The 72,089-nt window shown below is 33.3% G+C and overlaps 1 protein-coding gene across 1 annotated transcript; it reads right to left on the bottom strand.

The window, feature by feature from the left end:
- Positions 1-26,078: 26,078 nt before the first annotated feature.
- On the bottom strand, positions 26,079-31,886 carry LOC137388086 (uncharacterized). Its single transcript, XM_068074600.1, has one exon. It carries the CDS (start codon positions 31,884-31,886, stop codon positions 26,079-26,081), a length of 5,808 nt encoding a protein of 1,935 aa, XP_067930701.1.
- Positions 31,887-72,089: the final 40,203 nt, after the last annotated feature.

Consider the following 72,089-nt stretch of genomic DNA (forward strand, 5'->3'; position numbering starts at 1 on the left):
AAGCCATTTAGAAGAAGGGTGGAGTCTAAGGTCTACGGTCGTAAAAACTATATAAAAAGCCTGATGAGTCCAGAGAGAGAGCAGAGCAAATGAAAGTCAAACCATTGCAGTTCTTGTGCGCATCAAGTGACTCTAGCTATCTTGTATCCGCATATACAAATCTCAATGTTTGTCCAACTGCACTTCTGTACTTCTGTCTGTCTGGTTATAACAATAAAGTTTTAATAATGAGATAGCCGCCACAAACTAGATTTAAACTCACAACCTTCAGTTATGCAGATAACCATTTATATAATACACTACACTATGCAACTGGCTGTACCATGAAATAAATTAGGTGCAAACTTAGAACACATGCCAATCTTTTATGGCTTCAGTTAAACACTGCAGCTAGCGTTACACCTAATGTCATACCAGAAGAAAAATGCATGCCCATATGTGATGAAAAATGCTTAAACTCATATAACCAGCAAGACTATTGCAATTACTATAGATCTGTATTAGACACTGCAGCTTTTACGGTTTGAATTACGCAAAAATAAACCCAGAAACCAAAAGCAGTACCGTACCAAAAACAGCACAGTACACAGAAATAAACTAGCTCCTTTGTTTAAAAGTTGCAATAGTAAATGTTGTATATGTTTATTAAAAGTATATTTTCTGTAAATAATTTTTTATTACCCATTCAATTCCCATTCCATTCAGCTAGTATTGATGTATTTGTTGCGATTGCATAAAACATTTTTAATCTGAAAGTTGATTGGTTTCTTGTGAAGTGATGAAAGGTCACAGTGGATACTTCACACATGGATGTATAATATCTGTGTGAACCTTTACCATAATTTATTATCAACTTAACACGCGAATTTAACAATTAATATATCTTTAACATAGGATTTTTCTGGCATGAAACAGAAAATTTCAGCAAAGACTTGATTCTATATCAATTAACTTCTAGCATATGACACTTCGATTTTTTTTAAACTTTTCTGTTTTCAATGTAAGAGTGGAGAAGATGTACCAATTAAATATATAACAGATGTACTAACTGAATTAAACTGCACTAGCTAATTTAGATCAGAGTACCTTACACTACATATCTTTACCACTGCTTCACCTCTGAAGCCACCACATTAGTCTGTAGTTTTGTCCATATGCCTCTGCGGCAAAGTAGCAACTCTGTTTTTATTATTTTACTAATAAAACCTTTAAACCTTAAAACTTTTAAACCTGATTTAGTTTTTACATTTTTACATATTTAGAAAAATGCATTTGCCTTAATTTTATGTGTCTTTATACTCTGGAAGTACAGTGCATAAAATAACCAGGTGTGTCAATAAAGCACAGAGAATAACTACGTGCACAACTACTGTGTAGTACTGCTCAGCGGGTGGTTAACTCAGGTGATGGAACATCAGGTTGCTGAGCTGAACCTCAAGAGTTTGAATTACACAGGAAGTAATGATTTATCTCAATCTTTAAACGTGTCTTCAGACAGATTAGCAGACGGACAGACGGACACACATTGCTCTATTATTGCACAGATTACCTTCAGTGTTTATCAAAGAGATATAGGTTTTTGGAGTGTAGAAAGAACTATATATATATATTTATATATACATTACTTTATGGGAAATAATTTCAATTCAAATATATTATTTTCAAATTATACCTTACAACACTCATAAAACAAAAAGGAAAAAGAGCAACAGTCAGCCACTAAATTCAAATAAATGGTTTAATATACAGTGTTTGAAATACCTTTGTCTGCTGAAGGTACGAATATTAGGAGGTAGATCACTAAAGCAGCTAGCGATGTTGTCTTGGAATAATTTGTACACCTCATAGATAAGTTGTTTATATCATGTGAATTGAAATGAGTGGAAAACCTGTAACTGTCCTATAAAAACTGAGTGTTTAGTTTACCTCACAGTGTATTTATATTTGAGAATGTATTTGCTGACTTCACTCTATTGTACAACTGCCTTAGTAGACCTAGTAGTTCTTAGAATGACTCAATGTTGTACGTAAAAATCTGTACATGTATACATTTACGTATAAGTGAAAACCACAAACATGCTACAATATACAAGAGTTGACTCAGAATAAAATATACATTAGCCTGTAGACAGGATTCATATCATCTTAAGAATATTCTGGATAATTAAGACAGAACGCAATGAATATGCAGTATTTAACCTATTTAAATAGTGAAAATAATAAAATGCTTTATTGACAATCATAGTTTTGATTTGGACTGTTAACAATAATGTTTCCATGATTTTTTTTATAATATTATTTATATACTGTAAAAAATAATTTTGTAAGAACCTGACAACTAATAAATGGAATGGGCAAAGCCGCAATTAGTTTATCTATAAATAAAAGAGTTGCAAGCCATTTATAGATCAGCTCTTTTATGCAATGAATTAAAACTATAACCTCGACAAAGAAAAAGTCAAACTTAGCATTATGACTTACTAATTCATTGCATGCAGTACATATTTTATGTACGCATGTGCACAAGGCTCCATTTTTTCATTAAAATGATGAATTCTAAATATTATATAAAATAACTAATATATTTTTAATCACCAAGTATGAGAACGGTTATTGGTTGATAAACTACAATGAACTTAATGTGTGACTTTCCTAATTTAGAGTATGAGGATAATTCTAACACTAACTGGTTGTAACAACTAATAAGGTGAGCCTCACTTTTACTTAAGAGGGTTTTTTACAAATATCGGTATATAACACTGATGGAGGGTAAAAACTATATGGTACCATCTTCAGTCATTGCTTAACTCTGAGATTAAATTAAATTTCTGATCAATCATGCATTTACGATTGTCATCTCTATTTTGAAAAAGCATTTTCAAGTTTCATAGCTCAAAAACTAGCAGTTTTTGTCCATTATTATCTACTGTGCTGTCTGAACCTACTAATATGATCAGTTTAAGTTTATTCCTCACTTTGATGTAATATTATTTCAAATTCTCATCTAATTTATTAACTGTCAGAGAAACACTAAGCTATCTAACTAAAAATAATCTACACTAAAATGGGTCTCAGAGCAAGAAAGAAGTTTTACTCAGCTAAAGCACTACTTTTAATGACACAGTGTTCCCAAAACTTCAAAAATTATTGACTGGCCAGTTGTTTTTGTGCCAGCTAAGAAAACTACTATGTTTACCCCAAAAAACCAACTTTAATATTTTAGGGTTTTCTCACCAACAGAATGTATAACCAATTAGTATAGAATTGCTTTGGTTAACACAGTTGAAATAATCTGCTTTTTGATTGAATTTTTTTCCTTTAGTGATTTTCATACAAACTTGTTATTAGATGACATATGCTTTAAACAATTTATTCTATTGATTTCACAAAAAAAGACTATCTCAACACCTTTTCAATGATGTCTTCAAATTCGGAGCTAAATTGTACAATGATAAACAACTAACTGTTAGATTAGTTGACCTTTGACCATTGATACTGCTAGAATTGTTGAGTGTTTAAACCACCTAACTGTCTTTCTGATTATGACTTACTTTCTTTTAATTTCTATCAGTTTAAACATCATCGAGGTAAGAGATGATAACTCTGTTGCTTATCGTGAGGAAGCAGCTTGTCATCATTTATAATACTTTTAGATTTCATGCCTTTTGATTGTTATTGGATTGAAAAGATAGTTAATATTTATCTGATCAAGATATGGTTAAACAAAAATGAAACCATTCTAGCTTGAGTACGACAGATGCTTGATGAGTAAAAAAGGGCGCTGCAAACTTTCAAACCAGAAGTGAAGATGAAAAAAACTGTCAGTGGACTGCCTCTGAAAAAGAGCGAAACAAAAATAAATATATTAGTGAATTTTTCATAGTTAGCTGTGACTATATTTGAAATAATAGAAATAATTCAATTTCTGGACTCAAATCTAATAAAAAAGGGCAAAGTGAGTACGTCATTTACTGAAATTTATCTTTCCATAGGGAAAGATAACTCTTGTTTGTATCAAGTATCAATACTGCACTGATAAGATACAGATCAATTATTAATAAAATACACATGCTCATATGAATTTTAAAGTTTTGTGTTGTTTTTATGCACAAATCAATCTCAAATTTTAGATGTGCCACCATATCATTTGTATTTCAACATTGAACAGCTAAATACCAAATATAAAGAGTTTATTATTTAAAGCAATAGAACTATTAATCAGAGAATTAGTTAATAGAATTTATAAGTATACAAGTAGTTACCCGAAATAATTTTGATAAAAAATAATTTAATCCAAAAAAGCGTATAATATTTGTAATGATGTAGGAAAAAATAACTTAAAAGTTTTATTTATGTTTCTTTGAGATTATAGTTTTAATTAATGTCTAAACAAAGCCCATTTATAACCTGCTTGACGTTGATTTATTTAAGAATATTTCTATTGTTGTCCTGCTTAATTAACATGAACGAGGTATTGAGAAAAATTTCGCATTTTAACTAATGTAGAATAAATCACTCATTGCAACTATATTGACAATTGTTGACTAAAAATTATGATTATTGTGATAAATTTTTTACTAGTTTCACTATTTCATGTTATTCAATGTTTATTGCATTTGTCACAGAAATTTTGTCAGTTATAAAGTTATTTGTTAGATTTGTTCAGGCAATTCTTTTAAGATGATCTGCTTCCTGCATATATGGTAATGCGTCATTATCAATAGATAAACTTGTTCGTGTTGCACTGTGTTGCTTGTACCTATGTACAAGTAATACATACATATAACACACGTAGCGCAAGTGAAAATCAGAAATTTATTAATAAAATGTGCAGGATCTTAAGGTATACCAAACTTTCAAAGAAAGAATACTTCAAGACAGGCACCGTACATAGCTGATAAAAGTATATACTGTGTGAAGAGCAGATGAACCACACAAAGACAGAAATAACAAAATAATGGTGCAATTGTCAAGAGATATTAGCAAATTCCACAAAAACAGAAGTGAAATTTTGAATATGAATTTATATAAAACAGTGAAGTCACATAAAGCAAGTTCTTTTTCACACAACTCACTGATTAGTCACCTAAGTGACTCATACAGAGAGTACATAAAAAGAGTATAATATAATAGAACAGCTGTCAACTAATGAGTCACTAAAAAGTAGAGTTAGTTATAACTCAACATGAAGAGAGTTCCTGGTAAAACAGAAGGACTTTCAGGGTTCTTACACTCATCACCAACTTCAGATGATGTCTTCAGGAGTTTCATCTCTATTTGACCTTTCCTATTATGAACAGCATGGAGAAGAGATCTATGGTAACTTCCTCCATCTCTCTCAACCAGCATCATCTGCACAAACTGTGGTTTCTCAACTACCTCCATGTCTCCACACAATGGAGGGTAACGCTTGAGCATGAAATGTGCAGCACTTTTGTCATCAGCCATCTAAAATATGTCAATTTTGTCATAAGAATTCATCTCTACAAAAAACTAAATCTACAATTTTGTTTTATAACATATGCACCATAAACATAAGATAATATATCAGGCAGACAATTTGTACCTTTGCAACAATTTCATCACCCTGTCTAACCAGCCTTTCAGTTTCACCTAATGGATTTCAGGCTTCAGAGTTAGCCTTGATTCCGCGACGAGTAATGAAAGTCACAAGAGAAGCGTAATGAGACCAAGGGCGAACCAGGAGATCTACAAAAACATATATTGTTAATAGGTGAAGCCATGGTTAACCACGTCATATAACATCTTTGATTTGGACAATAAAATGTCTAACAAACCACATTAGATGCAAACAATAATATAATGTGATGAGAAAATAGTATTAAGGCACTTTGTCATTTTGTGACTGAACTAGTCAGCAAATTTGAGTTAAGATGACTCACTGTCAGCAATGCTCTGTCTGTTTCTGATCGTTAACAGACGTTTTCCAGTACTTCCACCTTTGACATTTAAGAATCCATTTCCTAGGTAGCTGAAGATGGTCAAGTTGCTTCCAAACACAGGCTGGATAATATATGAAACAATTATTAAAAACTGTCAGGCATCATGGAGTCATTTCTTGTTTTGAGATTAAGTAGTGAAAATACACACACTAAAGACTATAATGTTGACATAGCTGATTAGTTGAAACAAAAACAAAAACAGTCCTATTAACATGCAAATAAATAGACATAAAACGTTTAGCAGCTGCTTAGATTTTTTTGCGTTTTCAGAATATACAAATAATTTGTTATGTTAATTTGTATTTAGTAAATTGTATAATTAAAATTAAATTAACTGCATTTAGATTAAACATCCAAATTTTATTTTATGATTATTGACGTTTTATATAATTTCAATACAAAGCTCACCCTTCTAATCATCTGTTGATAAGCCTCAGCATTGATGTCTTTCATAGAGACATCATAGCTCTTTAACTGTGACTCTACGGGTGTTGCTCCAACCTTAGAGAGTGCCACTCCACACAGAAGAAGTACAAAAACTGACTAAAATGCAAAAATTGAGAGCGTCTTGTATTTCTAATAACTAATGACTGTTTATAAGTATATAAATCTAAAAGATAAAAAGCAACTTTTCAGAGTTGGCATATATTTATACAAGATAGAAACAAACCTTTAGTTCTGACATTTCAAGAGAAAAATATAACTGTTCTGTTATGCTGCTAGTCTGTTCCTTTATGAATCCGGATAGAACTGTGATGTCTGTCACAACACTCAACCCTTTTTATACATATCGTTTAAGGAAGAACTTCAGAGGGACTTCAACTGATCTTAAAATTTTAGGTATTTGTGGATGGAAAACCAGGGAATAAAACTTTAAACTTTTTTTCAATGGATCAGTGTTACTCCGAACCAACCAATCAGAATAGATTTCAATTCAATGATAGTCCTAATGTAATCGGTGTTAATAAAAGGCTATAAAGTAAAAGGTGTGAAGTTTCTTTGAAATATGAGTCAGTCAAATTCGAAACAGACCAATAGAATTAGGGCTAAGTCAAGCTTTTGAAGGATATTTAAGAACAAAAGACCAAAACGCAAAACTGGAAAATTTATGTGGAGAACTATAAGTCTGTCTGACCAACCAGATTTTAGCTCAATTCAACAGAAATCTTAAGAGATCAATACTGTAATATACACTGTCAGGAATTCTGTGATGTAATTTAGGAAGCTTTTGTTATAAGTAAGTTCCTCTTATTGCAGGTTTATGTTTACTTTACATTTTTCAATAAAAAGTTAGCAGATCCGGAAGCTTGCATAGTTAGGATTTTAGACTGTGGTTAATCGAACCCTGTATCATAATTTTAGTTGAAAAAACTGTTGACTTCACAAAGGTTATAGTTATCTACTTACCGATATGTCATAACTTTACTGCATTACTCTCTTACCGGCCAGAAATACTTCAAAGACATCAATCACATCATGTATCATGTATATAAATTCTTTCTGCTAGTTACACACTTGTCCGGATGTGTCTTAAGCATCTAGTTAAAATTGAACTAAATAGTACGCTAAAAGGTACCATGCACTAGGAGATTGTCATGGTTAATGAGTATATAGCAAAATATTCCCTAACGTGGTATAACAACTGAGTGATGTGGTGATTAGAGCAAAGGAAATTGATGCACCAAAGTTCAATCCATGTGTGTGACAATTTTTCACCTTTGCTCTTAGTGTGACTTCGGTTGGACAAGAACTGGTCTTATTATTGTGAAGATTGAATCTATTTCCTTAAAAAAAGTGGGTAGCATAATTTTTATCAAAATGTTTTCCTCAAATATTACCATCCAGTTTCGCAATACCTTTTTAGTTTTTGTTCTACACAGTGTTAAGAGTAAATGTATGACTGGAATACATGGCTACTTTTTAAGGCTCTCTTAGATAGATAAGTGATGTTTCGTTTGTATAAAAATAATGTATTCATATGATTTGAGTTGATAATATGCTTTATATAATAATAGTATTTGATAATACAGCTTCATTTGATAACACATAAGTATTGAATAATGAATAACACCACTTCATCGATATAATGATTGTTTACAGTGATCTCTCAGCACACGGGCCTGCAAGCATACTATTTTAGATAATTAGTTACCAAAATGACCAAAGAGAAATAAACAATTATGGGTGAGTTTATAAAATGTTTATTTTTTCAAAATATGTACAACTTATGATCGGAAGAAAGAAGGACATGTAGTTGGTTAAAAAACACCGACACCGACAATTTTAATTGCTTAGTGTAGATCTGTGTGAATGAGAAAAAAGTTATGTTTTTACAATCATCAGAACTTACACCATAGTAGATGTTTATGATTCAGTGGATTGACAAGCCTTCAAAACTAAAAATATCTCAAAGATTACACTGATCGCTCTTTTATGTCAATTTTTTCTTTTTTAGTGAGTTTTAATAATATCCTTTACCTTGCCATTACTAGTGTAAGAAAAAAACAGTTAGAGACTTCTGTTAGCTATCAGTTGATAAGGGGTATTTAATTCTAACCATTCCATCTGTGATTGTGATAATACCATGAAAAAGCAACTTAAAATATTTTAATGTATTTTCCAAAACTTGTGAATAAAGTTTCTGAATTTTTATTTAATCCTTTCTATTTTTCTAAAAGATAAATATACTTAATTATAATTTTATAGGAGCACTATAGAGTTCATCCTATCTAAAATGTTCAAGGCTTAACAGCATCTCACGTACACCAAATACTCAATCTATTGATATGTAGAATAAATCACAGTTCAGATAGATTTGGTTCGAAAAACAATATTTCAATTAAACTGCCATCCAAACAAACAGCTTTTTTGCCGTTACAGTTTATTGGCTTCATGGCGTAAAGCCAATAGGATATGATGATAATGTATCTAGTAGACGTTCTAGTCAGCTAGACATATGGTGTCTTTAATCTGCTCCCTCTTCTTCTATAATTGTATAAACTAGCACCTGTTTAATCTCAACCAGGAGAGTGACCACTAATTCATAAATAATTCATTCAGATTTTTTATTCTGACTCTCATGTATGAACAATACTTTTATGGAGCAAGTTTTGATTTACAAAGGGGAAGGCCCTAGCTCAACTGAAGAATAAAAACATTCATTCAATGTTCCACAAAGGAGTCTTATTGTAAAGCTTGAATAGAAATGAGTGATGTTGTGCTTCATGATTACGAGACTTGTGAGTGAGTAAAAATATTTCTTCGGAATATTTTGCTTAGGAAAAGTCAAAATTATTTCCTAGTCAACAAAATTTGAAGCAAGTAAAATCTCACCTTAAACCCTAAAGTGAAATACCGTGTTTTAAACTTCAGCTATGTAATTTCCTACAAGTTCTGAGGGCAATTTAGTCTAAAGAATTCCCATTGATGTGAGATGCCTTTATGCATGTAATCTGGTTACTGATAACATTTTCTCAACCTGTTAAGAGGTATATGATTGGTTAATGATGAATTAGCCTAGTTTAGATTTGTGTACATAAGGAAGAAGTTATGCTCCCACGATCATTTTAAACTTACTCCATTATAAATATTTATGATTTAGTGAATTAGCAAACCTTAAGAGCAAGACTTGAAATATATCATATAATACACTGATCACTCTTTTATCTTCATTTGAATAGTTTCAATCTGAAGTTTTACAAGTTATGCTTCTGAGATATTTGGTTTAGGTGAGTTAAATTAGTGACAAAGCAAAAGATTTACTGCTAGTGCAGTTTCATATTTACCTTATCAATAAAATGCTAACTTTCCTGTTGGTTGCATTTTTAAGTGTTTTTAAAATCACCTATAATGAATAAAGATATACAAGGAAAGTCTCGGGTTTTGGAATACCATCAAGTATCGACAGTGAAATTTTATTGCAGCCCTATTTTATATCTAATTCTTGTAAGCGGTTCTCAAATGTTAAATTTTTTTCAGTTCAGTCTCTTAACAATAAAATTTTAGACTCTTATAAGTAAATACCGATATCCTTATAAATGAATACCTGTAATTTCATGTTAAATATTATTGTACAAGAGCAAAAAAGGTTCACTACGAAGTTATAATCAATGTTAGTTACTAGGAAAGTTATTAATAATGCAATTTCATCATAAATTTTAGTATTTCAAGTTATTACAAAAAGTTACGTGAAAAAATAAAAGTGATAGCAAATCCTTCAAGACTGTTTTGCTATACTGATCAAAAGTTAATTAGCCATTGTATTGATATAAATTTAATACACTACAATAAATCCATCATTTTATATTCTCAGTTGAACATGAACCACAAAAAAGGAAAATGTGGATATTATCAGCTCTGCTCCATTGAGTAATAATTTTAATTCGATTCCTAGATAAAAAATAATTATACAATCACTTCATTGAAACTTTTGTTAGGCCAATAGCAGAGCAGAGCAGAGTTGGAGCCACAGCTATTGGTTAGAACCCATGGCCAATACTTTTCTACTTCAGTCCTGTTGGTTATAAATATATATTTTAAGAAGAACCTTTGTTATGATAATATTAATAGCACTTCATCTGATTGGCTATTATAGATAAAATAAGCACATTCTCTAGTCTCATCAAATTGACAATCCATGACCACATGACTCATTGCTTTATCATTCTATGATTACTGAGGCCCTTGGGAATAAAACTCACTTCTCATGAGTAACTGATACACAAAAACTGCTGTATTTTAATGGCTCTTTGCAGTCAAACAATGTTTTAAACTTTTTGACATTAATAACTCTTTATCTCATTGGTTATAACAGGGATATTAACTACAGACTCTATTTTCAAAGTGCCGATAATCCATGTACATGCGAGTCTTTGTTTGCTAACATTGTATTGAATACCATATCAACCAATATGAACACAGCTTTCCTTAGAATGCGTGCCTGATATACGCAAAGTTGCTGTCAGCTGGTGTGACCCACAATCAAACAATATTTAAAGGATCACAAGTTATAACGTTACATCGTTAGTGATGTGCTCAAACATTGACAAAATAATCAATGATGAGTATGCTATACTCATTTGAAATTTTAACTAACATATTATAGTGCATTTTAATGCCTTTCAGTGGTAGGTTTTATTGTAACTGCAATTGTAAATAGCCAAATAGCAAACCAGCTACACAAAAATCAACAAGAATTTAATTACACTCAAATGGTAATCACTATTATAACCAGTAATATTTAATTAAGTTCATTCACCCGAAATATTGTGTGTAACAAATCTGAAAGTCTTAGTTAACCAGGAATTATTTTTAAGTTGAAGACCTATATGTGTTTTACTTGAATACTCAGACTGGGGTAGTCTAATTTTTTGATTTGGCATTGAAAGCATTTCATAACCAAAACATGTTTTTTCTAAGAATCAAATTCAACCAGTTGTTAGAAGAGCAAGTGCTATAGATTACTTAGCCATCACAGTTTCCTATTTAGTATTTATGACACTGATACTACAGGGTACTTTTGTTTAAAGGTTGACTTGCAACAAAACTCACATTACAGTTATTTGGTATCAAAAGATGCACCACGTCTTACTTTGCTGTGTTGTAGAAGCAAAATATGTGGAAATGTGATTACAAGCTTTTAAAAGGTAAAAAACAAACCGTTAATTGCAGCCACACAAGACTGCCGTAGTTTGGAATCTCTTTCCAAAACGGCTCAAATGGGATGTAGTTGTCCAAGATGGTTTATGTTTACATTTTCACGCAAACTCATTCGTCGAAATCTTTTCACTAATATAGTTCCTGCATTCAATAAACCTAGTCTATTGTTCTTATGCGTCTATTTTATCGTCATTGTAATGCTGTCACTTTCAGCACTGATATCCTATAACTTACACTGAAAATTTGTTTAAATTTTCAACCTTAGCTTGAAGGAGTACATATCATTGTCTGATAAACACGACGAGACTGTTGGTTACCTGTGATAATCGAAAAGTGCTGCAGAACTTACTGGTGAAGAAATAATCACATGATCAGATTACGACTAGACGATTACACCAAGCCGAAACAAAACTGTAGTAAAGTAGCGAGAATCTATATTTGGTACGGGGTCTTCGGTAAAACCCACAGTGTTTGTCATAAACTAGTGCTATGAGAAGTTTTATATTGACTTTTAAATTACTTGAGAACATCACGTGACAAAACAATAACCAAATGTAGTGACTACACTACATCAGAAAAAGAAACTGATTCCAATCTACGGCGGCTTTTAGTTTTTGAAATTTTTCAGAGCTTGTAATCACATTTCCACATATTTTGCACCTTCAACACACCAGAGTAAGACATGGTGAATCTTTTGATACCAAATAACTGTAATGTGAGTTTTGATGCAAGTCAACCTTTAATATTATTGAATTGAGTCATATTGTTTTATTCTAAGAATCAAATTCAACCAGTTGTTAGCAGAGCAGGCACTCTAGACAAGTTGGTCACTGCAGCTCACTGTTTAGTATTCACCACACTAATACTACAAGATGCCTTTTTTAAACATTCTTGGATTAAGTCACTCAAATAAACTATGTACTGCAACATGAAATATCTACTTATTGTTTGTTTGATTCATGTAGGAGACTAATTCAGGTACATGAAAACACTCTTCATAATATGTGTGACATTTAATTGCTTAATAGTAAATAAGAATGATGTATTTGGGTAAGAAAAATAAATTTTTTGTACCGTTCAACTGCGTATTTCAAGATGTACTAAAATGATCCTTTGTAAAATCATGTTATTTTTACTGTCTCAAAACTACTTTTAGAGCTACTATTGTTACCAAAGTATAAATGATTATATGTAATGCTCTTTGGCAGTTACTATTTTGCAGTTACATAATTCCACATATTTTATTAATACTTATTAGGTTTAATCCTGATGTGAACCATTTTCCTTGCATTGTTTTATATAAAATCCATTAGCCATTATTGCAATTGCTGCCATAAGTTTGACTAACACATATTAATCTCTAATGCAGTTAAGATTTCTTTTTTGAGTTATTTCACCTGATTGTCTTGAAACATCTACGTAAAGGTTTCCTTCTGTTGAGAGCCCTTTTCATCATCGGATTACATAAAGCCAATTACTCATGGAACAAGCTATTATTTCTATTGGCTGGCTAGCCTGATGATCTGAATACCTAGGATATATTGTGTGTAGTGAGTCAACATTGAATAAAGTACTAAGATAGAATCCTTTATCCTCATTATATGTAAGCTATGATGTCTAATCAGTAGTTATACCATATAATAACTCTATTGTGTTCATTTCATTGTACATCAAGCGATGCGGTTATGGTTTTCTCTCTATAACAAAAGTTGCGCAATCATAAATAGGTTTGTATAAATAGTATTAAATCTGATATATTGACTAGCGGTCTAATAGAATTACTAGACTAAAAAAAATTATCCAATCATGAATCTCTTAACTTCTTTATTGTTTGTAGACAATGCGGTGCTACAAAAACATGCTGCAGGTGTTTATTTATAAGTTAAACCCTAAAAGCCAATTTTATTTTTATATTTGAATCTTTTTTGAGTAAAATAGTGTATTAAACTGTTTTTAATTAGTAAATTATATATTTTTTACTCATCGAGTGACTCCTTAAAGTAAAGTTTTTGGAGAGTCATTTTATGGGCAGTTATGTGCAATGATTTAAACTTTCTTTAGCTCATTCTTGATGCACTGGAAAACCTCTATTTGGATGCCGCCTTTATTTGAATTTCGTATCTAATAGAAAAGAGAAATGCTGAAAACTATAGCGCAATTCTTTAGTTGAATGCCTACTCTGTTTGACAGCCACTTTGACATTCTTTCATATTTACAAACCCTTAACAAAACTTGATCAGTAAAAAAGTATCCACAAAAAAGTAATAGTAATTTCTCAGTCTTATCGATAACAGTTAATTCTTTCATTGTTTCTTGAGTGATTTCCATGGTTTTAGTGATGGTGTATCTGAGAGGATTGATCATCACAACCATCAGAACTACCCTCTGATTCAAAGTTACCAAAATATTCATCCGATCCATTGTCTTCAGATGCATCTATTTTGTGGTGTACAATGTTCAATAAAGACTTTAAAGCGTTTCGAGGGAAAATGCGGTTATTATGGTATTTATTTAAAATCTGTTTTACATTCACAAAGGCTTTGCATTTTAAAATTTTATTCACTTTTTGCTATTCAACATTCAAGCACTCGTCCAAATGACTTCATGACGGTATGAATGATGGTGAAGATGAAGTTTTAGAGTGTCAGGTAACCTAACAACCTTTAAACAAATGGATGTGTTTATATACCTTCTATATTGTTCCTACTTTAATAAAAGTTTTATAGCAGGATTTTCTTACAAAATTGATTAAAATTGTATCTGATAAAACCATATTATGGTAGGGCTGAGATTCATTTAGTTAGACTTCAACATGGCACCAATATGGGAATGGTTGATGGCTGACAAACTACACTGAACCTAAATTATGGGTGACTTCCATAATTTAGAATATGAGGACTGTCATAAAACTAACTGGTTGTAAAACTAGTAAGATGAGCCTCATTTTTACCTAAAATACACTTCGCAAATATCGGTAAATCACACTAATGAAGGTGTGAAAAACTACATAGTACCATCTTCAACCATTGCTTAACTCCGAGATTAAATTTCTGATCAATTGGCAATTTCCGATTGTCCTCTCAATTTTCAATAAGCATTCTCATGTGTCTCTTCAATTACAAACAACTGCATCTAAACTCAAATAAGGCTGTTTTGGTTTTAACTAAGATTTTGGCAAATGCATTTACTGTCTTGATTGTAAAAGCATTTACAAAAAATTTGCATTGAACTCGGAATCTAGTAACAACGTTCTACAATCACTGCCAAAAGCCAACAATTGCACTTGCATTTGCGAGCAAGTACAATTAGTGGTAGCAAGCTGATACAAGCGGTACAATTAGCGGCTTGCAAGTAGCGGGTATTTCAAATCCTGAGTCTCTCTTGGTGCTAATCATTGTGAAGATCATGTTTAAATAAATTTCATACAGCTGAGCAAAGCAGCTGGGAGTGGTGGTGCACTCTTGTAATCCAACTACTTGGAAGCTAGGTTTGGTGGACAACTTGAGGGCGTGGACTAATAGGATATGATGATAATGTATCTAGTAGACGTTTTAGTCAGCTAGACATTTGGTGTCTTTTATCTGCTCCCTCTTCTTCTATACCTGTATAAACTAGTACCTGTTTAATCTCAACCAGGGGAGTGACCACTCATTCATAAATAATTCATTCAGATTTTTTATTCTGACTCTCATGTGTGAACAATACCTTCATCAAGCAAGTTTTGATTTACAAAGGGGAAGGCCCTAGCTCAACTGAAGAATAAAACATTCATTCAATGTTCAAGAAAGAAATCTTATTGTAAAGCTTGAATAGAAATGAGTAAAGTTGTGCTTTATGATTACGAGACTTATGTGTGAGTAAAAATATTTCTTTAGATTACTTGGCTTAGGAAAATTCAAAATTATTTCCTAGTCAAACAAAATTTGAGGCAAGCAAAATCTCACCTTAAACCCTAAAGTGAAATACCATGTTTTAAATTTCAGCTATGTACACTTTTAAAAGTTCTGATGGCTATTTAGTCTAAAAAATTCCCATTGATATGAGATACCTTTATGCATATAATCTAATTACTGACAATATTTAATCAACCTGTTTACAGGTATGTGGTTGGTTGATGATGTAATAGCCTAGTAAAGATTTGTGTACATAAGGAAGAAGTTATGCTTCCATGATCATTTTAAACTTACTCCATTATAAATATTTATGATTTAGTGAATTAGCAAACCTTAAGAACAAGACTTAAAATATATCAAATAGTACACTGATCACTCTTTTATCTTCATTTGAATAGTTTCAACTTAAAAATTTACAAGTTATGCATCTGAGATATTTGGTTTAAACGGGTTAATTTAATGACAAAATAAAAAATTTACTGCAAACATAATTTCATATTTACCTTATCAATAAAATGCTAACTTTCCTGTTGGTTGCATTTTTAAATGTTTTTAAGATCACCTATAATGAATAAAGATATACAAGGAAAGTCTGAAGCTTTAAATACCATCAAGTATTGATTGTGAAATTTTATTGCAGCTCTATTTAATATCTAATTCTTGTAAGCGTTCTCAAATATTAAAGCTTTTTGAGTTCAGTCTCTTAGCAACAAAATTTTAGACTCATATAAATAAATACCAAAGTTCATATAATTGAATATCTGTAAATTCATGTTAAATATTATTGTACAAGAGCAAAGAAAGTTTACGCTGAAGTTATAATCAATGTTAGTTACTAGCAAAGTTATTATTGAAGCATTTTCATCATAAATTTTAGTATACCAAGTTATTACAAAAATTCCGTGAAAAAATAAAAGTGAGAGCAAATCCTTCAAGACTGTTTTGCTGCATTGATCAAAAGTTAATTAGCTATTGTATTGATATAAATTTAAAAACACTACAATAAATCCATCATTTTATATTCTTAGTTAAACATGCATCACAAAAAAAAGAAAATGTGGATATTATTAGCTCTGCTCCATTGAGTAACAATTTGAATTCGATTCTTAGATAAAAAATAATTATACAATCACTTCATTGAATTTTTTGTTAGGCCAATAGCAAGCAGAGCAGAGTTGGAGCAGCAGCTATTGGCTAGAAGCTGTAGCCAATAATTTTCTACTTCAGTCCTGTTAGTAACAAATATAAATTTTAGGAAGAACCTTATTTGTGTTAATAGCACTTCATCTGATTGGCTATTACAGATAAAATAAGGACATTCTCTAGTCTCATTACATTAACAATCCATAAACACATGAGTCATTGCTTTATCATTTTATGATTATTGAGGCCCTTGGGAATAAACTCACTTCCAATGAGTAACTGATACATATTAAATTCTGTATTTTGATGTCTATTTGCAATCAAACAATGTTTTAAACTGTTTTATGTTAAAACCTATTCACCCCATTGGTTATAACAGGGATATTCACTACAGACACTATTCTCAAAGTGCTGATAATCAATGTACATGTGGGTGTTTGTTTGCTAAAATTGTATTGAATACTACGTCAACCAATATAAACAAAGCTTTCCTTTAAATGCGTGCCTGATATACCCAAAGTTGCTGTCAGCTGATGTTACCCACAATCAAACAACATATAAAGGATCACAAACTATAAAGTTACATAATTAGTGATGTGCTAAAACATTGACCAAATAATCAATGATGAGTGTGCTATATTTATTTGAATTTATAACTAAAATATTATAGTGCAACTTTATGCCTTTCAGTAGCAGTTTTTATTGTAACTCCAATTGTAAAACGTCAAATAGCAAACCAGCTACACAAAAATGAACAATAATTTAATTACACTCAAATGGTAATTACTATTATAACCAGTAATATTTATTTAAGTTAATTCATCCAAAATATTGTGCGTAACAACTCTAAGTAAGATGAGTAAGACTCTAGTAAGATGAGCTTCATTTTTACCTAAAATACACTTTACGAATAACGGTAAATCACACTAATGAAGGAATGAGAAACTATGTAGTACCATCTTTAGCCATTGCTTAACTCCGAGATTAAACTTCCAATCAATTGTCAATTTCCGATTGTCGTCTCAATTTTCAATAAGCATTATCATGTGTCTCTTCAATTACAAACAACTGCATCTAAACTCAAATAAAGCTGTCATGCTTTTAATTAAGACTTTGGTAAATGCTTTTACTGTCTTGATTGTAAAAACATTTTCAAGTAAGTTGCATTGAACTCAAAATGTAGTAACAACATTCTACGATCACTGCGACAAGCCTACACTTGCACTTGCCCTTGCAAGCATTTAGAGAGTATTTCAAATCCTGAATTTCTCTTTGTGCTAACCATTGTAATGATCATGTTTAAATGAATTTCATACAGCTCAGTGAAGCAGCTGGGAGTGGTGGTGCACTCTTGTAATCCAACTACTTGGAAGCTAGGTTTGGTGGACAACTTGAGGGCATGGTCTTTGTTGAAGGCCCACCCATGTTGATTAGGTGTCCGCACTAAGCACTCTGTCAACATGGTTTCTTGGTAGGAATTCTAGGTAACCAGGTTGCTCTAAGGAGAAGTGAACTGGCCCAGGGTGGAAACACAGCAGGCAAAAGCTTCCACACGGTGCAGTAGGTGGGTCGCATCTGAGAGTGGGAGCCTTGTAACAGCCTGTTCAATACAGTTGAAGCCATTCCTTTTTTGATTTTTCCATCAGACTGCTTTATTCATTACTGTTATTTAAGGATCAATTTTAAGTGAGCAAAAGCTTTTTTCATTTTTCAGTTCTTTGGTCAGACCATCCATGCTTGCTTTCTGGTTTACCTATACATGTATATCTGTTTTGAGTTTGTCAGTTTTCACATCTGATTTTCTGCAGTTTGAACTGTTAGTGTCTTTGTATACTTTAAATGGCTAATGATCTGTGTGTCTGCCTGTGCGTCGGTCTACTTAACCGTCTGTGCATCTGTAATTCTGTTTTTCTTTCTATGCGTCTAATTCAAACTATCTTTCTGCATGTTTTTGGCAGTTATTCTGACAGTTTGTCTCTTTAGCTGACAGTTTGAAAAACTATGTGCGTTCTATGTATGAAAACTATGAAAACTTGACGTACCTTCATTGTTTTCTGTGTTCATCTTCAAAATCTGAGTGTATACCTGCCTATCTGAATATTTGTTTAATATGTTTGTTTGTTGAAGTTTCAACATATTTATTGGTTCTCTCATTTATTCATTTGTTTGTCTACCTCATTGTAGGTTTTCTACTGGTCTATTTGTATGTTCATCTGTTAATAGGTTCTTTCACAGCTTCTATTAATCGTTAGTCTGGTCATCTATTTGTTATCTCACTATATGTCTGTAGATTTTTTCATAAAGCATTTTGATGAGCTTCAGTGGGCGAAGACTTTAGCTCACAGTTATCATTTATTGTTATCTACTATGCTGCCATCATCTCAATAGCTTCTGCTGACTGCCATAGATCACAAGTGTTTATATTTACGTCGACTTTGAATTGGCTAATGCTTAAAATCATAATTTATCATGTTCTATTATGCTGCCTGTGTCACAATAACTTCTTTCATGAACTGACTATAGCTCAGAGTTATCATCACTTACTTTCTAATGTGCTGTTTTCACATTAATAGCTTCTATCATTAACTCATAAACTGACTATAACTCATAATTATCGATCAGCTCCAGCTTCGATATGGCACAACCCTCAGCAAGCCATAGCGACTCTGAAGCTAGATCACTATAGAAACTGGGTATTTTTAAATAAATATATGAACCAGTCTTGTGCGATTTGGGTGAAGGCAATACGCAAACACCAGAAGGGCACCAAAATACACACCCATATTGTGGAAGATCATTTCAATTAGAAAGTGACACTGATCCAACATTACATGATTTACATCTCACCATACAGCTTTTTACTCTGATGACATGGACTACAAGCAGCAAGATAATCTTAATGATTCTTTAAAAGTTATGCTGAGTCAGCTGTGACCATCTTTACGTATAAATTGAAATTCTAAAGATGCGTACATATACTATTTCTTAGGGTTTGAAGTCTATGTTGACATAAAAATTTAATCAGCTTTAACATTTGCTTCATATGTCAATGTTGTTATACCAAATACCCAATATAGATAAATTTATGTCATACGATCATATATATGAGAAAATGTTTTGATAAGAACATAATGTATGTTGTTTGATTTTGTTTGTACATGCATGTAGAAGTGATCATAAGTTTGGACTGTACTTTCACATGAAGTTATATGAGTTTCATATATAACTTATTATTACTCTAGTAATCACATTGAAACCGGTCAGTGACTGTCACGCTTATATCGATTATCCTCATTTTATATATTTTATCTTTTTTAACACGTCTTTCACACTTTAAGAGAAAAGGTCAAACTGATCGAGCGATAGCAAATGATGATTTTCAACAAGCGATCAGATATGATCAATGCCTAGAGCCCATATTAACGCTCTGTAACTATCAACAGAGACTTTTCCTTTGCCAGTTTTAACATTTTAAACTTTAACAATGTTATTATGGTTTTATTAAGAAGTTACTTATAACTGAATAGAATAAATAAGTGGTTGTCCATTCCCATGCAAATTTACTTTTTAACTACTCCTATTTTACTAGTTTCACAATTTCTTGTTATTCGATGTCTATTGCGTTTGTCACAAAAATTTTATCGGTGATAAAGTTATTTGTTAGATTTGTTCAGAAAAATCTTTTGAGGTGATCTGCTTCCTGTATACATGACAATGCGTCATTATTAATAGGTGATTTTGTACATACTGTAATGTGTCGGCATTACCCATGGCAAGTAACCCATACACATAACACATGCAACACAAGTGAAAACCAGAAATTTATTAATAAAATGTGCAGGATTTTAGGGTATACCAAATTTAAAAAAAAGAATACCTCAAAAAGGCCCCCTTTAAAGCTGATAAAAGTAAATACTTGGTGAAGAGTAAATAAACCACACAAAAACAGAATTAACAAATTAATGGTGAAAATGTCAAAAAGTATTAGATAATTCCACAGAAGCAGAATGAAACTTTGAATATGATATAACTTAAAATAGCGAAGTCACATTATTGAAGTTTTTTTCACACAACTCACTGATTAGTCACCTAAGTGACTCATACAGAGAGTACATAAAAGTACAATATAATATAGTAATTGTCAACTAATGATTCACTAAAAAGTAGAGTTAGTTATATCTCAACATGAAGAGAGTTCCTGGATAAACAGGTGAACTTTCAGGGTTCTTACACTTATCCCCAACTTGGGATGATATCTTCAGAAGTTTCACCTCTATTTGATTTTTCCTATTATGAACAGCATAAAGAAGAGATCTGTGGTAAACTCCTCCTTCTCTCTCTCAACCAGCATCATTTGTACAAACTGTGGTTTTTCAACTACCTCCATGTCTCCGCACATTGGATGGTATCACTTAAGCCTGAAATGTGCAGCACTTCAGTCATCAACCATCTGAAATAGTTTATCTTTGACCTAAGAATTAACCCTTTTAGCAGGTGAGTTTTTGAGCCTATTTCTGATCGCCCTGGGTAAATTAATTGAAAAAAAATTAAAACTTTGAAACTTCATTGAAAAAAAGAGAAAATTTTGAACCTTTATTGAAATGATATTATTTCGCTACCCTATGGTTGTATGATAGGTTTGTATCATATAACGAGGCATTTTACAAACAGTTTTACACCCGTTGTGCCTGTTTGAGCTATTTAGACTACCTTTACACATGTAAATTTTTAAAAAAGTTGAAAAATTTGATTGTTGTTGCGATAATGTTATATCGTTGAATAAAACATATTCTGTATTTATATTACAAATAAAGCATTTTACAAGTAGAACCATTCTTTTTAATGCATATTAGCCACTGTTTAGACTTAGTTCATAGCACATATCCATAGTCTATACAGTCTATTTGTGCTCTATAGTCTATACTGACTATTTGTGATAAGAGTTGAAGCAAGCACCTTTGCACAATCTGACTCCACAATCTTTGCATCATGTACCAATTCTAGAACCTTTGTAGCCTTGACCTCTTGGTTTAGCGCATAAAGTGCATTTCTTTCTTTTACCATCTGGAATGACTTCAAGGAAATGCCTGGCAGTTTTCCTTGCAGCTGGAGAGAAGCTAGGTCATCCTACACGTTTTCTAGGCTCACAGTAATCTCTAATCAACCCTTGGACTAACTGAATAAGAAAGCGGTGGTGGTCCATCTTCTTTCCTACAATGTTGGAATTAGCCTTGTCATCAATTAAATCAAAGTCCATTAGATTGACATCAGAAAAATTTGAGTCATGGTCTGAGTCATCAGCAATAGAATCTACCAAAACAAACTGGGCCCTTTGAGTTGATCTAGCAGGTCGTTTGGAAGATGAAGCCATGATTATAAAATGATTTTTTTGTTCATGAAAAATCAATGCTTAGACCTTACTAAGTAGAAAAGGCACATAGAAAGGGCATCGACAACGATCGCCCAAAACAAGTTGAAATACAAATATACATGTCTAAAATGTAGTTATTCAAGTTCACACAAATATTCTTTTACTTTAGAAAGTATTTAAATGAATAGAAAAATGAACACAGACTAAGAGTAAGTCTTAATACATAGTGGGCATGATAGCGACATTAATGTCGCACTACCCACTAGAATCACTATCACACAGCGACATAATGTCGTATCACCTGCAAAAGGGTTAAGCAATGTGATTATAGTCAATTCTTGCTAAAAAGGTTGCGCCATCATAACTAATTTTGTATAAATAGTATCAAATCGGATATATTGACCAGCGGTTCAATATACTTATCAGAATAAAAAGATTATCCATTTTTTAATCTCTTAAATTTCTATTGTTTGTAGACAATGCTGTGCTACAAAGAATTGCTGCATGTGTTTATTTAACAGTTAAACCCTAATTAATTCTTTCATTGTTGCTTGAGTGATTGCCATGGTTTTAGTGATAGTGTATCTGAGAGGATTTATCATCACAATCATCAGAACTATACTCTGATTCAAAGTTACCAAAATATTCGTCCGATCCATTGTCTTCAGATTCATCGATTATGTGGTCTGCAATGTTCAATAAAAACATTAAAGCATTTCGAGGAAAATGCGGTTATTATGGTATTTATTTGACATGTTGCATATTTTGCATTTACGAACGCTTCATATTTTAAAAATTTACTTTCATAAGCATTAACCATTTTTTGCACGAGTCCAAATGACTTCATGATATTATGTACGATGGTGGAGGTGAAATTTTAGGGTGTCAGATAGTCTAGCAATCTCTAGACAAATGAATGCTTTATGTACCTTCTATATTGTTTTTACTTTGATCAGTTTTACAGCAGTATTTTCTTACAACATTAATTGAAATTGTATCTGATAAAACCATATTATGATAGGACCGAGAATTAATTAGTATTCAGTATGGAAATAGTCTGGGAATAATCATTGGTTGATAAACTGCAATTAACCTAATGTGTGACTTTACTAGTTTAGAGTATGATGAATGTTCTAACACAGACTGGTTGTAAAAACTTGTGATGTGAAACTCATTCTTACCCACAAGACTCTTCACAAATGTCAGTAACTAACATTATTAGGAGAGTTAAATATTACAGTCCCGTGCTGGGTCATCGCCTACCTCCGAGTTAAAATTTCCGGTCAATTGTCAATATCCGAATGTCTTCTCAATTTTCAAAAATAATTCTAATCTGTTTCTTCAAATACAAACTACTACAAACACTTGAACTGAGATAAAGTTCTCTTGCTTTCAACTATGATTTTGGCACATGTTTTTACTTTTTTGATTGTAAAAAACATTTACAAGAAAGTTGCATTGAACTCATAATCTAACAATAACTTTCATCAATCACTGCCACAAGCCTACACTTGCACTTGTGCTTGAGAGCATTTAATGTGTATTTTAAATCCTGAATCTCTCTTTGTGCTAATCATTGTGAAGACCGTGTTTAAATAAATCTCATACAGCTGAGCCAATCAGCTGGGAGTCGTGGTACACTTTTGTAATCCAACTACTTGGAAGCTAGGTTTGGTGGACAACTTGAGGGCATGGTCTTTGTTCAAGGCCCACCCATGTTGATTAGGTGTCTGCACTAAGCACTGTGTCAACATGGTTGCTTGGAAGGAATGCAAGGTAACCAGGTTGCTCTAAGGAGAAGTAAACTGGCCCAGGGTGGAAACACAGCAGGCAAAATCTTCCACACGGTGCAGTAGTTAGATAGTATCTGAGAGTGGGAGCCTTGTGACAGCCTGTTCAATACAGTTGAACCCATTCCTTTTTTATTTTTCTTTCAGACTGCTTCATTCATTGCTGTTATTTACTGGTCAATATTAAATCAGAAAAATCTTTGCTCATCATCCAGTTTTTGTTCAGATCTTTCATACTTACTATCTGATCTAACGACACTATCTATCTGTTCTGGACTTATTAGCTTTCACATATGATTTTTTGCAGTTCAACTGTTAATGTCTGTGTATGTTTTGAATAGCTAATGACTTGTGTCAGTTTGTTGGTCTGTCCTCTTAAATTTTTTTGCTTTCGTAATTCGGTTTTTCTGACTATGCGTTTATCTCAAACTATCTTGAAGTATGCTTTTGAGAGTTATTCTGACTGTTGGTTTCTTTATATGACCGTTTTTGAAACTATGTGTGGTCTATATGTGCGAACTATAAAACTTTATCTATCTCCAAGATTTTTCCGTTCATCTTCAGAACCTGAGTGTCTATCAGCCTATCTGTATACTTTTTCAATTTATTTATTAGTTGAAATTGAACTTATTTATCTGTCCTGAATGAGAGCCTTGTGACAGCCTGTACAAAATAGTTGGACTCAATCCTTTTGTGACTTTTCATTCAGGCTGCTTTATTTATTGCTGTTATTTAAGGGTCAATTTTAAGTAAACACAAACTTTATCCACCTTTCAATTTTTTGGTCAGATATATGATACTTGCTTTTTGGTCTAACTATGTATCTGTTCTGAATCTATCAGTTTTTACATCTGATTTTCTGCAGTCTGACTGTTAGTCTCTGTGTATGTTTTGAATGGTTAATGATTTGTGTCAGTCTGTGTGTCTGTCTACTTAACTGTATATGCATCTGTAGTTCTTTTTTCTTTCTATGCGTCTAACTCAAAATACCCTTCTGTATGTTTTTGACAGTTGTTCTGACAGTTGGTTTCTTTCTCAGCCCGTTTTAGAAACTGTGTGTGGTCTATTCAATTTGTTTATTTGTTGAACTTAAGCTTGTTTATTTGTTCTCTCATTCATTAATTTGTTTGTCCATCTTTTTGTATGTTGTCTGCTAGTATATTTGTATGTTTATCTGTTAATTCGTTCATCCACCGCTTCCATCGATTGTTTGTCTGCTCATCTGTCTGTTATCTGAAGCTGAACATCAGAAGTTTGAATTACACAGAAAGTAATAATTTATTCCAATCTCTAACCGTGTCTTTAGACAGATTAGCAGACGGACAGATGAACACACATTGCTCTATTATAGCACAGAATACCTTCATTGTTTATCAAAGAGTTATAGGTTTTTGGAATGTTGGAAGAACTATATATATATATATATATATATATATATATATATATATATATATATATATATATATATATATATATATATATATTGTAGCTGTACCAGGTTATGTCTAAGGGTGTGCGTCTACGGGTGCAATAGGACTAGACACAATTCTTTGTGGTTGAATAGGTTATTTTATTATGCGTGCCAGTTCTTGGTATGCACCGTGAAAGCTAAAATAAAAGTCGTAATGTTAAGCGCAAAATACGTAAAATCGGCAAGAATGCGATAGGAAATACGTTTATAAAAAAAAGATTAGTAATTACCTTTTGCCCTTTAATGTTCTGGTACGGCTAGGTTTGTGTTAGTTTATAATCATATATGAGTTGTCTCGCCGTAGTGGTTTCTAACTAATAAAGAAAACAGATTTTAAGAAATATTAATACGCAAATAATTCAAGTTGGTTAAAAAGAAAAACGACAAAATCAGAAATTGGATAAATATTAAATGGTAAATACCTTGTACTTAAGAATAGAGTGGTATAGTTGTCCAATACACGGTATATTAACTCAACCAAACTACAGAGACCGGTGTGACCAACTGATCTACACTAGATGAAAAGCGTAGGTAATCCTAAGCCGTTCTGCATGACTAACTGAGAAAACGGCACTAAAACTATCGGCCGATACCGCCCCGTGACCGGACGCATTGTAACGGCGAAAACGCACCCCAGCCAAATAGTTTCACTGCACCACTCACACGCATTGACTCAGCATTGTTAGTTTCGTTAAGGCATAAATTAACTAAGTTAAATATAAGGGTTAGTCCAATATAAAAGGCTGTCCTTTACACTCCCCCCGGAAATCTTTCCTGGAAGGAACGATTTCAAACTCGAGTCAGAATGATCAGCTTGTTCAGCGGTCTTTCTATCTCCGTAGCTTGTTTGATAGCTCTACCTTGTCGGTCTAATTGAGTGTTGCCTAGTGTTAACTTCGCTCTTCTAGCTCTTCCATCATGACTTTTGATCATCTCTGTTACTTTAGCCAGCTTCCACTGGTTTCGTAGTGGGTTAGCATCCATCACAAAAACTATGTCGCCGACTTTTAGCGACTCTTTCTCATCGGTCCACTTCTGCCTATGCTGCAAGGTTTGCAGATATCCCAGCCTCCATTTCTTCCAGAAGACATTGGCCAAATGTTGTATTCTTCGCCACTGTTTTCTGGAGTAGGCGTCTGCGTCTTTGAAGTCCCCTGGTGGTGGTAGGCAAACATCTGATTTGAAGTGCAGCAGGTGGTTTGGTGTGAGAGGATAGCTGTTGGGGTCATTTAGATCTTCCACTGTGAGCGGTCTGCTGTTTATAATGTTGGTAGCCTCGTAGAAGAGTGTTCGGAGAGAAGAACTAGTGAGCTGTGCGTGTCTTTCTTGGATTAGTCCTTCCAGAGCCTGTCTCGCTGTTCTAATTTGTCTTTCCCAAACGCCTCCCATGTGGCTCGACGATGGGGTGTTAAAAAGAAATTCACATTCAAACTTTTCTGCAAGTTTTTTGTGCAGTTCTTCATTTATTTCAGCCAGGTTTTTTTTCAGTTCTGTCTGTGCACCTCTGAAATTAGTGCCTTGGTCTGAATAGAGTGACTTCACATTGCCTCGCATGGCTATTAGGCATCTGAGTGAGTTCAGAAACGCATCCGTGGTCAAATCGTCTAGCATTTCTATGTGGACTGCCCGAGATGTTAGGCATGTGAACATCAGTCCGTAGCGTTTAACTTCACGGCGTCCATCTTTGGCGTGAAACGGCCCAAAACAATCCATTCCGGAGTAGTGGAATGGTGTGGCTGGTTCCAATCGTACGGCTGGTAGGTCCGCCATTTTTTGAGTCTCCGTATTTCCTCTCAGTTTTTTGCATATTACGCAATTGTGTATTACCGTAGACACTGCGGTAGATAGTCCTGTGATCCAATATCCGTTCTGTCGTATTGTAGCAGTTGTCAGTCCTCTTCCAGAGTGACCAGTTAGTCGATGATAGTACTGTACGATCAAGTTTGTGATGTGGCATGTCTTTGGCAGAATTGCTGGGTGCTTCAAGTCGATGGTGAGAGTGGTAGAGTATTTTAGCCTCCCTCCTATGCGTATGATACCATCGTCATCTGTGTACGGGTCTAACTGTTTAAGATGTTTGTTCTCTAGTCGACTTTGGGCTGTTTTGATGATTAGCCTGATAGCTTTTTTTCTCAGTTGTAGGGGTGTTAGTTTTTGTTTTTTCTTATGTATGGCAACCCTGATGAACACCGCAAAGGTGTTGATTAGCGTTTCCCATTTAGAGTACCGCTCCATCATCCCTAAAAGTCCAGGTATTTCTTTTACAGAAGTAGAGAGGCAACGTGCTTCAGGGAGCTTATCCGTTGTTTTTTCCAGTTTCGTTGTGGGTATTTTGATATCTGACTGCTGAAGGAAACTTGGTGGATTAATCCAATGTCGAATTATGTCTTTCACTTCAGAACCCCTGGATGCGTGGTCAGCAGGGTTATTTCCAGATGCTATGTGGTGCCATTGTGTAGGTGTTGACACGTCTCGAATTTGCTGGATACGATTTGCTACGTAGACTTTGAATTTCTTAGCATCATTTGAAATGTAGTTTAGTACAATCATAGAATCACACCAGTAGTGTGTAGCAGTGTTGGCCGGCAGCAAGTCTTTCAGCTCCCTCTCAAGTACGCTCACTAGTTGCGTGGCAACAACAGCAGCTTGAAGTTCCATGCGCGGAATCGTGATCATCTTGAGGGGTGCCACTCTTGCTTTTCCAAGCAGGTAACTACACTTCACTTCTCCTTCTTTGGTTATTTGTCTGAGGTAGGCACATGCACCATAGCCAGTGGTGCTTGCATCCGAAAAGCAGTGTATTTCACTTTTAGCAGCATCTTCCTCTATTATGTTAGATCTTACTATACGTAGTTCTGAAAGATCTCGTAGTCCTCTTGTCCACTTGTGCCACATTGGTGTCAGGTCAGATGGTAGTTTACTTTCCCAATCTGCTTTGCGTCTACACAGCTCCTGTAGTATTTGTTTTCCCGTAATTATGAAAGGTGCTAGGAACCCTAGCGGATCATATATTGAAGCTATCAGAGATAGTATTTCTCGTCTAGTTTGCATCTCCTTAGAGACCGGCATGGTAAAACGAAAGGTGTCCGTTTCTACACACCAGAGTACTCCTAATGCTCTCTCTGGTTGTGTTGGAGTAGTCGTGGTTATAGTGGCTTCCTGCAGGTTCTGGGATCTTTCTGAAGGGGGAACAGTTTCCAGCACCTCTGATGAGTTTGTTACAAATTTGTGTAGTCTGATGTTGCCTTTCTTGCAGAGATCTCTAGCTGACTCTATAAGCTCCTTTGCTTCTTGCTCACTACTGACTGATATCAATCCGTCATCTACATAAAGAGATTGTTGAATGAAGTCTGCAGCTTTCGGATGTGTGCTCTGGTGTTTCTGTGCCAGATATCTCAATCCGAATGTGGCGCAACCAGGTGAAGATGTAGCGCCGAAAAGATGCACAACCATTCTGTATACCTTGACTGTCTCCATTTTGTCATCCCACCACAGGAATCTGAAGTAGTCTCTGTCATGCTCCGCCACCCGAAACTGATGAAACATTTTCTCGATGTCACACATGATGGCAATTTTCTTTGCTCTGAATCTCAGAAGCACTCCTAATAATCCATTCAGGAGATCGGGACCTTGCAGTAAGTGGTCGTTGATGGACTGTTGTCTGAACTTCGCACTGCCATCATATACTACTCTGATCTTGCCAGGTTTCTTTGAGTGAAAAACTGCGAAGTGTGGTAAAAACCAACACTCTCCTTTCTTTCCAGGTGTGGTGACCTCTTCTGCATGACCCTGATCCAGTAAGTTGGTCATAAACTCTGTGTACTGCTGTCTGAACATAGGTTCGCTTTGGAGTTTTTTTCCTAGTAGATGGAGTCGTTTCTCGGCCATCTTTTGGTTGTCTGGTAGACTGGTAGGTCTCTCACGAAACGGCAGTGGCATGGTGACAAAGTCCTCAGAATCCTGGTGGATGTTCTTGCTCAGTTGTTGCAGAAATGATCTATCTTCCATAGAGATTGCTTTGCTATGGTCTTTAATGTCTGTGAAATCTGTCTGCATGATTTTTGTAATCTCGTTTGAAAAATTCTTTTCCTTTATCGTTGTTTTGCATTCAAAAGCTAGCTGATTTCCAGCCTCTGACTCTTTCATGATTACTCTGTGGCTGATTCCTAATCTATCTGCACTTTCTCTCTGGTCTACTGTGCCCACGATGCTCCATCCCAATTCAGTCTTGACAGCGTAAGGAACATTACCCTCTGCTCTGATGGTCTCTATTGGGGCTAATGCACTCATGCAATCATATCCTATCAGCAGACCAGCATCACACTCAAAGAGTTCTTCTAGCTCATTCTCCACGTGTTGAAGATGAGGCCAGGAAGTAGTTTTGCTTCTTGTAGGAACATGATCTTTGTCAAATGGAATAAACTGTCTTGTGTATGTCGGTGGAAGGTTCAGTTTCTTAGACTGCCTGTATCCTCTTACTTGAAGGTTACTGATCTTCAGACTTTCTGTTGTTTCTTTCTTGGAAGTGAGGGTAGTGATTGTCAGGTTTGTTTTAGTTGCTGGGCATTTGAGCTTGTCAAACAGGTTGTCTAACATGAAGGTAGAGCTGCTCTGGGTATCGAGCATGGCATAGGTAAGTAGTTCCTGATGAGGTTTATTCTTGTGTGACACCCAAACAGGTACAATCATTGCTGATGTAAATCCGTCTGTTGTGCTCTGTACTTTGCCGCAGGTTTGAACAGTTTCAATATTTTCTTTCTTCTTTTCTTCAGGTTTCTCCTCGGTATGTAGGCAGTCAGGGTGGCGTCTGGAGCATTTGGTACACTGCGCTCTATTCTGACACATTTTGTACGAATGACCAGGCCGCAGGCAACCAAAGCATAGCTGCTTCTCTTTGATCAGTTTTATCACCTCTGCGTGAGGCTTCCTGCGTAGATGACCACAGTCAACACTCATATGATTGGTCATTTCACAGTTGTAGCAAAATTTATGGGAAGGCCGACTTGAAGTTTTCTTCTCGGTAAGTGTCTTCTCTGTTGATTTGACAGTTAGTGTAGCTGACTTTTTGGGTTTGTTGTTTATAGCTGGCTTCACCATTGCAGTAGCACCACGACTTTCTGTTGTCACCTCTGTCCCATTAACTTCTACTTCATCTTGTAGAAATTCTGTCAGGTCTTTCAGCTTTGGATATACTTTGTGTTTGCGTTTGTATGACGTGACTTTTCTCTTCCATTGATTGACTAGCCAGTCTGGTAGCTTATCGACTACCTTTCGTATCTCACTCCAATCATTTAGTGAGCACAAAGCTGGAACGTCATCCATGGTAATTAGACACTGATGCAGAAATTCTGAATAGTCGGTGAGTGCATTTTGGTCTTTACCACCAATCTTTGGCCAGCTGTCCAATTCTTTCTTGTAGGCATCGCATATCTTGAAGTCATCGCCAAACTTCTCTCTCAAAGCCTGTCGGGCTTGTTTGGTAGCATTAGGTGACTTCAATCTGAAGTAGCGCTGTATCGTTTTTCTAGCTGGACCTGCTACGCTTCTCTGTAGATGTCTCATCTTTTCCTCTTCAGATATTCCACTTTTGTCGACTACTGCTGAAAATGCCATCTCCCAGTCAGCATACTCCAGAGGATCTCCATTGAACACGTACAGGCTGGGTACTGGTACTCTTTGCAGCTCCATGCTCTGCGCAAAACTTGTAGCAATCGCCTGTGCGAACTCCTTGGCTAGTGCTATACCTCCATGTGTGTCTTGACTAGAGCAGCTTAGAAGGTCTGTTTCTTTGCTGCTAGTTTCCCTTTTCATTGCCTCAACCAAAGCTCGTGTTTTGGAAACAGCTGACTTAACAGATTGACTGTGAACGGATGATGTGGTGTGTATACTGGACTTTTGTTCTACCACACTGTCCTCTTCTTCAGAGTTTGCCCCTTCGTCATTACATTCTTCTGCGGCGAAGAGTAGCTGATTTGCTTTTCGAGTGAGGCTTCTGACATTCTGACTAATCTTGTCCATGTCCTGTTGAGTACTGCCATACAGCTTTCCATTTGACCATCTGCGTAAATCTTCATATACTTGGATTATTTCCTGATCCACTTTCGCTAGGGTGCCGATCCAGGTCTCCAGCTTTGTGGTTCGGGTAGGGCTGCTAGCCATGTCTTTCTGACAGTCAGCGAATGTACTAAAAGCCTTCGATTTCAGTTGTGAGAATTTGTTTTGTAAAGATTGAATTATAGTGTCGCGAAACGTACCTACAGTAGCATGCAGCTCAGCCATAGTTTGACATAACTCTGAGATTTCTTCACTCAGCTCATTTTCCTCATCATGTGATACACCTTTAAGTGTCTTAAAAATTTCATCTATCAGCAGCATAGTGTAATTGTATGGTTTAGTGTACTCCAAAAACTCTTTCAGTTCCTCAGGCTCTAGCGACACATCAGTACCAGTACTATCACCAATGTTAGCTGCTTGTTGTATTTTAGTGCTTATGTTGAGTACAGCATTGTTTGCATCCGATAGCTCAGCTTTGATAAAGGGTCTCAATGCATCTTCATTCATATGACGTAAGCTACGCCTGTAGGCCTGTACACTCATGCTTGGTTGAGTAATACAACGGAGTTATAGTACATGTATGTGGAAATTTTACTAGATTTATCAGGCTGCCTAATTGTTTACTCAAGTTTGGCTAACAATACAATGACATGCGCGGAATGAGGGCACAGGAAAACAACACAGGCTGTCGGAACCCCAACGCAATCACAACACGCCCTCCAGCAGGAACCAGTAAGGGCCAACGATATCAGGGCTTCAACTATTGTGAATCCCCCGAAACTGAATAAATCGGTAAAGCAGTAACTTTTCAAAGCAGAATTGGTCAACCCAGTCTCTGTTTACAAATAATCTGATTGTAGAGTAAACTAAGGAATAGAATGAGAAAGGATTAAAGGAAAATTAAACAAAATTCTGTATAAAGTAACTAGATAAGGTTCAGGTTTAAGTGTAGATAGATAACGTTCGTAGATGTGTTTACTTAGCTGTCCGTCGTTCCGTAACGGTGTGCAACGTCTGCGTATCTTGTTTCCAACGGCGTCTCCGGTTCCTGGACAGGGTAGTCTGGTTGATAGTCTCGATAGGTAAGCTTTCACTGTAGCTGTACCAGGTTATGTCTAAGGGTGTGCGTCTACGGGTGCAATAGGACTAGACACAATTCTTTGTGGTTGAATAGGTTATTTTATTATGCGTGCCAGTTCTTGGTATGCACCGTGAAAGCTAAAATAAAAGTCGTAATGTTAAGCGCAAAATACGTAAAATCGGCAAGAATGCGATAGGAAATACGTTTATAAAAAAAAGATTAGTAATTACCTTTTGCCCTTTAATGTTCTGGTACGGCTAGGTTTGTGTTAGTTTATAATCATATATGAGTTGTCTCGCCGTAGTGGTTTCTAACTAATAAAGAAAACAGATTTTAAGAAATATTAATACGCAAATAATTCAAGTTGGTTAAAAAGAAAAACGACAAAATCAGAAATTGGATAAATATTAAATGGTAAATACCTTGTACTTAAGAATAGAGTGGTATAGTTGTCCAATACACGGTATATTAACTCAACCAAACTACAGAGACCGGTGTGACCAACTGATCTACACTAGATGAAAAGCGTAGGTAATCCTAAGCCGTTCTGCATGACTAACTGAGAAAACGGCACTAAAACTATCGGCCGATACCGCCCCGTGACCGGACGCATTGTAACGGCGAAAACGCACCCCAGCCAAATAGTTTCACTGCACCACTCACACGCATTGACTCAGCATTGTTAGTTTCGTTAAGGCATAAATTAACTAAGTTAAATATAAGGGTTAGTCCAATATAAAAGGCTGTCCTTTACATATATATATATATATATATATATATATATATAAATATATATATATATAAATAAATATATATATATATATATATATATATATATATATATATATATATATATATATATATATATATATATATATATATATATATATATATATATATATATGTATTACATTTCTTTATATATCAAATTATACTACACAAAAATCATAAAACAGAAAGGAAAAAGAGCAACGGTCAGCCATTAAATTCAAAGAAATGGTTTAACATATATGTACAGTGTTTGAAATACCTTTGCCTGCTAAGGGTACGGATATTAGGTGGTAGATCGCTAAAGCAACTAGCAATGATGTTTTTGCAATAATTTGTAAACGTAGTATACAAGTTGTTTTTATCATGTGAGTTGAAATGAGTGGAAAACCTGTAACTGTCATGTAAAGACCAAATCCTTAGCTCACCTCACAGTGTATTCTTATATGAGCATGTATTTGCTGACTTCACTCTATTGTACAACTGTGTTAAGAGATCTATTATTTCTCAAAATGGCTCAGTGTTGTAGGTAAAATTCTGTACATGTATATATTTACATATATGTATACATGGGTACAACAAACACGCTACAATACACACGAGTTGACTCATAAAATACTATACACCAACCTGTAGACAGGATTGAGATTATCTTAAGAATATTCTAGATAAATAAGACAGAGCGCAATGAATAGACAGTATTTAACCTATTTAAATAGTAAAAATAAGAAAATGCTTTATTGGCAATCATAATTTTGATGTTAAAAATAATGCTTCTGTGAAATTTTTATAATATTTTTTACATATTGTAACAAAACAATTTTGTGAAAATTTCACACGTATTAAATGGAATGGACAAAGACATTATTAGTGTATTTATAAATAAATGAGTTGCAAGCAATTCATAGCTCAGCTATTTTATGCAATGAATTAAAACTATAACCTCGACCATGAAAAAGTCAAAATTAGCATTATGATTTACTAATTCATTGCATGCAGCACATCTTTTTATGTACGTATGTGCACAAAGCTCTGTTTTTTCATTAAAAAGAATAATTCTAAAAATTATTTAAAAATGATTTAATACATTTTTTAATCACCAAGTATGGGAATGATTATTGGTTGATAGACTACCTACAATAAACCTAATGTGTTACTTCCTTAACGTAGAATATGATGAATATTCTAACACTAATTGGTTGTAACAACTAATGAGGTGAACCTCGGTTTACTTGAAACACTCTTTACAAACATCAGTAGATAACACTAATGAAGAGATGAAACAATATTTAGTACCGTTTTTAGTCATTGCTTAACTCTGAGATTAAATTTCCGACCAGTTGTCAATTTCTGATTGTCTTGTCAACTTTCAATAAGTATTCTCATGTGTCCCTTCAAATACAAACTGCTGCATCAAAACTCAGATAAAGCTTTGTTGCTGTTAACTAAGATTGTGGCAAATGCTCTTACTTTCTTGATTGTAGAAAAATACAAGAAAGTTGTATTGAACTCTGAATCTATCAAAAACTGCCCACAATCACTCCCACATGCATACACTGGCACTTGTGCATACAGACAGTTAGCGCACCATTAAAACTCTCAATCTCTTGTTCGGCTAATCATTGTGAAAATCATGTTCAAATAAACTGCAAACAACTCAACAAAGCGGCTGAGAATAGTGGTGCGCTCTTGCATTCCATCTGCTTGGAAGCTAGGTTTGGTAGATGATTTGAGGACGTGGTCTTTGTTCAAGGCACACTTATGTTGATTATGTGTCCGCACTAAGCACTGTGTCAACTTGGTTACTCGGAAGGAATTCTAGGTAACCTATTTGCTCAAAGGAAAAGTGAGCTGGCCCAGGGTGGAAACACAGCAAGCAAAAGCTTCCACACGGTGCAGTAGTTGGATAGCATCTGAGAGTGGGAGACTTGTGATAGCCTGTGCAAAATACTTGGACTCAATCCTTTTCTGACTTTTCGTTCAGACTGCTTTGTTTATTGCCGTTATTTAAGGGTCAATTTTATGTAAACGCAAACTTTATCCACCTTTAAGATTTTTAGCCAGACATATCATACTTGCTTTCTGGTGTAACTATGTATCTATTCTGAATTTATCAGTTTTCACATCTGATTTTCTGCGGTCTGACTGTTAGTGTCTGTGTATGTTTTGAATAGCTAATGATTTGTGTCAGTCAGTGTGTCTGTCTACTTAACTGTATGTGCATCTTTAGTTCTTTTTGCTTTCTATGCGTCTCAAACTACCCTCCTGTATATTTTTGACAGTTGTTCTGACAGGTGGTTTCCTTCTCTGCCCGTTTTAGAAACTATGTGCGGTCTATTCAATTTATTTATTTGTTGAACTTTAGCTTATTTATTTGTCGTCTACTTATTCATTTGTTTTTCCAGCTTTTTTTAAGCTTTTTTGTCTGCTAGTCTATTTGGATGTTTATCTGTTAATCGGGTCATCCACCGCTACCACTGATTGTTTGTCTGTTCATCTGTTTGTTATCTCACTTCGTGTCAGTGGATCATTTCATAAAGCATTTTTATGAGCTTCAGCGAGTTGAGACTTTAGCTCACAGTTATCATGTGTTGTTATCTACTATGTTGCTATCATCTCAATAGTTTCTGATGACTGCCATAGCTCATTGTTGTGTGTATATTCAGATCAATTCTGAAATGGCTAGAGCATTTTAAATAATCTTATCTAAAATGTTGTTTGAGACTCAATAGATTCTTTCATGGACTGACCATAGCTCAAAAACTCACAATTATTGTTCATTATTATCTACTATGCTGTCTGCACCTACTAATATGAGCAGTTCAAGTTTATTCCTTACCTTGATGCAAAGAAAGTGAATACATCATTTACTGAAATTTATCTTTACATTGGGAAAGATAACAACCATTTCTATTTGGTATCATTTCTACACCAATAAAAAACAGATCAATTATTAATAAACTACACACGCTCATATGACTATCACAGATTTGTACTGCTTTTTATGCACAACTCGATCTCAAATTATAGATGTACCACCACCATCACTCATTGCAACTATATTGACAATTGTTGATGTAAAAATTATGATTAATGCGATAACTTATTTACTAGTTTCACGATTTAATGTTATTCAATGTTCATTGCGATTGTCACAGAAATTTTATCAGTAATAAAGTTATTTGTTAGATTTGTTCAGGCATTTCTTATAAAATGATCTACTTCCTGTATATATGACAATGCGTCATTATCAATAAATAAACTTGCATGTGCTGCACTGCGTTGCTTGTACCCATGTACAAGTAATACATACATATAACACATGCAGCGCAAGTGAAAATCAGAAATTTTTTAATAAAATGTGCAGGATCTTAAGGTATACCAAACTTTCAAAGAAAGAATACTTCAAAACAGTCCCTCTTCATAGCTGATAAAAATATATACTGTGTGAAGAGCAAGTGAACCAAACAAAAACGGAAATAACAATTAATGGTGCAACTGTCAAGAGATATTAGAAAATTCCACAAAAGCAGAAGTGGCTATTTAACATGAATTACCATAAAAGAGTGAAGTCAAATAAAGCCAATTATTTTTCACATAACTCACTGATTAGTCAACTAAGTGAATCATACAGAGAGTACATAAAAGTACAATATAATATAGTAACTGTCAACTAATGATTCACTAAGAAGTAGAGTTAGTTATAACTCAACATGAAGAGAGTTCCTGGTTAAACAGACTGGTAGTCCGGTGTGCCATGAGTTACTCTCAGGTGTTCGAGTAAAGCACATAGTTTAACTATGTGCAGAACTATTTGGATGCGTCAGCACATGATTCATTGGTAAAGGTAATAGATTGGTGAGCCTTAAAACCAAATATCAGGAATTCAATTCCTGAAAGGGAATATACTTTTTTAGCCTCCAACTGTGGCACTGAACAGATGGGCTTGGCTCTTATTATAGTAAAGCTTGCAGCAAAGACTACCATATTAATTGGTATAAGGAAACTGAATAAAGAAAGTAGATTAACAAACCGACAAGAGCATTAGTTTCCATCAAACTACTTGTACTATGGGTAACTCAAATTTGTTCATGATCTATTTTTATTAAAAATAATTGTAAAAAATTAGATTTTAACAACAAAATTAACAAGTTTAACTGGTTCGATAGAAAGTGAATAACATACACAACATTTGACATGCATTTTATAATTTTAAAACCTTTTTGCTAAATACAAAAAGGCTAAACGAAAAACAATATTGGCTTTTTATGTTCCATTAACGTTGCAATTAGAAAGTTAGAAAGTTTTTACAAAGATCTTGTTTAGCGACTCTCCTCTGTTTTGCATTTTTTATTAAACGAAACTAATCATGTACGTGGGTAAAAGGCAGAAGAGTGTGGGGCAGAAAAAAGGTCTGTAGCGACCAAATCTGGGAATTGTTTGAACCCTCTTAAAAATATTGTTTCCCTTAAATGCAGAGGAAGTTGATTTGATAATAAACTACATGATATAAAAGTTGTTTCCTCACCCCGGTTAACCCATATGGGTGGTAATTTCTGCTCTAACTCGGGTCTCTTACCAGAGACCTGTGAGTTTGAGCACTCGCCTCAAGATCTTAGCTGTTCCCAATATCACACTTTTCTGCAACTCACTCGAGTTGATTGCTGGCGGTATCTGAGCAAGCCACATTGTATGCGCAGGTGTTTTTGCGCCCAGTTCACCAATGACTATTGAAATAAACCCAAATAGATTGATGTCTAGGCGGGCCAGCACAAGCAAGCCATTTAGAAGAAGGGTGGAGTCTAACGTCTATGGTCGTAAAAACTATATAACAAGCCTGATGAGTCCAGAGAGAGAGAGAGCAGAGCAACTGAAAGTCTAACCATTGCAGTTCTTGTGCACATCAAGTGACTCTAACTATCTTGTATCCTCATATACAAATCTCAATGTTTGTCCAACTGCACTTCTGTACTTCTGTCTGTCTGGTTATAACAATAAAGTTTTAAGAATGAGATAGCCGCCACAAACTAGATTTAAACTCACAACTTTCAGTTATGCGGATAGCCATTTATATAATACACTACACTATGCAACTGGCTATACCATGGAATAAATTGGGTGCAAACTTAGAACACATGCCAATCTTTTATGGCTTCAGTTAAACACTGCAGCTAGCGTTACACCTAATGTCATACCAGAAGAAAAATGCATGCCCAGATGTGATGAAAAATGCTTAAACTCATATAACCAGCAAGACTATTGCAATTACTATAGATCTGTAATAGACACTGCAGCTTTTACGGTTTGAATTACGCAAAAATATACCCAGAAACCAACAGCAGCACCGTACCAAAAACAGCACAGTACACAGAAATAAACTAGCTCCTTTGTTTAAAAGTTCCAATAGTAAATGTTGCATATGTTTATTAAAAGTATATTTTCCGTAAATAATTTTTTTATTACCCTTTCAATTCCCATTCCATTCACCTAGTATTGATGTATTTGTTGCGGTTGCATAAAACATTTTTAATCTGAAAGTGGGTTGGTTTCTTGTGAAGTGATGAAAGGTCACAGTGGATACTTCCCACATGGATGTATAATATCTGTGTGAACCTTTACCATAAATTATTATCAACTTAACACGCGAATTTAACAATTAATATATCTTTAACATGGGATTTTTTTGGCATGGAACAGAAAATTTCAGCAAAGACTTGATTCTATATCAACTTCTAGCATATGACACTTCGATTTTTTTTAAACTATTCTGTTTTCAATGTAAGAGTGGAGAAGATGTACCAATTAAAAATATAACAGATGTACTAACTGAATTAAACTGCACTAGCTAATTTAGATCAGAGTATGTTACACTACATATCTTTACCACTGCTTCACCTCTGAAGCCACCATATTAGTCTGTAGCTTTGTCCACATGCCTCTGCGGCAAAGTAGCAACTCTGTTTTTATTATTTTACTAATAAAACCTTTAAACCTTAAAACTTTTAAACCTGATTTATTTTTTACATTTTTACATATTTAGAAAAATGCATTTGCCTTAATTTTATGTGTCTTTATACTCTGGAAGTCTAGTGCGTAAGATAACCAGGTGTGTCAATAAAACACAGAGAATAACTACGTGCACAACTACTGTGTAGTACTGCTCAGCGGGTGGTTAACTCAGGTGATGGAACATCAGGTTGCTGAGCTGAACCTCAAGAGTTTGAATTACACAGGAAGTAATGATTTATTTCAATCTTTAACTGTGTCTTCAGACAGATTAGCAGACGGACAGACGGACACACATTGCTCTATTATTGCACAGATTACCTTCAGTGTTTATCAAAGAGATATAGATTTTTGTCGTGTAGAAAGAACTATATATATATATATATATATATATATATTTATATATACATTACTTTATGGGAAATAATTTCAATTCAAATATATTATTTTCAAATTATACCTTACAACACTCATAAAACAAAAAGGAAAAAGAGCAACAGTCAGCCACTAAAATCAAATAAATGGTTTAATATACAGTGTTTGAAATACCTTTGTCTGCTGAAGGTACGAATATTAGGAGGTAGATCACTAAAGCAGCTAGCGATGTTGTCTTGGAATAATTTGTACACCTCGTAGATAAGTTGTTTATAGCATGTGAATTGAAATGAGTGGAAAACCTGTAACTGTCCTATAAAAACTGAGTGTTTAGTTTACCTCACAGTGTATTTATATTTGAGAATGTATTTGCTGATTTCACTCTATTGTACAACTGCCTTAGTAGACCTAGTAGTTCTTAGAATGACTCAATGTTGTACATAAAAATCTGTGCATGTATACATTTACGTATACGTGAAAACCACAAACATGCTACAATATACAAGAGTTGACTCAGCATAAAGTATACATTAGCCTGTAGACAGGATTCATATCATCTTAAGAATATTCTGGATAATTAAGACAGAACGCGATGAATATGCAGTATTTAACCTATTTAAATAGTGAAAATAATAAAATGCTTTATTGACAATCATAATTTTGATTTGGACTGTTAACAATAATGTTTCCATGAATTTTTTTATAATATTCTTTATATACTATAAAAAATAATTTTGTAAGAACCTGACACCTAATAAATGGAATGGGCAAAGCCGCAATTAGTTTATCTATAAATAAAGGAGTTGCAAGCAATTCATAGCTCAGCTCTTTTATGCAATGAATTAAAACTATAACCTCGACAATGAAAAAGTCAAACTTAGCAATATGATTTACTAATTCATTGCATGCAGTACATATTTTTATGTACGCATGTGCGCAAGGCTCCATTTTTTCATTAAAATGATGAATTCTAAATATTATTTAAAAGAACTAATATATTTTTAATCACCAAGTATGGGAACGGTTATTGGTTGATAGACTACAATGAACTTAATGTGTGACTTTCCTAATTTAGAGTATGAGGATAATTCTAACACTAACTGGTTGTAACAACTAATAAGGTGAGCCTCACTTTTACTTAAAAGTCTTTTTTACAAATATCGGTATATAACACTGATGGAGGGTAAAAACTATATGGTACCATCTTCAGTCATTGCTTAACTCTGAGATTAAATTAAATTTCTGATCAATCACGCATTTACGATTGTCTTCTCAATTTTAAATAAGCATTTTCAAGTTTCCCTTTAAATCCAAATTACTGCATCTAAACTCAGATAAAGCTTTGATGCTTTTAACTAAGATTTCTGCATATGCTCTTAATTTCTTGAAAAAAAGTTTACAAGAAAATTGTATTGAACTCTGAATCTGGCAACAACTTTCATCAATCACTGCCACAAGCCTACACTTGCGCTTGCAAAAATTTAACGAGTTTTTCAAATCCTGAATCTATCTTTGTGCTAATCATTGTGAAGATCAAGCATAAATAAATTTCATACAGCTGAGAAAAGCAGCTGGGAGTGGTGGTGCACTCTTGTAATCCAACTACTTGGAAGCTAGGTTTGGTGGACAACTTGAGGTCATGGTCTTTGTTCAAGAACTACCCATGTTGATTAGGTGTCCGCACTAAGCACTGTATCAACATGGCTGCTTGGAAGGAATTCTAGGTAACCAGGTTGTTTTAAGGAGAAGTGAACTGGCCCAGGGTGGAAACACAGGAGGCAAAAGCTTCCACACGGTGTTGTAGTAGGATAGCATCTAAGAGTGGGAGCCTTGTGACAGCCTGTTCAACATAGTTGAACCCATTCCTTTTTTGATTTTTCATTCAGACTGCCTTGTTTATTTCTGCTATTTAAAGGTCATTTTTATGTAAGCATAAACTTTATCCATCTTCCATTTTTTTGGTCAGACCATCCATACTTGCTTTCTGGTTTAACTATATTTCTGTTTTGAGTTTATCAGTTTTCACATCTGATTTCTGCATTCTAACTGTTAGTGTCTGTGTATATTTAAATAGCTAATGACTTGTGTCAGTCTGTATGTCTGTCTACTTATCTGTATGTTTATCTGTAATTCTGTTTTTCTGTCTATGCTAATAACTCAAACTATCCTTGTGTATGTATCTGATAGTTATTCTGACAGTTTGTTTCTTTAGCTGACAGTTTTAGAAACTATGTGTGCTCTATGTATGAAAACTATGACAACTTTATGTACTTTCATTGTTTTCCAGTTCATGTTCAGAAACTGAGTGTCTATCTGCTTATCTGTATATTTATTCAATTTATTTATTAGTTGAACTTACACTTATTTATTTGTCTTCTATTTATTCATTTGTTTGTCCATCTCTTTGTAAGTTTTCTGCTAGTCTATTTGTATGTTTATCTGTTAATTGGTTCATCCACAGCTTCTATCGATTGTTTGTCTGTTCACCTGTTTGTTATTTCACTGATTGTTTGTTTGTACATCTATACTGGACATAAAAAGAAACTCACAGCTATTGTCCATTATTATCTACTATGCTGCTTCCATCTCAATAGATTCTTTCATTGACTGGCCATAGCTCAAAAACTAGCAGTTATTGTCCATTATTATCTACTGTGCTGTCTGCACCTACTAATATGATCAGTTTAAGTTTATTCCTTACTTTGATGTAATATTATTTCAAATTCTCATCTAATTTATTAACTGTCAGAGAAACACTAAGCTATCTAACTAAAAATAATTTACACTAAAATGGGTCTCAGAGCAAAAAAGAAGTTTTACTCAGCTAAAACACTACTTGCTGATGACACAGTGTTCCCAAAACTTCAAAATTATTGACTGGCCAGTAGTTTTTGTGCCAGCTGAGAAAACTACTATGTTTACCACAAAAAAACCAACTTTAATATTTTCTCACTAACAGAATATATAACCAATTAGTATAGATTTGCTTTGGTTAACACAGTTGAAATAATCTGCTTTTTGATTGAATTTTTTTCTTTAGTGACTTTCATACAAACTTGTTATTAGATGACATATGCTTTAAACAATTTATTCTATTGATTTCACCAAAAAGACTATCTCAACACCTTTTCAATGATGTCTTCAAATTCGGAGCTAAATTGTACAATGATAAACAACTAACTGTTAGATTAGTTGACCTTTGACCATTGATACTGCTAGAATTGTTGAGTGTTTAAACCACCTAACTGTCTTTCTGATTATCACTTACTTTCTATTAATTTTTATCAGTTTAAACATCATCGAGGTAAGAGATGATAACTCTGTTGCTTATCGTGAGGAAGCAGCTTGTCATCATTTATAATACTTTTAGATTTCATGCCTTTTGATTGTTATTGGATTGAAAAGATAGTTAATATTTATCTGATCAAGATATGGTTAAACAAAATTGAAACCATTCTAGCTTGAGTACGACAGATGCTTGATGAGTGAAAAAAGGGCGCTGCAAACTTTCAAACCAGAAGTGAAGATGAAAAAACTGTCAGTGGACTGTCTCTAAAAAAGAGCGAAACAAAAACAAATATATTAGTGAATTTTTCATAGCTAGCTGTGACTATATTTGAAATAATAAAAATAATTCAATTTCTGGACTCAAATCTAATAAAAAAGGGCAAAGTGAGTACGTCATTTACGGAAATTTATCTTTCCATAGGGAAAGATAACTCTTGTTTGTATCAAGTATCAATACTGCACTGATAAGATACAGATCAATTATTAATAAAATACACACGCTCACATGAATTTTAAAGTTTTGTGTTGTTTTTATGCACACATCAATCTCAAATTTTAGATGTGCAACCAAATCATTTGTATTTCCTCATTGAACAACTAAATACCAAATATAAAAAGTTTATTATTTAAAGCAATAGAACTATTAATCAGAGAAATAGTTAATGGAATTTATAAGTATACATGTAGTTACCCAAAATAATTTTGATAAAAAATAATTTAATCCAAAAAAAAGTATAATATTTGTAATGATGTAGGAAAAAATAACTTAAAAGTTTTATTCATGTTTCTTTGGGATTATAGTTTTAATTAATGTCTAAACAAAGCCCATCTATAACCTGCTTGACGTTGATTTATTTAAGAATATTTTTATTGTTGTCCTGCTTAATTATCATGGACGAAGTATTGAGAAAACTTTCGCATTTTAACTAATGTAGAATAAATCACTCATTGCAACTATATTGACAATTGTTGAATAAAAATTATGATTATTGTGATAAACTTTTTACTAGTTTCACTATTTCATGTTATTCAATGTTTATTGCATTTGTCACAGAAATTTTGTCAGTTATAAAGTTATTTGTTAGATTTGTTCAGGCAATTCTTTTAAGATGATCTGCTTCCTACATATATGGTAATGCGTCATTATCAATAGATAAACTTGTTCGTGTTGCGCCGTGTTGCTTGTACCTATGTACAAGTAATACATACATATAACACACGCAGCGCAAGTGAAAATCAGAAATTTATTAATAAAATGTGCAGGATCTTAAGGTACTTTCAAAAAAAGAATACTTCAAGACAGGCACCGTTCATAGCTGAAAAAGGAAAAAACTGTGTGAAAAGCAGATGAACCACACAAAGACAGAAATAACAAAATAATGGTGCAATTGTCAAAAGATATTAGCAAATTCCACAAAATCAGAAGTAAAATTTTGAATATGAATTTATATAAAATAGTGAAGTCACATAAAGCAAGTTCTTTTTCACACAACTCACTGATTAGTCACCTAAGTGACTCATACAGAGAGTACATAAAAAGAGTATAATATAATAGAACAACTGTCAACTAATGAGTCACTAAAAAGTAGAGTTAGTTATAACTCAACATGAAGAGAGTTCCTGGTAAAACAGAAGGACTTTCAGGGTTCTTACACTCATCACCAACTTCAGATGATGTCTTCAAGAGTTTCATCTCTATTTGTCCTTTCCTGTTATGAACAGCATGAAGAAGAGATCTATGGTAACTTCCTCCATCTCTCTCAACCAGCATCATCTGCACAAACTGTGGTTTCTCAACTACCTCCATGACTCCACACAATGGAGGGTAACGCTTGAGCATGAAATGTGCAGCACTTTTGTCATCAGCCACCTAAAATATGTCAATTTTGTAATAACATTTTATCTATTCAAAAAACTAAATCCACAATTTTGTTTTATAACATATGCACCATAAACATAAGATAATATATCAAGCAGACAATTTGTACCTTTGCAACAATCTCATCACCCTGTCTAACCAGCCTTTCAGTTTCACCTAATGGATTCCAGGCTTCAGAGGTAGCCTTGATTCCGCGACGAGTAATGAAAGTCACAAGAGAAGCGTAATGAGATAAAGGGCGAACCAGGAGATCTAGAAAAACATATATTGTTAATAGGTAAAGCCATGGTTAACAAAGTCATATAACATCTTTGTTTTTGACAATTAAATGTCTAACAAACCACATTAGATGCAAACAATAATATAATATGATGAGAAAATAGTATTAAGGCACTTTGTCATTTTGTGACTGAACTAGTCAGTAAATTTGAGTTAAGATGACTCACTGTCAGCAATGCTCTGTCTGTTTCTGATCGTTAACAGAGTACTCCAGTACTTCCACCTTTGACATTTAAGAATCCATTTCCGAGGTAGCTGAAGATGGTCAAGTTGCTTCCAAAAACAGGCTGGATAATATATGAAAACAATTATTAAAAACTGTCAGGAATCATAAAGTCAGTTCTTGTTTTGAGATTAAGCACCAAAAATACACATACCAAAAACTATCATGTTGACATAGCTGATTAATTGAAACAAAAATAAAAACAGTCCTATTAGCATGCAAATAAATAGACATAAAACTTTGAGCAGCTGCTTAGATCTTTTTGTGTTTTCAGAATATACAAATAATTTGTTATATTAATTTGTATTTAGTAAATCATATATTTAAAATTAAATTAACTGCATTTAGATTAAACTTCCAAATTTTATTTTATGATTATTGACGTTTTATATAATTTCAATTTAAAGCTCACCTTTCTAATCATCTGTTGATAAGCCTCAGCATTGATGTCTTTCATAGAGACATCATAGCTCTCTAACTGTGACTCTACGGGTGTTGCTCCAACCTTAGAGAGTGCCACTCCACACAGAAGAAGTACAAAAACTGACTAAAATGCAAAAATTGAGAGCGTCTCGTATTTCGAATAACTAATGACTGTTTATAAGTATATAAATCTAAAAGATAAAAAGCAACTTTTCAGAGTTGGCATATATTTATACAAGGTAGAAACAAACCTTTAGTTCTGACATTTCAAGAGCAAAATATAACTGTTCTGTTATGCTGCTAGTCTGTTCCTTATGAATCCGGGTACAACTGTGATGTCTGTCACAACACTCAACCCTTTTTATACATATCGTTTAAGGAAGAACTTCAGAGGGACTTCAACTGATCTTAAAATTTTAGGTATTTGTGGATGGAAATCAGGGAATAAAACTTTAAACTTTTTTTCAATGGATCAGTGTGACTCCGAACCAACCAATCAGAAATCAGAATAGATTTCAATTCAATGATAGTCCTAATGTAATCGGTGTTAGTAAAAGGCTATAAAGTAAAAGGTGTGAAGTTTCTTTGAAATATGAGTCAGACAAATTCGAAACAGACCAATAGAATTAGGGCTAAGTCAAGCTTTTGAAGGATATTTATAAATAAAAGACCGAAATGCAAAACTGGAAAATTTATGTGGGGAACTATAAGTCTGTCTGACACACCAGATCGGAGATCAATTCAACAGAAATCTTAAGAGATCAATACTGTAATATACACTGTCAGGAATTCTGTGATGTAATTTAGGAAGATTTTGTTATAAGTAAATTCCTCTTATTGCAGGTTTATGTTTATTTTACATTTTTCAATAAAAAGTTAGCAGATCTGGAAGCTTGCATAGTTAGGATTTTAGACCGTGGTTAATCAAACCCTGTATCATAATTTTAGTTGAAAAAACTGTTGACTTCACAAAGGTTATAGTTATCTACTTACCGATATGTCATAACTCTACTGCATTACTCTCTTACCAGCCAGAAATACTTCAAAGACATCAATCACATCATGTATCATGTATATACATTCTTTCTGCTAGTTACACACTTGTCCGGACGTGTCTTAAGCATCTATTTAAAATTGAACTAAATAGTACGCTGGCAGGTACCATGCACTAGGAGATTGTCATGGGTAATTAGTATATAGCAAATTATTCCATAACGTGGTATAACAACTGAGTGATGTAGCGATTAGAGCAAAGGAAATTGATGCACCAAAGTTCAATCCAAGTGTGTGACAATTTTTCACCATTGCTCTTAGTGTGACTTCGGTTGGACAATAACTGGTTTTATTATTGTGAAGATTGAATCTGTTTCCTTAAAAAAGTGGGTAGCATAATTTTTATCAAAAGGTTTTCCTCAAATATTACCATCTAGTTTTGCAATACCTTTTTAGTTTTTGTTCTACACAGTGTTAAAAGTAAATGTATGACTGGAATACATGGCTACTTTTTAAGGCTCTCTTAGATAGATAAGTGATGTTTCGTTTGTATAAAAATAATGTATTCATATGATTTGAGTTGATAATATGCTTTATGTAATAATAGTATTTGATAAAACAGCTTCATTTGATAACACATAAGTATTGAATAATGAATAACATCACTTCATGGATATAATGATTGTTTACAGTGATCTCTCTTGGCACACGGGCCTGCAAGCATACTATTTTAGATAATTAGTTACCAAAATGACAAAAATATGTAGTTTTCAAAATATGTACAACTTACAATCGGAAGAAAGAAGGGCATGTAGTTGGTTAAAAAACACTGACACCGACACTTTTAATTGCTTAGTGTAGATCTGTGCTGTGTGAATGAGAAAAAAAGTCATGTTTTTACAATCATCAGAACTTACATCATGGTAGATGTTTATGATTCAGTGGATTGACAAGCCTTCGAAACTAAAAATTTCTAAAAGATTACACTGATCGCTCTTTTATGTCAACTTTTCTTTTTTAGTAGGTTGTAATAATATCCTTTACCTTGCCATTTCTAGTGTAAAAAAGAAACAGTTAGAGACTTATGTTAGCTATCTATTAGCTAACCATTCCATCTGTAATTGTGATAATACCATGAAAAAGTAACTTAAAATATTTTAATGTTTTTCCAGAACTTGTGAATATAGTTTCTGAATTTTTATTTAATCCTTTCTATTTTTTTAAAAGATAAATATATTTAATTATAATTTTATAGGAGCACTATAGAGTTCATCCTATCTGAAATATTCAAGGTTTAACAGCATCTCACGAACGCCAAAATACTCAATCTATTGATATGTAGAATAAATCACAGTTCAGATAGATTTGGTTCGAAAATCAATATTTCAATTAAACTGCCATCCAAACAAACAACTTCTTTGCTGTTACAGTTTATTGGCTTCATGGCCTGAAGCCAATAGGATATGATGATAATGTATCTAGTAGACGTTCTAGTCAGCTAGACATATGGTGTGTATAATCTGCTTCTCTTCTTCTATAACTGTATAAACTAGCACCTGTTTAATCTCAACCAGGGGAGTGACCACTCATTCATAAATAATTCACTCAAATTTTTTATTCTGACTCTCATGTGTGAACAATACTTTTTTCAAGCAAGTTTTTATTTACAAAGGGGAAGGCCCTAGCTCAACTGAAGAATAAAAATATTCATTCAAAGTTCAACAAAGGAGTCTTATTGTAAAGCTTTAATAGAGATGAAAAATGTTGTGCTTCATGATTACGAGACTTGTGTGTGAGTAAAATAGTTCTTCAGAATATTTTGCTTAGGAAAATTCAAAGTTATTTCCTAGTCAAACAAAATTTGAGGCAAGTAAAATCTCACCTTAAACCCTAAAGAGAAATACATTGTTTTAAACTTCAGCTATGTAAAATCCTACAAGTTCTGATGGCAATTTAGTCTAAAAAATTCCCATTGATGTAAGATGCCTTTACGCATATAAGCCGGTTACGGACAACATTTGCTCAATTTGTTTATAAGTATATGATTGGTTAATGGTGAAATAGCCTAGTGTAGATTTGTGCACATAAGGGAGAGGTTATGCTCCCATGATCATTTTAAACTTATTCCGTTATAGATATTTATTATTTAGTGAATTAGCAAACCCTAAGAACAAAACTTAAAAATATATCATATATTACGCTGCTCACTCTTTTATCTTTGTTTGAATAGTTTCAAGTTAAAATTTTACAAGTTATGCATCTGAAATATTTGGTTTAAGTGAGTCAATTTTATGAAAAAGTAAAAACTTTACTGCAATAAAGATATACAAGGAAAGTCTGGGGTTTTGGAATACCATCAAGTATCGACTGTGAAATTTTATTGCATCTCTATTTTATATCTAATTTTTGTAAGCGTTTCTCAAATATTAAAATTTTTTCAGTTCAGTCTTTTAACAATAAAATTTTAGACTCTTATAAGTAAATACCAAAATTCTTATAAATGAATACCTGTAAGTTCATGTTAAATGTTATTGTACAAGAGCAAAGAAGGTTCACTATGAAGTTATAATCAATGTTAGTTATTAGCAAAGTTATTAATAATGCATTTTTAGCATAAATTTTAGTTTTCCAAGTTATTTCAAAAATTACATGAAAAAATAAAAGAGATAACAAATCCTTCAAGGCTGTTTTGCTGCATTGATCAAAAGTTAATTAGCCATTGTATTGATATAAATTTAAAAACACTACGATAAATCAATCATTTTATATTCTTAGTTAAACATGCACCACAAATAAAGAAAACGTGGATATTATTAGCTCTGCTCCATTGAGTAATAATTTTAATTCGATTCTTAGATAAAAAATAATTATACAATCACTTCATTGAAACTTTTGTTAGGCCAATAGCAAGCTGAGCAGAGTTGGAGCAGCAGCTATTGGTTAGAACCCGTAGCCAATACTTTTCTACTTCAGTCTTGTTGGCAACAAATATATATTTTAAAAAGAGACATTTTTATGATAATGTTAATAGCACTTCATCTGATTGGCTATGACAGATAAAATAAAGACATTCTCTAGTCTCATCATATTAACATTCCACAAACACATGAGTCATTGCTTTATCATTTTATGATTACTGAGGCCCTTGGGAATAAAACCTTTTCTCATGAGTAACTGGTACACACAGGAATCACTCCAATGGAGCTTTTACCTGGCCAATAGCAGAGCAGCGGAGTTGTGCCGTAGGTATACAACTATTGGTTAAAAGCTCTAGCCAATACCTTTTATTTCAATCCTGTTGGTGTTAAATATAAATTTTAAGAAGAACCTTTCTTATGTTAATAACAGTTCATCTGATTGGCTATTACAGATAATACAAGCACATTCTGTAGTCTCATCACATTAACAAATCATATACACATGAGTCATTGCTAAATTCTTTTATGATTACTGAGGCCCTAGGGAATAAAACTCACCTCCCATAAGTAACTGATACACAAAAACTGCTGTATTTTGATGTATCTTTGCAATCAAACAATGTTTTAAACTTTTTTACATTAATAACTCTTTATCTCATTGGTTATAACATGGATATTAACCGCAAACTTTTTTTGCGAATGGTAATTACTATTATAATCAGTAATACTTATTTATGTTCCTTCATCTAAAATATTGTGTGTGACAACTCTAAAAGTCGTAGTTAACCTGAATTATTTTTATGTCGAGGACCTACATGTGTTTTATTTGAATACTCAGAGTGGGGTAATCTATTTCTTTGATTTGGCATTGAAAGCATTTTATCACTAAAACATTTTTTTTCTTAGAATCAAATTCAACCAGTTGTTAGAAGAGCAAGTGCTATAGATTACTTAGCCATTGCAGCTTCCTATTTAGAATTTATCACACTGATACTACAGGGTACTTTTGTTTAAAGGTTGACTTGCAACAAAATTCACATTACAGTTATTTGGTATCAAAAGATTCACCACGTCTTTCTTTGCTGTGTTGTAGAGGCATAATATGTAGAAATGTGATTACAAGCTTTTAAAAGCTAACAAACGAACAGTTAATTGCAGCCACATGAGACCGCCGCAGTTTGGAATCTCTCTCCAAAACGGCTCAAATGGGAAGTAGTTGTACAAAATGGCTTCTGTTTACATTTTCACGCAAACCCTTTCGTCGAAATATTTTCACTAATATAGTTCCCGCATTCAATAAACCATGTCTATTGTTCTTACGCATCTATTTTATCGTCATTGTAATGCTGTCACTTTCAGCACTGATATCCTATAATCTACCGTAAAAATTTGTTTCAATTTTCAACCTTAGCTCAAAGGAGTGCATATCATTGTCTGATAAACATAGCGAGCCTGTTGGTCACCTGTGATAATCGAAAAATGCTGCAGAAATTATTCGATAAGAATTAATTACATGATCAGATTACGACCAGATGATTAGACCAAGCCAGAACAAAACTGTAAAGCAGCGAGCATCTATATTTGGTACGGGGTCGTCGGTAAAACCCGAAGTGTTTGTCATAAACTAGTGCTATGAGAAGTTTCATATTGACTTTTAATTTACGTGAGAATATCACGTGACAAAACAATAACCAAATGTAATGACTACATCAGAAAAAGAAACTGATTCCAATCTACAGCGGCTTTTAGTTTTTGAGCTTTTAAGATATTGTAATCACATTTCCACATATTTTGCACCTTCAACACACCAGAGTAAGACATGGTGAATATTTTGATAGCAAATAACTGTAATGTGAATTTTGATGCAAGTCAACCTTTAATATTATTGAATTGAGTCATATTGTTATATTCTAAGAATCATATTCAACCAGTTGTTAGCAGAGCAGGCACTTTAGACTAGTTGGTCACCACAGCTGACTGTTTAGTATTTACCACACTGATACTACAAGATACTTTTTTAAACATTCTTGGATTGAGTCACTCAAATAAACTATGTACTGCAACATGAAATATCTACCTGTTGTTTGTTTGATTCATGTATGTGATTAATTCAGATGCATGCAAAAACTCTTCAAGTTATCTGTGACATTTAATTGCTTGATTGTAAATAAGAATGATGTATTTGGTTAGAGAAATATAATTATTTGTAGCTTTGAACAGCTCATTTCATGGTGTACCAAATCTATTCGTTGTAAATCATGTTATGATTACTGTCTCAAAACTACTTTTAGAGTTACTATTGTTACCAAAGTTTGACTAATTATACGTTATGCTCTTTGGAAGTTACTATTTTGCAGTTATATGATTCCACATATTTCTTAAAATATTTACAGGGAGGTTTCCTCCTGATGTGGACCCTTTTCCTTGCATTGTTTTATATAAAATTCGTTAGCCATTATCACAATTGCTGCCATAAGTTTGACTAACACATATTAATCCCTAATGCAGTTAAGATTTCTTTATTGAATTATATCACCTGAATGTCTTGAAACATCTACGTAAAGGTTTCTTTCTGTTGAGAGCCTTTTTCATCATCGGGTTACATAAAGCCAATTACTCATGGAACAATCTATTATTTCTATTGGCTGGCTAGCCCGATGACCTGAATACCTAGGATATTTTGTGTGTAGTGAGTCAACATTGAATAAAGTACTAAGATAGAATTCTTTATCCTCATTATTTGTAAGAAATGATGTCTAATCAGTAGTTATACCATATAATAACTCTATTGTGCTCATTTCATTGTACATCAAGCAATGCGATTATTGTCATTTCTTCCTAAGAAAGGTTGCGCAATCATAAATAGGTTGGAATAAATAGTATTAAATCTGATATATACACTAGCGGTCTAATAGAATTACCAGACTAAAAAAATTATCCAATCATTAATCTTTTAACTTCTCTATTGTTTGTAGCCAATGCGGTGCTACAAAAAAAAGCTGCAGGTGTTTATTTATAAGTTAAACCATAAAAGCCAATTTTATTTTTATAGTTGAATCTTTTTAGAGTAAAAAAGTGTATTAAACTGTTTTTAAAAAGTATGTTAAAAAATTTTGCTTGTTGAGCGACTCTTTAAAGTATGTCATTTGGAAGGTCATTTTATGTGCAGTCATGTGCAGTGATTTAAACTTTCTTCAGCGCATTCTGGATGTATTACTGTAAAACCTCTATTTGAATGTCAAATTTGTTTGAATGTTGTATCTAATAGAAAAGAGAAATGTTGAAAATTATAGCACAATCCTTTGATTAAATACCTACTCTGTTTGACAGCCACTTTGACATTCTTTCATGTTTACAAACCCATAGAAAAGTGATGAGTAAAAAGTATCCACAGAAAAGCACTAGTAATTTCTCGGTTACATCGATAACAATTAATTCTTTCATTGTTGCTTGAGAGGTTGCCATGGTTTTAGTGACGGTGCATATGAGAAAATGAACCATCGCAATCATCAGAACTACCCTCTGATTCAAAGTTACCAAAATATTCATTCGATCTATTGTCTTCAGACGCATCTATTATGTGGTGTACAATGTTCAATAAAGACTTTAAAGCGTTTCGATGAAAATGCGGTTAATGTGGTATTTATTTAACATCTGCTTTACATTCACAAACGCTTTGCATTTTAACATTTATTCACTTGTTGCTATTCAAAATTCAGGCACTTGTCCAAATGACTTCATGACGGTATGAATGATGGTGAAGATGAAAGTTTAGAGTGTCAGGTAACCTAACAATCTTTAAACAAATGGATGTGTTTATATACCTTCTATATTGTTCCTACTTTAATCAAAGTTTTATAGCAGGATTTTCTTACAACATTGATTGAAATTGTATCTGATAAAACCAAATTACGATAGGGGGTTGAGATTCATTTAGTTAGATTTCAACATGACACCAAAATGGGAATGGTTGATGGCTGACAGATTACACTGAACCTAAATTATGGGTGACTTCCATAATTTAGAATATGAGGACTGTTATAAAACTAACTGGTTGTAAAACTAGTAAGATGAGCCTCACTTTTACCTAAAATACACTTCGCAAATATTGGTAAATCACACTAATGAAGGTGTGAAAAACTACATAATACCATCTTTAGCCATTGCTTAACTCCGAGATTAAATTTCTGATCAATTGGCAAATTCCGATTGTCCTCTCAATTTTCAATAAGCATTCTCATGTGTCTCTTCAATTACAAACAACGGCATCTAAACTCAAATAAGGCTTTCTTGCTTTTAACTAAGATTTTGGCAAATGCTTTTACTGTCTTGATTGTAAAAGCATTTAAAAGAAAGTTGCATTGAACTCGGAATCTAGTAACAACGTTCTACAATCACTACCAAAAGTCAACAATTGCACTTGCATTTGCAAGCAAGTGCAATCAGTGGTAGCAAGCTGATACAAGCGGTACAATTAGCGGCTTGCAAGTAACGGGTGTTTCAAATCCTGAGTCTCTTTTGGTGCTAATCATTGTGAAGATCATGTTTAAATAACTGTCATACAGCTCAACGAAGCAGCTGGGAGTGGTGGTGAACTCTTGTAATTTAACTACTTGGAAGCTAGGTTTGGTAGACAACTAGAGGGCATGGACTAATAGGATATGATGATAATGTATCTAGTAGACGTTCTAGTCAGCTAGACATTTGGTGTCTTTTATCTGCTCTCTCTTTTTCTATACTTGTATAAACTAGCACCTGTTTAATCTCAACCAAGGGAGTGACCACTCATTCATAAATAATTCATTCAGATATTTTATTCTGACTCTCATGTGTGAACAATACCTTCATCAAGCAAGTTTTGATTTACAAAGGGGAAGGCCCTAGCTCAACTGAAGAATAAAAATATTCAATCAATGTTCAACAAAGAAATCTTATTGTAAAGCTTGAATAGAAATGAGTAAAGTTGTGCTTTATGATTACGAGACTTATGTGTGAGTAAAAATATTTCTTTAGATTACTTGGTTTAGGGAAATTCAAAATTATTTCCTAGTCAAACAAAATTTGAGGCCTGTAAAATCTCCCCTTAAACCCTAAAGTGAAATACCGTGTTTTAAATTTCAGCTATGTACACTTTTACAAGTTCTGATGGCTATTTAGTCTAAAAAATTCCCATTGATATGAGATACCTTTATGCATATAATCTAGTTACTGACAATATTTAATCAACCTGTTTACAGGTATATGGTTGGTTGATGATGAAATAGCCTAGTAAAGATTTGTGTACATAAGGAAGAAGTTATGCTTCCATGATCATTTTAAACTTACTCCATTATAAATATTTATGATTTAGTGAATTAGCAAACCTTAAGAACAAGACTTAAAATATATCAAATAGTACACTGATCACTCTTTTATCTTCATTTGAAGAGTTTCAACTTAAAAATTTACAAGTTATGTATCTGAGAGATTTGGTTTAAACGGGTTAATTTAATGACAAAATAAAAAATTTACTGCAAACATAATTTCATATTTACCTTATCAATAAAATGCGAACTTTCCTGTTGGTTGCATTTTTAAATGTTTTTAGGATTACCTATAATGAATAAAGATATACAAAGAAAGTCTGGAGTTTTTGAATACCATCAAGTATTGATTGTGAAATTTTATTGCAGCTCTATTTAATATCTAATTCTTGTAAGCGTTCTCAAATGTTAAAGCTTTTTGAGTTCAGTCTCTTAGCAACAAAATTTTAGACTCCTATAAATAAATACCAAAGTTCATATAATTGAATATCTGTAAATTCATGTTAAATATTATTGTACAAGAGCAAAGAAAGTTTACGCTGAAGTTATAATCAATGTTAGTTACTAGCAAAGTTATTATTGAAGCATTTTCATCATAAATTTTAGTATTCCAAGTTATTACAAAAATTCCGTGAAAAAATAAAAGTTAGAGCAAATCCTTCAAGACTGTTTTGCTGCATTGGTTAAAAGTTAATTAGCTATTGTATTGATATAAATTTAAAAACACTACAATAAATCCATCATTTTATATTCTTAGTTAAACATGCATCACAAAAAAAGAAAACGTGGATATTATTAGCTCTGCTCCATTGAGTAATAATTTTAATTCGATTATTAAATAAAAAATAAGTATACAATCACTTCATTGAATTTTTTGTTAGGCCAATAGCAAGCAGAGCAGAGTTTGAGCTGCAGCTATTGGTTAGAACCCGTAGCCAATACTTCTCTACTTCAGTCCTGTTGGTTATAAATATATATTTTAAGAAGAAACTTTTTTATGATAATGTTAATAGCACTTCATCTGATTGGCTATGACAGATAAAATAATTCCATTCTCTAGTCTCATCATATTAACAATCCACGAACACATGAGTCATTGCTTTATCATTTTATGATTACTGAGGCCCTTGGGAATAAAACCTTTTCTCATGAGTAACTGGTACACACAGGAATCACTCCAATGGAGCTTTTACTTGGCCAATAGCAGAGCAGCGGAGTTGTGCCGTAGGTATACAACTATTGGTTAAAAGCTCTAGCCAATACTTTTTATTTCAATCCTGTTGATGTTAAATATAAATTTTAAGAAGAGCCTTTCTTATGTTAATAACACTAATAATAATAGTATGAATGATGGTGAAGATGGAAGTTTAGAGTGTCAGGTAACGTAACAATCTTTAAACAAATGGATGAGTTTATATACCTTCTATATTGTTTTTACTTTAATAAAAGTTTTATAGCAGTATTTTCTTACAACATTAATTGAAACTGTATCTGATAAAACCAAATTACGATAGGGGGTTGAGATTCATTTAGTTAGATTTCAACATGGCACCAATATGGGAATGGTTGATGGCTGACAAACTACACTGAACCTAAATTATGGGTGACTTCCATAATTTAGAATATGAGGACTGTTATAAAACTAACTGGTTGTAAAACTCGTAAGATGAGCTTCACTTTTACCTAAAATACACTTTACGAATAACGGTAAATCACACTAATGAAGGAATGAGAAACTATGTAGTACCATCTTTAGCCATTGCTTAACTCCGAGATTAAACTTCCAATCAATTGTCAATTTCGATTGTCCTCTCAATTTTCCATAAGCATTATCATGTGTCTTTTTAATTACAAACAACTGCATCTAAACTCAAATAAGGCTGTCATGCTTTTAACTAAGACTTTGGTAAATGCTTTTACTGTCTTGATTGTAAAAACATTTTCAAGTAAGTTGCATTGAACTTGGAATGTAGTAACAAAATTCTACGATCACTGCAACAAGCCTACACTTGCACTAGCCCTTGCAAGCATTTAGAGAGTATTTCAAATCCTGAATTTCTCTTTGTGCTAACCATTGTAATGATCATGTTTAAATGAATTTCATACAGCTCAGTGAAGCAGCTGGGAGTGGTGGTGCACTCTTGTAATCCAACTACTTGGAAGCTAGGTTTGGTGGACAACTTGAGGGCATGGTCTTTGTTCAAGGACTACCCATGTTGATTAGGTGTCCGCACTAAGCACTCTGTCAACATGGTTTCTTGGTAGGAATTCTAGGTAACTAGGTTGCTCTAAGGAGAAGTGAACTGGCCCAGGGTGGAAACACAGCAGGCAAAAGCTTCCACATGGTGCAGTAGGTGGGTCGCATTTGAGAGTGGGAGCCTTGTGACAGCCTGTTCAACATAGTTGGACCCATTCCTTTTTGATATTTCCTTCAGACTGCTTTGTTCATTACTGTTAATTAAGGGTCAATTTTAAGTGAGCAAAAGCTTTTTTCATTTTTCAGTTTTTTGGTCAGACCATTCACACTTGCTTCGTGGTCTGCGTACACAATATATCTGTTTAGAATTCATCAGCTTTCACATCTGATTTTCTGCAATCTGAATGTTAGTGTCTGTGTATATTTGAGTAGCTAATGATCTGTGTGTCTGTCTGTGCGTCGGTCTACTTAACTGTCTGTGCATCTGTAATTCTGTTTTTCTGTTTATGCGTCTAATTCAAACTATCTTTCTGTATGTTTTTGGCAGTTATTCTGACAGTTTGTCTCTTTAGCTGACAGTTTGAAAAAACTATGTGCGCTCTATGTATGAAAACTATGAAAACTTGACGTACCTTCATTGTTTTCTGTGTTCATCTTCAAAATCTGAGTGTATACCTGCCTATCTGAATATTTGTTTAATATGTTTGTTTGTTGAAATTTCAACATATTTATTGGTTCTCTCATTTATTCATTTGTTTGTCCACCTTATTGTAGGTTTTTTACTGGTCTATTTGTATGTTCATCTGTTAATAGGTTCTTTCACAGCTTCTATTAATCGTTAGTCTGGTCATCTATTTGTTATCTCACTATATGTCTGTAGATTTTTTTATAAAGCATTTTGATGAGCTTCAGTGGAATAAGACTTTAGCTCACAGTTATCATTTATTGTTATCTACTATGCTGCCATCATCTCAATAGTTTCTGATGACTGCCATGGTTCACGGTTGTGTCTATATTTACGTCGACTCTGAATTGGCTAAAGCTTAAAATCATAATTTATCATGTTCTATTATGCTGCCTGTGTCACAATAACTTTTTTTATGAACTGGCTATAGCTCAGAGTTATCATCACTTACTTTCTACTGTGCTGTTTTTACATTAATAGCTTCTATCATTAACTCAAAAATTGACTATAACTCATAATTATTGATCAGCTCCAGCTTCGATATGGCACAACCCTCAGCAAGCCAAAGCCACTCTGAAGCTAGATCACTATAGAAACTGGGTATTTTTAAATAAATATATGAACCAATCTTGTGCGATTTGGGTGAAGGCAATACACAAACACCGGAAGGGCACCAAAATACACACCCATATTGTGGAAGATCATTTAATTAGAAAGTGACACTGATCCAACATTACATGATTCACATCTCACCATACAGCTTTTTACTCTGATGACATGGACTACAAGCAGCAAGATAATCTTAATGATTCTTTAAAAGTTATGCTGAGTCAGCTGTGACCATCTTTACGTATAAATTGAAATCCTAAAGATGCGTACATATACTATTTCTTAGGGTTTGAAGTCTATCTTGACATAAAAATTTAATCAGCTTTAACATTTGCTTCCTATGTCAATGTTGTTATACCAAATATCCAATATAGATAAATTTATGTCATACGATCATATATATGAGAAAATGTTTTGTTAAGAACATAATGTATGTTGCTTGATTTTGTTTGTACATGCATGTAGAAGTGATCATAAGTTTGGACTGTACCTTCACATGATGTTATATGAGTTTCATATAGAACTTATTATTACTCTAGTAATCACGTTGAAACCGGTCAGTCACTGTCACGCTTATATCGATTATCCTCATTTTATATATTTTATCATTTTTAACACGTCTTTTACACTTTAAGAGAAAAGGTCAAACTGATCGAGCGATAGCAAATGATGATTTTCAACAAGCGATCAGATATGATCAATGCCTAGAGCGCATATCAACGCTCTGTAACTATCAACAGAGACTTTTCCCCTGCCAGTTTTAACATTTTAAACTTTAACAATGTTATTATGGTTTTATTAAGAAGTTACTTATAACTGAATAGAATAAATAAGTGGTTGTCCATTCCCATGTAAATTTACTTTTAACTACTCCTATTTTACTAGTTTCACAATTTCTTGTTATTCGATGTCTATTGCGTTTGTCACAAAAATTTTATCGGTGATAAAGTTATTTGTTAGATTTGTTCAGAAAAATCTTTTGAGGTGATCTGCTTCCTGTATACATGACAATGCGTCATTATTAATAGGTAATTTTGTACATACTGTAATGTGCCGACATTTACCATGGCAAGTAACCCATACACATAACACATGTAACACAAGTGAAAACCAGAAATTTATTAATAAAATGTGCAGGATTTTAGGGTATATCAAATTTAAAAAAAAGAATACCTCAAAAAAGGCCCCCTTTAAAGCTGATAAAAGTAAATACTTGGTGAAGAGTAAATAAACCACACAAAAACAGAATTAACGAATTAATGATGAAAATGTCAAAAAGTATTAGAAAATTCCACAGAAGCAGAAATGAAACTTTGAATATGATATAACTTAAAATAGTGAAGTCACATTATTGAAGTTTTTTTCACACAACTCACTGATTAGTCACCTAAGTGACTCATACAAAGAGTACATAAAAGTACAATATAATATAGTAATTGTCAACTAATGATTCACTAAAAAGTAGAGTTAGTTATATCTCAACATGAAGAGAGTTCCTGGATAAACAGGTGGACTTTCAGGGTTCTTACACTTATCACCAACTTGGGATGATATCTTCAGAAGTTTCATCTCTATTTGATTTTTCCTATTATGAACAGCATAAAGAAGAGATCCGTGGTAAACTCCTCCTTCTCTCTTTCAACCAGCATCATTTGTACAAACTGTGGTTTTTCAACTACCTCCATGTCTCCGCACATTGGATGGTATCACTTAAGCCTGAAATGTGCAGCACTTCAGTCATCAACCATCTGAAATAGTTTATCTTTGACCTAAGAATTAACCCTTTTAGCAGGTGAGTTTTTGAGCCTATTTCTGATCGCCCTGGGTAAATTAATTGAAAAAAAATTAAAGCTTTGAAACTTCATTGAAAAAAAAGAAAATTTTGAACCTTTATTGAAATGATATTATTTCGCTACCCTATGGTTGTATGATAGGTTTGTATCATATAACGAGGCATTTTACAAACAGTTTTACACCCGTTGTGCCTGTTTGAGCTATTTAGACTACCTTTACACATCTAAATTTTTAAAAAAGTTGAAAAATTTGATTGTTGTTGCGATAATGTTATATCGTTGAATAAAACATATTCTGTATTTATATTACAAATAAAGCATTTTACAAGTAGAACCATTCTTTTTAATGCATATTAGCCACTGTTTAGACTTAGTTCATAGCACATATCCATAGTTTATACAGTCTATTTGTGCTCTATAGTCTATACTGACTATTTGTGATAAGAGTTGAAGCAAGCACCTTTGCACAATCTGACTCCACAATCTTTGCATCATGTACCAATTCTAGAACCTTTGTAGCCTTGACCTCTTGGTTTAGCGCATAAAGTGCATTTCTTTCTTTTACCATCTGGAATGACTTCAAGGAAATGCCTGGCAGTTTTCCTCGCAGCTGGAGAGAAGCTAGGTCATCCTACACGTTTTCTAGGCTCACAGTAATCTCTAATCAACCCTTGGACTAACTGAATAAGAAAGCGGTGGTGGTCCATCTTCTTTCCTACAATGTTGGAATTAGCCTTGTCATCAATTAAATCAAAGTCCATTAGATTGACATCAGAAAAATTTGAGTCATGGTCTGAGTCATCAGCAATAGAATCTACCAAAACAAACTGGGCCCTTTGAGTTGATCTAGCAGGTCGTTGAGAAGATGAAGCCATGATTATAAAATGTTTTTTTGTTCATAAAAAATCAATGCTTAGACCTTACTAAGTAGAAAAGGCACATAGAAAGGGCATCGACAACGATCGCCCAAAATAAGTTGAAATACAAATATACATGTCTAAAATGTAGTTATTCAAGTTCACACAAAAATTCTTTTACTTTAGAAAGTATTTAAATGAATAGAAAAATGAACACAGACCAAGAGTAAGTCTTAATACATAGTGGGCATGATAGCGACATTAATGTCGCACTACCCACTAGAATCACTCTCACAAAGCGACATAATGTCGTATCACCTGCAAAAGGGTTAAGCAATGTGATTATAGTCAATTCATGCTAAAAAGGTTGCGCCATCATAACTAATTTTGTATAAATAGTATCAAATCGGATATATTGACCAGCGGTTCAATATACTTATCAGAATAAAAAGATTATCCATTCTTTAATCTATTAAATTTCTATTGTTTGTAGACAATGCTGTGCTACAAAGAATTGCTGTATGTGTTTATTTAACAGTTAAACCCTAATTAATTCTTTCATTGTTGCTTGAGTGATTGCCATGGTTTTAGTGATGGTGCATCTAAGGAGATTGGTCAGCACATTCATCAGAACTACACTCTGATTCAAAGTTACCAAAATATTCATCCGATCCATTGTCTTCAGATTCATCGATTATGTGGTCTGCAATGTTCAATAAAAACATTAAAGCATTTCGAAGAAAATGCGGTTATTATGGTATTTATTTGACATGTAGCATATTTTGCATTTACAAACGCTTCATATTTTAAAAATTTACTTACATAAGCATTAACCATTTTTTGCACTAGTCCAAATGACTTCATGATATTACGTACGATGGTGGAGGTGAAATTTTAGGGTGTCAGATAGTCTAGCAATCTCTAGACAAATGAATGCGTTTATGTACCTTCTATATTGTTTTTATTTTGATCAGTTTTACGGCAGTATTTTCTTACAACATTAATTGAAATTGTATCTGATAAAACCATATTATGATAGGACCGAGAATTAATTAGTATTCAGTATGGAAATAGTCTGGGAATAATCATTGGTTGATAAACTGCAATTAACCTAATGTGTGACTTTACTAGTTTAGAGTATGATGAATGTTCTAACACAGACTGGTTGTAAAAACTTGTGATGTGAAACACATTCTTACCCACAAGACTTTTCACAGATGTCAGTCACTAACATTATTAGGAGAATTAAATATTGCAGTACCATGCTGGGTCATCGCCTACCTCCGTGTTAAAATTTCCGGTCAATTGTCAATATCCGAATGTCTTCTCAATTTTCAAAAAGAATTCTAATCTGTCTCTTCAAATACAAACTACTGCACTTGAACTGAGATAAAGCTTTCTTGCTTTCAACTATGATTTTGGCACATGTTTTTACTTTTTTGATTGTAAAAAACATTTACAAGAAAGTTGCATTGAACTCATAATCTAACAATAACTTTCATCAATCACTGCCACAAGCCTACACTTGCACTTGTGCTTGAGAGCATTTAATGCGTATTTTAAATCCTGAATCTCTCTTTGTGCTAATCATTGTGAAGACCGTGTTTAAATAAATCTCATACAGCTGACCCAATCAGCTGGGAGTGGTGGTGCACTCTTGTAATCCAACTACTTGGAAGCTAGGTTTGGTGGACAACTTGAGGGCATGGTCTTTGTTGAAGGCCCACCCATGTTGATTAGGTGTCCGCACTAAGCACTGTGTCAACATGGTTGCTTGGAAGGAATTCAAGGTAACCAGGTTGCTCTAAGGAGAAGTGAACTGGCCCAGGGTGGAAACACAGCAGGCAAAATCTTCCACACGGTGCAGTAGTAGGATAGCATCTGAGAGTGGGAGCCTTGTGACAGCCTGTTCAATACAGTTGAACCCATTCCTTTTTTATTTTTCTTTCAGACTGCTTAATTCATTGCTGTTATTTACTGGTCAATATTAAATCAGAAAAAACTTTGCTCATCATCCAGTTTTTGTTCAGATCTTTCATACTTGCTATCTGGTCTAACGACACTATATATCTGTTCTGAGTTTATTAGCTTTCACATCTGATTTTTTGCAGTTCAACTGTTAATGTCTGTGTATGTTTTGAATAGCTAATGACTTGTGTCAGTTTGTTTGTCTGTCATCTTAAATTTTTTTGCTTTTGTAATTCTGTTTTTCTGACTATGCGTTTATCTCAAACTATCTTGAGGTATGCTTTTGAGAGTTATTCTGACTGTTGGTTTCTTTATATGACCGTTTTTGAAACTATGTGTGGTCTATATGTGCGAACTATAAAACTTTATCTATCTCCAAGATTTTTCCGTTCATCTTCAGAACCTGAGTGTCTATCAGCCTATCTGTATACTTTTTCAATTTATTTATTAGTTGAAATTGAACTTATTTATCTGTCCTGAATGAGAGCCTTGTGACAGCCTGTGCAAAATAGTTGGACTCAATCCTTTTGTGACTTTTCATTCAGGCTGCTTTATTTATTGCTGTTATTTAAGGGTCAATTTTAAGTAAACACAAACTTTATCCACCTTTCAATTTTTTGGTCAGATATATGATACTTGCTTTTTGGTCTAACTATGTATCTGTTCTGAATCTATCAGTTTTTACATCTGATTTTCTGCAGTCTGACTGTTAGTCTCTGTGTATGTTTTGAATGGTTAATGATTTGTGTCAGTCTGTGTGTCTGTCTACTTAACTGTATATGCATCTGTAGTTCTTTTTTCTTTCTATGCGTCTAACTCAAAATACCCTTCTGTATGTTTTTGACAGTTGTTCTGACAGTTGGTTTCTTTCTCAGCCCGTTTTAGAAACTATGTGTGGTCTATTCAATTTATTTATTTGTTGAACTTAAGCTTGTTTATTTGTTCTCTCATTCATTAATTTGTTTGTCCATCTTTTTGTATGTTGTCTGCTAGTCTATTTGTATGTTTATCTGTTAATTTGTTCATCCACCGCTTCTATCGATCGTTTGTCTGTTCATATGTTTGTTATCTAAAGCTGAACATCAGAAGTTCGAATTACACAGAAAGTAATAATTTATCCCAATCTCTAACCGTGTCTATAGACAGATTAACAGATGGACAGACGAACACACATTGCTCTATTATAGCCCAGATTACCTTCATTGTTTATCAAAGAGTTATAGGTTTTTGGAATGTAGGAAGAACTATATATATATATATATATATATTTGAAAAATTATTGCAAAAAAAGTAAACTTTTATTATTTGCGTTACAAATTTGTTTCGTGCGAAGCACTCCTCAGACGCAATTGTACTAAAATGAAAAGCTTTACCGAATGTGCCAAAATATCAGAAATGGGCTCGCTGTGTTAATCATGTAATTTAGTGCTAAGTGTAACTGAGAAGATAACTCCTAGCATGTCTGCAATTAGAAGTCAATTCATTTCTTTTATTTAATGTGCCTAAGTGTGGTTTGCATATTATGAAGTATTTTTCAAGTAAGCATAATTTGCATCGTTTTGTTTTGTTTGTATATGGTTGTGATTGAGCTAATATTTTCCATGTTATGTTGCATGTTGAGTTGTTTTCTTTCAACTTCCAAATGTGTTTGCTCAATTCTGTGTGGTGTTGTTTGTTTTTGTGATTAAACGAGGCTCTATGGTTGCTGTATCTAGTTTTAAATTCGGTTGAGCAAAGTCCTATGTAGGTCGCTACGTGGTTGTTTGTATTGTTGCTTACTGTTGCTTGATATATCACATTTTTGGCTCTGCATTTTCCTTCCAAAGGGCAGTTGTTCTTTTGTCTGCAATTGCAACATTTTTCATTGTCTTCTTTTTGTAGTGTACTGGTTTTATTAAGGGTTTTGTTGCTCCCATCAATGATTGTTTTCATGTTTGGCATTACTGAGTAGCTCAGTTTTAAGGTTGAGCACAGTGCAACCATACCAAGAAGCACTCTACAAGAGTGGATACAACAGCAAACTACAATATGAAACCAACATGAAAAAACCTAAAAACTGCAACAGACAAAGAAAAATCACATGGTACAACCCACCATTCAGCGCCAATGTTGCAACCAATATTGGACAAAAATTATTCAGCATAGTTACAACATGTTTTCCAAAGAAACACCCACTCCAAACAATATTTAATAGACAAACCTTAAAACTGAGCTACTCAGTAATGCCAAACATGAAAACAATCATTGATGGGAGCAACAAAACCCTTAATAAAACCAGTGCACTACAAAAAGAAGACAATGAAAAATGTTGCAATTGCAGACAAAAGAACAACTGCCCTTTGGAAGGAAAATGCAGAGCCAAAAATGTGATATATCAAGCAACAGTAAGCAACAATACAAACAACCACGTAGCGACCTACATAGGACTTTGCTCAACCAAATTTAAAACTAGATACAGCAACCATAAAGCCTCGTTTAATCACAAAAACAAACAACACCACACAGAATTGAGCAAACACACTTGGAAGTTGAAAGAAAACAACTCAACATACAACATAACATGGAAAATATTAGCTCAAGCACAACCATATACAAACAAAACAAAACGATGCAAATTATGCTTACTTGAAAAATACTTCATTATATGCAAACCACACTTAGGCACATTAAATAAAAGAAATGAATTGACTTCTAATTGCAGACATGCTAGGAGTTATCTTCTTGGTTACACTTAGCACTAAATTACATGATTAACACAGCGAGCCCATTTCTGATATTTTGGCACATTCGGTAAAGCTTTTCATTTTAGTACAATTGCGTCTGAGGAGTGCTTCGCACGAAACAAATTTGTAACGCAAATACTAAAAGTTTACTTTTTTTCGCAATAATTTTTCAAATATTTCATACTCCACTAATAATCTTTTAGGTTTTCAGTGTAGAGTTCTCTTTTTATATGCTTTTGCACTTGCTTTTAGTTAATATATATGTATATATATATATATATTTATATATATATATATATATATATATATATATATATATATATATATATATATATATATATATATATATATATATATATATATATATATATATATATATATACATTACTTTATGGGCAATAATTTCAATTAAAGTATATTATTTTCAAGTTATACTTTACAACAATCATAAAACAAAAAGGAGAACGAGCAACAGTCAGCAACTAAAATCAAATAAATGGTTTAACATATTGTGTTTGAAACACCTTTGTCTGCTGAAGGTACGAATATTAGGTAGTAGATCACTAAAACAGCTAGCGATGATGATTTTAGAATAATTAGTAAATGTTGTATATAAGTTGTTTATATCATGTGAGTTGAAATGAGTAGAAAACCTGTAACTGTCCCGTAAAACTGAGTGTTTTGTTTACCTCACAGTGTATTCTTACTTGAGCATGTATTTGCTGACTTCACTCTGTTGTACAACTGCCTTAGTAGACCTAGTAGTTCTCAGAATGACTCAGTGTTGTATGGAAAAGTCTATACATGAATACATTTACATATATGTATATGAGGGTACTACAAACACGGTACAATACACGAGAGTTGACTCATAAAATACTATACACTACCCTGTAGACGGGAATCAGATCATCTTAAGAATACTCTGGATAAATAAGACAGAGCTCAAATAATAGGCAGTATTTAACATGTTTAAATAGTGAAAATAATATAATGCTTTATTGACAATGTTAAAAATAATGCTTTCACGAAATATTTTATAATATTCTTCATACATTGTAAAAAAATAATTTTGTAAAAACCTCACATGTAATAAATGTAATCGGCAAAGCCGCAATCAGGTTATATAAAAATAAAGAAGTTGCAAGCAATTCATAGATCAGCTCCTTTATGCAGTGAATTAAAACTATAACTTCGACAAAGATAAAGTAAAGGTTAGCATTATGACTTATTAATTCATTGCATACAGTACATCTTTTATGTACGTATGTGCACAAGGCTCCATTTTTTCATTAAAATTATGAATTCTAAATATTATTTAAATGAATTAATATATTTTTTAATCACCAAGTATGGGAACGGTTATTGGTTGATAGACTACAATGAACTTAATGTGTGACTTCCCTAATTTAGAAAATGAGGATTATTCTAATACTAGTTGGTTGTAACAACTAATAAGGTGAGCCTCACTTATACTTACAAGCCTTTTTACAAGTATCGGTATATAACACTGATGGAAGGTAAAAATTATATGGTACCATCTTCAGTCATTGCTTAGCTCTGAGATTAAATTTAATTTCTGATCAATCGTAAATTTACGATTGTCTTCTCAATTTTTAATAAGCATTTTCAGATTTCTCTTTAAATACAAACTACTGCATCTAAACTCAGATAAAGCTTTGTTGCTTTTAACTAAGATTTCTGCACATGCTCTTAATTTCTTTATTGTAAAGAAGTTTACAAGAAAATTGTATTGATCTCTGAATATAGCAACAACTGTCCACAATCACTGCCATAAGCCTGTACTCGTGCTTACAAACGGTTAACATGTGTTTAAAACCTCAATCTCTCTTTGTGCTAATCATTGTGAAGATCATGTTTAAATATGTTTCAAACAGCTGAGCAAAGCAGCTGGGGGTGGTGGTGCACTCTTGTAATCCAACTACTCGGAAATTAGGTTTGGTGGACAACTTGAGGGCATGGTCTTTGTTCAAGGCCCACCCATGTTGATTAGGTGTCCGCACTAAACACTGTGTCAACATGGTTGCTTGGAAGAAATTCTAGGTAGCTAGGTTGCTCTAAGGAGAAGTGAACTGGCCCCGGGTGGAAACACAGCAAGCAAAAGCTTCCGCATGGTGCAGTAGTTGGATAGCATCTGAGAGTGGTAGCTTTGTGACAGCCTGTGCAAAATAGTTGGACTTATTCCTTTTTTAATTTTCCATTCAGACCGCCTTGTTTATTGCTGTTATTTAAAGGTCATTTTTATGTAAGCATAAACTTTATCTATTTTTTTGGTCAGACCATCCATACTTGCTTTCTGGTTTAACTGTATATCTGTTCTGATTTTATCAGTTTTCATATCTGATTTTTTGCATTCTAACTGTTAGTGTCTGTGTATATTTGGAAAAGCTAATGATCTGTGTGTCTGTCTGTGTGTCTGTCTGTGTGTCTGTCTACTTAACTGTATATTCATCTGTGATTCTGTTTTTCTGTTTATGCGTATATCAAACTATCCATATGTATGTACCTGACAGTTATTCTGACAGTTTGTCTCTTTATTTGACATTTTTAGAAACTATGTGTACTCTATGTATAAAAAACCATGTGTGCTGTATGTATGAAAACAATGAAAACTTGAGGTACCTCCATCATTTTCTCCGTTCATCTTTAGAACCTGAGTGTCTATCTGCCTATCTGTATATTTATTCAATTTATTTATTTGTTGAACTTTAACTTATTTGCTTGTCTTCTATTCATTCATTTGTTTGTCCATCTCTTTGTAAGTTTTCTGCTAGTCTATTTGTATGTTTATCTGTTAATTGGTTCATCCACAGCTTCTATTGTTTGTTTGTCTGTTCATCTATTCTGGCCACAAGTAAGAAACTCACAGTTATTGTCCATTATTATCTACTATGCTGCTTCCATTCTCAAAATCTCTAAATTCTTTCTTTGACTGGCTACAGCTCAAAAACTAGCAGTTTTTGTCCATTATTAACTACTGTGCTGTCTGCACCTACTAATATGATCAGTTTAAGTTTATTCCTTACTTTGATGTAATATTATTTCAAATTCTTACCTAATTTATTAACTGTCAGAGAAACACTAAGTTATCTAACTAAAAATAATCTACACTAAAATGGGTTTCAGAGCAAGAAAAAGGTTTTACTCAGCTAAAGCACTACTTGCTGATGACGCAGTGTTCCCAAAACTTCAAAAATTATTGACTGGCCAGTTGTTTTTGTGCCAGCTGAGAAAACTAATATGTTGACCACAAAAAGTGAACTTGAATATTTTAGGGTTTTCTCACGAACAGAATATATAACCAATTAGTATAGATCAGCTCTGGTTACCACAGTTGAAATAATCTGCTTTTTGATTGAATTTTTTTCCTTTAGTGACTTTCATACAAACTTGTTGCTTGATGACATATGATTTAAGCCATTTATTCTATTGATTTTACCAAAAAGGCTATCTCAACACCTTTTCAATAACGTCTTCAAATTTAGAGTTGAAATGCACAATGATAAACAACTAACTGTTAGATTAGTTGACCTTTGATCATCGATACTGCTAGAATTGTTGAGTGTTTAAACCAACTAATAGTCTTTCTGATCACCACTTAATTCCTTTTAATTTTAATCGGTTTAAACATCATCAAGGTAAGAGATGATAACTCTGTTGCTTTTTTTGAGGAAGCATGCAGCTGGTCATCATTTATAATACTTTTAGATTTCATGCCTTTTGATTATTATTGGATTGAAAAGATAGTTAACATTTATCTGATCAAGATATGGTTAAACAAAATTGAAACCATTCTAGCTTGAGTACAACAGATGTCTGACAAGTAAAGAAAGGGTGCGGCAAACTTTCAAACCAGAAGCGAAGATGAAAAAAATTGTCGGTGAACTGTCTCTGAAAAGGCGCGAAACAAAAATGAATATATTACGGAATTTCTCACAGCTAATTGTCACTATATTTGAAATAATGGAAATAATTCCTTTTCTGAACTCAAATCTAATAACAAAGGGCAAAGTGAGTATGTCATTTACTAAAATTTATCTTTACATAGGAAAAGATTACTCTCATTTCTATCTAGTTTCGTTACTGCACTCATAAAATACAGATTAATTACTAATAAACTACAGACGCTCATATGTCTTTTAAAGTTTTGTGCTGGTTTTATGCACAACTCGATCTCAAACTTTTAATGTGCCACCACATCATTTGTCTTTGCTTATTCAACAGCTAAATACCAAATATAAAGAGTTTATTATTCAAAACAAAATAATTATTAATCAGAGAAATTGCTAATTGAATTCACAATTATAGTTAAAAGAAATAAATTTCATAAAAAATAGTCTAATCCGAAGAAACGTATAATTTATGTAAAGAAATAGGAAACAATAACTTAAAAATTTTATTTACATTTCTTTGAGATTATAGTTTTAATTAATGTTTAAACAAAGCCCATCTATAACCTGCTTGACGTAGATTTATTTAAGAATATTTCTATTGTTATCCTGCTTATTGAACATGGCCGAGGTATTGACAAAACTTGCATTTTAACCAATGTAGAATAAATCACTCATTGCAACTATAATGACAATTGTTGACTAAACATTACAATTATTGTGCTAAATCTTCTACTAGTTTCACTATTTTATGTTATTCAATGTTTATTGCATTTGTCACTGAAAATATGTCAGTTATAAAGTTATTTGTTAGATTAGTTCAGAAGATTCTTTTAAAATGATCTGCTTCCTGCCTATATGGTAATGCGTCATTATTAACCGGTAAACTAGCAGATATTGTACTGTGTCTCCAGTACCCATGTCAAGCAACGTATATGCATAACACTTGCAGCACAAGTGAAAATTAGAAATTTATCAATGAAATGCATAGGATCTTAGGGCATACCAAACTGTCAAAAAATAATACCTCAAGATAAGCCCCGTCTATAGCTAATAAAAATATATACTGTGTAAAGAGTAAACGAACGACACAAAAACAGAACTAACAAAATAATGGTGCAATTGCCAAGAAATATTAAAAAATTCCCCAAAAACAGAAGTGAAATTTTGAATATGAATTAATATGAAATAATGAAGTCACATAAAGCAAGTTCTTTTTCACACAACTCACTGATTAGTCACCTAAGTGACTCATACAGAGAGTACATAAAAAGAGTATAATATAATAGAACAACTGTCAACTAATGAGTCACTAACAACTAGAGTTAATTATAACTCAAAATGAAGAGAGTTCCTGGTAAAACAGAAGGACTTTCAGGGTTCTTACACTCATCACCAACTTCAGATGATGTCTTCAGTAGTTTCATCTCTATTTGTTTTTTCCTATTATGAACAGCACAAAGAAGAGATCTATGGTAACTTCCTCCATCTCTCTCAACCAGCATCATCTGCACAAACTGTGGTTTCTCAACTAACTCCATGTCTCCACACAATGGAGGGTAATGCTTAATCATGAAATGTGCAGCACTTTTGTCGTCAGCCATCTAAAATATGTCAATTTTGTCATAAAAATTCTTCTCTTCAAAAAACGAAATCTACAATTTTGTTTTATAACATATGTACCATAAACATGGGATAATAGATCAGGCAGACAATGTGTACCTTTGCAACAATCTCATCACCCTGCCTAACCAGCCTTTCAGTTTCACCTAATGGATTCCAGGCTTCAGAGTTAGCCTTGATTCCGCGACGTGTAATGAAAGTCACAAGAGAAGCATAATGAGACCAAGGGCGAACCAGGAGATCTACATAAACATATATTGTTAATAGGTAAAGCCATGGTTAACCAAGATATATAACATCTTTGTTTTTGACAATAAAATGTCTAACAAACAACATTAGATGCTAAACAATAATATAATATGATGAGAAAACAGTATTAAGGCATTTTGTCATTTTGTGACTGAACTAGTCAGCAAATTTGAGTTAAGTTGACGCACTGTCAGCTATGCTCTGTCTGTTTCTGATTGTTAAGAGACGTACTCCACTACTTCCACCTTTGACATTTACGAATCCATTTCCTAGGTAGCTGAAGATGGTCAAGTTGCTTCCAAAAACAGGTTGGATAATATATAAAAACAATTATTAAAAACTGTCAGGTATCATAAAGTCAGTTCTTGTTTTGAGATTAAGCACCAAAAATACACATACCAAAAACTATAATGTTGACAGAGCTGATTAATTGAAACAAAAATAAAAACATTTTTATTAGCATGCAAATAAATACACATAAAACTTTGAGCAGCTACTTAAAGTTTTCGTGTTTTCAGAATATACAAATAATTTGTTAAGTTAATTTGTATTTAGTAAATTATATATTTAAAATTAAGTCAACTGCATTCGGATT

The sequence above is a fragment of the Watersipora subatra genome, chromosome 2 (assembly GCF_963576615.1).
Source record: "Watersipora subatra chromosome 2, tzWatSuba1.1, whole genome shotgun sequence".
NCBI classification, from domain to species: Eukaryota; Metazoa; Bryozoa; class Gymnolaemata; order Cheilostomatida; family Watersiporidae; genus Watersipora; species Watersipora subatra.

Coding starts and splice junctions, on each gene's coding strand:
- LOC137388086 (XM_068074600.1), bottom strand. CDS start 31,886: ATGAGTGTACAGGCCTACAGGCGTAGCTTACGTCATATGAATGAAGAT.